The sequence below is a fragment of the Podarcis raffonei genome, chromosome 13, assembly GCF_027172205.1.
Source record: "Podarcis raffonei isolate rPodRaf1 chromosome 13, rPodRaf1.pri, whole genome shotgun sequence".
NCBI classification, from domain to species: Eukaryota; Metazoa; Chordata; class Lepidosauria; order Squamata; family Lacertidae; genus Podarcis; species Podarcis raffonei.
This window is the reverse complement of record NC_070614.1, coordinates 33,003,956-33,075,238: the sequence shown is the minus strand read 5'-3', so window position 1 is coordinate 33,075,238 and position 71,283 is coordinate 33,003,956. Positions and strand designations below refer to the sequence as shown.

Genomic DNA, 71,283 nt, shown 5'->3' with positions numbered 1-71,283 from the left:
AAAATAGGTTAATTAAATTGATGGGGGAATTTAGGAAAAGTATTTTAAGAATAAGTTTTGAAATATAAAGATTGAGGTTTAGAAGTTAAAATTGATTAAGTAAATTGAATTAGAGGAAATAAGGTAAAGTGGGGGGGATAAAAATTGCTGAGCTAAAAATTGGAATTGGAATACAAGAAGGGCAGGTGTGGGGAAGTCAAGAAAATTGGATATGGAATGTAATTAAGGTAAATTTTTTCAACTGTTGTTTTTTCTTCTTCTTTTCTTTTTTTCTTTCTTTTTTTCTTTTCTGTTTTTCTTTTATACTTTTTTTTTGAAAATTTAATAAACATAATTTAAAAAAAATAAATAGACAGCTTGGGGGTCATACCCTCCAACATTTCTCCAATGAAAATAGGGACATCCTAATGAAAAGCAGGACATTCTGGGATCAAATCAGAAACCGGGATGGCTTCTCTAAATCAGGGGTGTCCTGGAAAACAGGGACACTTGGAGGGTCTGCTCTAAGCCCAGCAAAGGGGAAAGAAGACTTTAAAATAGTGTTCTGTGCTGATTGCCAGGTCATATGACCAAAATGAATGAATTTAAGATCCAGCCTAAGTTCTGCCTATCTGGTCTTGCCCCCCACCACACCTCCCAAAATGCTCCTTTGGAGGGACTTACATATAGATTGGCTCAGTCAGTTGCAGCTCACTGAACCTTGGCTGAGAAAGTTACTTGTATATGTGGCTGAGCAGGGACTGGGGTCATAACACCACCTGAGCCCAAGATCTGATTCTTCCTATGCTCCTCTTCCTGGCAGATCTTGCCTTGGTTTAGGAGAAGTTTCACAGCATCGTTCTTGTCAAAACATGCTCTTATTTTCTCATGGCTAGTCTCTCTTTTATGATTTCATGAAGGTGTTGCCTCTTTCTGTGTGCAATGACAACTGCTATCCAGGCTACAGCCGGAAAAAAAAGGAGGGAGAGAAATTTTGCTGCTATGATTGTGCTCCGTGTCCAGAAGGGATGATCTCTGACAAGAAGGGTAGGGGACATAATGTTGAAGACATAAGATTAATATACATGAAATGTAATGTTTGTATGCATTGAAGTTTAAAGCTAGTGTAATGATTTCCATTTTGCAAAGAGAATTTTGCATTAGGCAAGAACTGTATCTCTAGGCAAATGTGGCAAGAAGAGTCCAGAGTTTTCTGTTTGAGTGTTTAAGGCTAATGGGACTTGCAAGTGGTCTACATTCCAATAACTATTGACATATGGACTTCTGCAGCTTCAGCAAGATGGCAGTGTTATTTTTATTTATTTTGTTTAACAAAAATAACTGTTTTAAGACAGGCCTGAACCAAGACTGTAATTCATCTAAATAATCCATGTCATGCAAGTATGCTTGGAGCTGCTTTATGTACATTCAAACTAAAGTTCTTCAAAAATAAAATGGAAACAGCTTGAAATATATTATTCACCACATAATAAAATTACTATCTATGTAGAAAGCACAAACTATTATTTAATGAGAGATTTCCTAGTCTACATAAAATCACTCAATCACTGTAGTCCACCAGCTCAAGTTAAAAAACGTCAAGAATGCGGAAAAGAGACTCTTTCATTGGCTGCTACTATGGATTCCATTTGATGGATGTTTGTCAATATATTGAAATATCTAAATAGTTCTTCCTCTTTTTCAGATATGGATGCTTGTGTGAATTGTCCTGATGATAAGTATGCAAACAAGGACCAAACTCAGTGCCTCCCCAGGGTGCCAAGCTACCTCTCTTACAAAGAAACTTTGGGGTTCATTTTATCGCTCTTTGCCATTTCTTTCTCTTTAATCACTACTTTAGTATTTGGAACTTTTGTGAAGCACAAGGACACTCCCATAGTCAAAGCCAACAACCGGACCCTCACCTACACCCTCCTCATCTCCCTCCTCCTTTGCTTCCTCTGCTCCTTCCTCTTCATTGGACAACCTAGAAAGGTCATCTGCCTTCTCCGACAATCCGCCTTTGGCATCATCTTCTCTGTGGCCCTTTCCAGCATTTTGGCCAAAACCATAACAGTGGTTCTAGCATTCATGGCAACGAAACCAGGATCCAGGATGAGAAGATGGGTGGGGAAAGGACTGGCAAATTCTATTGTCCTATCTTGCTCCTCCATTCAAACAGGCATTTGTACTCTTTGGTTAAGTACTTCCCCTCCGTTCCCAGATAGGGACATGCACTCAATAAATGGCAAAATTGTATGGGAATGTAATGAGGGTTCAGTTACCATGTTTTACTGTGTCTTGGGCTATATGAGCTCACTGGCCATTGTCAGCTTCTTTGTGGCTTTCCTAGCCAGGAGGTTGCCAGATAGTTTCAATGAAGCAAAATTCATCACTTTCAGCATGTTGGTCTTTTGCAGTGTTTGGTTATCATTTGTTCCGACTTACCTAAGTACCAAAGGAAAATACATGGTGGCTGTGGAGACCTTCTCCATCTTATGCTCCAGTGCTGGCTTACTGGTTTGTATCTTTGTTCCTAAGTGCTACATCATTATGCTGAGGCCAGAGCTGAACAACAAGGAGCAGCTAATAAGAAAAGCAAAATGAAAGAATGTGCCCACCTCTTCATTGTGCATATATGGAAATGCTGATGCTACAGATCTTGTGAGAATTTGAGTATGTGTACTTGCTGAGGCAAAAATCTCTGTTCTTGTTGGTAGGCTTGTACCAGGCACAGCCCACACTAATAGGTTGCCCTTCTTGATTCTGCTGTCATTTTCCGCTTCCCTATCCTGAAGGTGAGAAATGCAAGCCAGGATAGGCTTTCATCAATCAATCAGTTCCTCTCAAAATGGCACAGGTCCACTGTGTCAGTCCCCTGTCCCTTGCCACTGCTTTTCATTCTGCATGTAGAACATTTTAATTTAGAAATTTTAGAGCAGGAATACTTGCCTATGCAGACATCCCTGCTCAAATCATTGAGCTCAGATTACCTATAGTGACCCCATCTTGATTCTGTGCACAAATTATCTACATATGCAATTCCAGAGAGATTGAAACAGGACCCACAGCTGATTCTTCTTGTAATGTTTTTCCTCATCCTTATATAGCTCAATTCATGATGGGAATAAATTGGGAATGAAAGGTATCTCAAATCATGAGGGCAGTGACAGAGGCCAGACCTGCATTCTGTTACGCAGGCCTCCTCTTCTTAAACCAACCATGCATCCAGCCATAAAACCATAAAAATTTAAGTTTATCCTAAATACATAAATCCCTGGTTTCACAAACATCAGTTACAAACAATAAAGTCACAGTCACAGTAAAGTCATTTACTACACATGTACTGAATTATTAATTGAAGTCAGTTAGTTGGATGAGTTACTTTCAAAATGAAAATGTCTCTGAGGCTGACCCCATTTGTGAAACGTATGTGAAACTGATTTGTATTAGTGGAGGCTGGTGGAACCTAGACCTGGTGGGGCACCTGGGAGGTGAAGTGAGTGATACCAGGAGGTCAAGTGGACAGTGCTTAGAAAGCCAAGGAGGCCCCATGGATGGCATCTGGCTCCCCATCTACCTCCCTTTTGAGTAATTTTGTTACATACCTACATACAAAAAAAAATTGTATGCCACCTTTCCACAGTTCGAACCATGCTCAAGGTGACTTATAATAAGAAAAATGCATAACTACAACACAACGAAAGCAAAAATAAACATGTTAGCATATGTTGCAATTATATAATCTGCAAATCAAATTAATTCATTTATAATAACAAAGTATTGTGAAATATACAATGGGACGTGATCTGCAGAAAAGAGATGCACCTACCATAAAGCTTCAACTTCCCCAGGCTATGACTGAATTTAAATCTGGGCTTCCATCTTATTCTCAATAGTGTGGTAATGTGTATGTATTGTTACTCTCGACAGTGCATTGTTAATCATTGTAGGAGGGTAGCATGGAAAGAAGAACCTCTTTCTTGGTTTTGATATTGTTGTTGTTATTGATGATGATGATGATGATGATGATGATGATACTGACTGTAGTTAGAGGGTCTAGGCCACTCTGGGCTCTGTGACAGCCAAGCTTCATTAGTATACAGCAGTGCCTGTTCTTAGTGGAATCCTGAGAGACTATCTCTAATTCTCTTCTGTATCAAATATGGGTGAGGTGTGGTTGAATTTAACTCTTGCTCTGGACAGAAGCAGCCTGGGCTAACTCAGCCTTGTGTCACTTTCTATTTTATTTCCCAAAGAAAAATAATAGTTGTATGATTTAAAGGCGGGGGGACTCCTGGCAATTTTGTCATGCATCATCCAACTGCAAAGGACAAGTAGGGAAGTAATAATTATCCCAACTATGCCAAAATTACAGTTTTCCATCCTCTTTCACTATGGACATCTGGAGTCCATTAACATGATCAACAATCAGCAGGGGGGGCATGGTTATAAAACCTTCATCCAAACTAAATCTTGGAGTAGGCTGAGCTGTGTCACTTTTTCCTTTGAACATTCCCAGTTTATATATTAGGATATGCTTCCACCTCCTGAATCCATCTATTTTTTCATTCCTCAGATCATACTATGAATATCCATTTTACTTGATCCTTTCCGCTTGCCACTTGACATTGCACTTTCCAGTGTCTTACCACGAAAATTAGGACCTCATTAAGCTGGTTTTAATTCACTCACGAACACCCATGTACAATGCTTCATAGCATTCTTCTTATTGGCCAGTATCTTGTCTATTTTATCATAACTGCTTTTAAAAATCTAATTTACATAATTTAAAGATTGATTGAAAATATTTGGGGGGGGGGTTTCCTTTGCAAACAAAGCAAAACCATTGTTACCTATAGCTGAAGAGCTATATACATACGGATTTCAAAAGCTTACTGTTGGGAGTGGGAAGCTTACTGTTCTCACTCACCTTTAAAGCAAGAAGATAAAGATAATTCACTGTTTAGGGATACTGATGGACAAGGTGTTATTATTAACAATAAGAACAAGTGCACAGTTTTTGTTACACACCAAGCTGAAAACCACGGTAGCCACAGTATCATCCGCCATTCAAGAAAGGCTGTAGCAAAGTTGGGAATACCCACATATACTGCTATAGTGGGAAGTATGGGAATCTATGTTGGGCAAGGACATTTTGTCATCAGAATCATGCTAGTGGTTGTGTTGCTGCTTGTACTGTTATGTCATTCTGTATGCAAGACACATTCTATTAACTGCAGCATATATGATGATCCTCTCCCTATTCCTCATGAATTTTACCAGCCAGGAGACCTTATCATTGGTGGGATTGTTTCTCAAGTTATCTTTCTCTATGATGACCTCCTTTTCACTGAACAGCCTGCACAAATCTTGATCAATGAACCTATGTAAGTCGTTTCTCTGTTTCTCATTCTGTAATATGTTCAGACATAAGTCGCTGAGAACACATGGTTATGAAACACCAGACTTAAGAATCAGCCTTCCTTTTTAGTGTGCTAAAAATTCAGTCGCAGATACATCTGGACATTAACCATATAACTATGAAGATAGCTAAGACAGTCGGACAGGTATAGCTAAACATGTTGCCTTCTAAATTATACTGATAAGCACAAATGACTAGTATGTTTTCCACCACCAGCACGCTTGAAATGACTGGACCTTTTGAATTTCTATAGGATATGGAAGATTATGTCCTTGTTTAGTTAGTTTGACAACCATTTCTGTTCTTTCCACAATTTGTTTCCTTTCATTATTTCCCTTCATCTGCAAGCTCTCACATGCATTCCCAATCTTCTTCCTTTTTATATTATATTTTATAAGTATTGCCATGTTTAATTTCTCCTGTAATTTTCACCATTTCAGTTTCTCAGCTTGTTCCCATCTCACAAAGGGACAAGTGCTGAAATTTGAAGTGCACTTCAGAGGTACCCTGAGTCAAACATGATTCCTTTAGTCATGTGGGAATCACAGAAATAGGCAAGAACATGAATGATTCTGGGTGTAACTGATTTTACCTTACTGTATATTTCTTCCTTTGTTGGATCTGTGGTTAAAGGGATTCTGAATGGTAGGAATGTAGTGATTGAAAAAAATATGAACATCACTGGAGAGGACACTGGAGAGTGGGGAACCTGTGGCTTTTTGGATGTTGTTGAACGCCCATCAGCTACAAGCATCCTAGTTACATGTCAGGGATGATGGGAGCAAGATATGACAGACATAGGTCCCACAGACCGATTGTAGGCAGAGGGAGTGACACTAGTAACTAAAGGAAACAGCTGATTAAGCACCAGAATAATCCTAACACATTCTGACATTTTGCTTTACAATTCATGGGGGAAATACCTATTTTTGATGTCTTACCTTTTTCCACTTCACTTATTAAGCTATCTTAAAAGCATTTAGATGAATTATGACTTAGATGAATTATGAAGAGTTCAAAAGCATTTTGCGATTGTTATTTCTGTTGCTGTTGTATTACTAAACAGCTGCAACGCTTTTTATAGCTCAGTGCCAAAGAACTACCAGCAGATCCTGGCATTAGCATTTGCTGTCAAAGAGATCAATGAGAATCCCAAAATCTTGCCAAATATCTCTCTGGGATTCCACATCCTCAATAGCTACTACACTGCAAGGATGACCTATAAGGCCACCCTCAATCTGTTTTCTGCACAACATAGATTTGTCCCCAATTTCAAAGGTCACAACAACAAGAATCTAATAGCTCTCATTGGAGGAAGTATATCTGAAATCTCTGCTAATGTGGCCATTGTTTCAGCAATTCAAAAGACACCACAGGTAAGCTATGTGTATGCAGATTTCAGAACTTTTGCATACCATATTGATTTCTGCCTAGCAAGTTAAAAAGTTCCCATGATATTTTGGTTAACAGAGTGGTTAAATATGAGCTAAACAATATTAAGTGGTAAATAACTTGTTTTTAAAAAGGTTAGTCAAAGAGTACTCATCAACAGATCAGAATGCTCTAAAACTGGATTCCCTGAATTATCTGGGAACACTGGGTTAAATGGCCTACAAAAGCCTTTGAATCTCTAGAATGCCAACATAATCCATCTCCTTATGATTCATTTGATTTTTTAATTATTATTTCAGCTCACTTATGGATCATTTTTACCACCACAAGGATCCAAAATGCAATTCCCATTTTTGTACCAGATGGTCCCAAATGAAGTCCACCAGCAAATGGGAGTCGTGAAGTTACTTCAGCATTTCAAATGGACATGGATTGGGCTCTTGGCTGTGGATGATGACAGAGGGGATAGGTTTTTGCAGACAGTTGTACCAATGCTTTCCCAAAATGGCATTTGTTATGACTTCATAGTAAGACTACCAAAATGGAATTATGTGGATGAGTTGATAGAGTTGCTTATACAGCAGTGGCAAAGCTATGCAATGGTCATTCAAAGAAAAGCCAATGTGTTTTTTGTATATGGAGAACCTCCATCCTTTCAGGTTGTGAGAACGTTGTTGTTTCTAGCACCCTTCTTGGCATGGCCACCTCTGGGGAAAGTGTGGGTTATTACATCCCACTGGGATTTTGCATCACTCTCTGTTCAGAAGATATGGGATATTCAAACCTTCCATGGTTCCATATCATTGACGGTTCATTCAAATCAACCATTAGGATTCCAAAGGTTCATTCAGATGATAAGACCTGCCTGGGCCAAAGGAGATGGTTTCATCCAGGACTTCTGGGAACAGACATTCAGCTGTTCATTAAAAATGTCTAAGGGGCTGGATGAAAAGAAGAACAAAACCTGCACTGGGGAGGAAAAGCTGGACAGCATTTCAGGGGTTTTGTTTGAAATGAAGATGACTGGCCACAGCTACAATGTCTACAATGCTGTCTATGCTGTGGCACATGCTTTACATGCAATATACAAATATAGCTCCAAAAACATAAGAATGATAAAAGGAGACAGACTGGCAGTGCAAGATGTACAACCATGGCTGGTAATTTCATCTCAACACTTAAAAAAAAAATAAGCAAAAAAAAATGGGCTAGTTTATTATTCAGAGGTAAAGATAAATCTTAAGTCAGCCTTTAAAGAATCCATTGGTGGTTTTCTTCTTTTCTTCTTTGTTTTTCAATACAATTCGATACAAAATGTTTCTTTAGCCGCTCACTTGGAGGCAAATGTAGATGAATATCAATTGGAATTGTAAAGTCACCACCTGCCGCTAACCTCTCAAAATATATTTCAATGGGATGTCCATTGAAATACATTCAAGACTTAGCCGTCTCTTTGTTCATATTCTTTTTTAACCTAGGTCCATCACTTTCTAAGGAGCATCATATTCAATAACAGTGCTGGAGATTCTGTGTGTTTTGATGAAAATGGAGAGCTCGTTGTAGGTTTTGATGTTACAAACTGGGTGGTGTTCCCCAATGGCTCAATAACCAGAGTGAAAGTTGGAAGACTAGAACCTCAGGCTCCTCCAGACAAAATGTTAACAATTAATGACGACCAAATTGTTTGGCATCAAAGCTTTAACCAGGTTAGCCATAAAAGCCTGCTTTTCATGTGATGAATTGTGCAGGGTAGCATTTTTAAAATGAATAAATTACACCTTTTTTCCCCTTTCTTGGTAAAGATGAAAAATGTGAATAGATCAAACTTGTTTATTTCACCTGCATTATTCTACTTCTTGAGTGCGCTCATGATATGCTTTTGACCACATGTGTTCATTCCTTTCTTTTCTTCTCTTTAAAGAAGCCTTCCTCCCCAACAATGTCACTTGTTTTGTGATCAAATTATGTTAAATAAGGTTGTTGATAAAATAAAATAAAACACCTGGTTGTGTTCCCCTTTTAATGCTATTAAAATGCGTTCAGATCATGAAATCTCTGGCAGCCCAAGAAGGTCAGCTTTACAGAGCTCTAGCATGACTTGATACAACTCAACTGGATGAGATTGTCCCAGGCTGGAAAATGCCTAGGATGGCTAAGAGAGATCTTATTTTTTGCCCCTGCAAAACTTATGTCAGCCAGAGAAACTTAATTTCTTATCTGTCTTTCATTTCAAGCTGAAAGAGAATTCTGGTTGAGGCAGGTATAAACAAGTGCTTGAAGTTTAGGGAAAATTCATTGGCATCTCTTCTGCTCTCAGTCAATGTCAACAGCCTACTATATGGAGGTTTCAAGAAACACTAATCATCCTTCATACTTCATACTTCTGTACAGGTGCTGCCGCTTTCAGTGTGCAATGACTACTGCTATCCTGGATACAGCAGGAAAAAGAAGGAGGGGCAGAAATTTTGCTGCTATGATTGTGCTTTATGTCCAGAAGGGATGGTCTCAGGCCAGAAGGGTAGGAGACATAACATACAGTGATATCAAGGAATGTTGATAATGCAACATACTTATCATGCACTCATTTGAAGAATGTGCAACCTTTGCATGTGTATATAGGGTGGCTCCCATATGTTTATCTCTTGAATAATCTAGGGTTCACTGATTTTAAAAAGCAGCAAGCAACTAAGCAAAAAGAGACAATTCATTAAAGATACAGGAAATATAAAAACTGTCAGCATCATGACAGACCAAATGCTTCTTAAAAATAAAAAGAGAAGATGGGGCAAAGCAGGCCTCCCTCTGCTGCTTAAATATGGCTACTGAGATGCCCATCCTATGTCCCAGCCAATCATATCTCAAACACAATGAGAAACTCTCCAGGAGCTTGTAATGCATGCAATTACATTTATCCGAGCTTTTTAAAAATAAAATTAATAATAACAACAACAACAACAACAACAAACACTTAAAGCTCTTCCTTTTTCCCCCAGATATGGACGCCTGTGTCAATTGCCCAGAAGATCAGTATCACAACAAGGACCAAACTCAATGCATTCCCAAAGTTCTAAGCTACCTGTCTTACAAAGATGAATTGGGGATTGTCTTGGCTATCTTAAACATTTCTTTCTCTTTCATCACAATAACAATACTTCAAACTTTTATGAAACACAAGGACACTCCCATAGTCAGAGCCAACAACTGGACTCTCACTTACACCCTCCTCATCTCCCTACTCCTCTGTTTCCTTTGCTCTTTGCTCTTCATTGGCAAGCCTGGAAAGGTGGCCTGTTTTCTCCGACAAATCATTTTTGGCATGGTGTTCACTGTGGCCCTTTCTACCATTTTGGCAAAGACTATCACTGTGGTTCTGGCATTCATGGCAACCAAACCAGGATCTAAAACAAGAAAATGGGTGGGGAAAGGACTGACAAATTCGATTGTTCTTTCCTGCACCTTTATTCAAACTAATATATGTACTATTTGGTTAAGTATTTACCCTCCATTCCCAGATGTGGACATGCACTCATTGAAGTGGGAAATCATATTGGAATGTAATGAGGGTTCGGCTACCATGTTTTACTGTGTCCTTAGTTATCTTGGCTTCCTGGCCATTGTCACCTTCATTGTGGCTTTCCTAGCCAGGAAATTGCCTGACAGTTTCAATGAGGCCAAATTTATAACTTTCAGCATGTTGGTGTTTTGTAGTGTGTGGTTATCATTTGTACCAACCTACCTAAGCACCAAAGGAAAATACATGGTGGCTGTGGAGATCTTCTCCATCCTGTCCTCTAGTGCTGGATTACTGGCTTGCATCTTTTTCCCTAAATGCTACATAATTGTCTTGAGGCCTGAGCTAAATAGTAGAGAACGTATAATGCAAAGAAAAGTATGAAAAAAAAATCTAACTTCATCTTTTAATGAAGATGCATTTTATTGTTTTATACAGTTACTATGTCCCCTGAATTATGCTCATGCACATACTGACCTCTGATGCTTGTTATCTTGCTTAGTCCCCAAGAGGGAAAATGACCTTAAGGGTCAGGATACGATAGCATGCAACAGCTGCAGCTCCAATGAGAATGGAAAATGTCCATGAGATCTCTCCTCCTTCCTCCATGACTATATGTAAAGTAAATAACATGCTGCCAATATGGTGACGCCATGCTGTTTTCCTCCAGGGTTCATGGGGGCTAGACAGTACAAGTCATCTCTGTCATTCCTGGCTGAATAGACATAATGCAGAAAACATTTTGTTCTATTTACAGATATTTGAAGACTTCTACTGGGAAAATAAAGCATTTAAATTGATTTGGAGTTGGCTAGAAATTTGTTTCCTTATTGTATGGAATATCTTTCCCCCCCTTCTGTCCTTTTCTCACACCTGCCTAGTTAAGGTCCTCAATATGTGTCTGCATAAAATGATCCTTCCAACTAATCCAATGGCAGCATAGAAAAGCACTATTAGGGGAATGTGTAAGGTAAAGGTAAAGGGACCCCTGACCATTAGGTCCAGTCGTGACCGACTCTGGGGTTGCGGCGCTCATCTCGCTTTATTGGCCGAGGGAACTGGACTTACAGCTTCTGGGTCATGTGGCCAGCAGGACTAAGCCACTTCTGGCAAACCAGAACAGCGTACGGAAACGCCGTTTAACTTCCCGCCTATTTATCTACTTGCACTTTGACGTGCTTTCAAACTTCTAGGTTGGCAGGAGTAGGGACCGAGCAATGGGAGCTCACCCTGTCAGATTCGAACCACTGACCTTCTGATCAGCAAGTCCTAGGCTCTGTGGTTTAACCCACATTGCCACCCGCGTCCCTAGGGGAATGTGTATGCCCATCTAAATAGGCATTCATGTAGCTATCAGAATGGGAAGGGCTCCCCATCTCCCTCCAATATTATATATAAAGTGAAGACTCTGCCAGTATAGTGATTGCGTCTTATTCAATAAGGAGTTTTCATGGGAGTTTTCATTCAACTCGGTCTGTTTTTCCAAGGATGGTAAAAGTTGAATTACAATCCTGATGACCCCTGGAAGAATCAGCATTATGCTGACAGCATCTTGGTTCCTTTACAAAGGAAATAGGAGATGTCTGTTGGCACTATGTGCAATGCATCATGGGGTATCAAGAAAGAAAAGGAGGCAATAGAGGGAATCAGGATCTTCAAGAGTTCAAATAAAATGAGGCTACTATTCATAAGACATACCAATTGGCTTAGGACGTGTTGAAAATGTATTTCATTTGTTTCCTTTGTGAATGTAATGTACCTTTTCTTCTTTGTACATTTTCTCACATAACTAGCTAAGGCCTGTAAAAGGGATCAGCACCAAATTCTGCTTCCAGCCAAATCAATGGCAATGTTAATGAATGTTGACATGGATATGTGTAAGTCCATCTAAATGTGCTTCCATACTATCTCCTTTGCGGCTTTGGCCCCCAAAATGCTGCTGGTTATTATTGAAATGGTGTTGTCTTTTCTAAGATCAATTAAAAGAGACTGCACACATGCCGTTGTTGTTGTTGTTGTTGTTGTTGTTGTTTATACCTTGCCACTCTGGGTGGCTTACAGCATATATAAAACATAATAATATGCCTTATTTCACACATACAAGTTTCCTCATGGGCCATGGGCCCCTGACCCACTCCTGCATAGTCTGCTTTGGGACTCAGAAGGGTTTGTGCTGCTAGAATTGTGATTATCGCTCAGAGAAGGTGTATGTTTCAAAGGTGTAAAATATTCCTAGCAGCTTCCTAATACATGATGCAACTTTTAAGGGCAATGGCACTCTCAGGAAGTGATCATCATCCCTATCATTATCAAAATTACTGGTTTCCAGCCTCTTACACAAAGGAGATTAAGAGCCCATTAACAGGAAAAACAATCACCATCAATTGGGGCGCAGGGGAGTTATGAAATTCTCATAGTGTTCAGAGCTGGGCATAAGCATAGTCAGGGCTCTGTATCCTTTTGCATAATCATTTTGCCATAATATGCTAGGCTATGATTCCACCAGCTGATTTTCCCATGTTTTTAGCCCAAATAATATACCATGAGTACTGCCGATTACCATCCTTTGTCCTTGTTCATCTAATCTTCCACTGTAAAGTTTTTGAATGTGAAAAATAAACCTTATTAAGGAAGCATTAATTACCGCACATATTGCTTTACTGTAATATACTGCAATATAGCTTATATTCCATTGGACAAAATGTTTTCCAGTTCTCTTGATAATTGACCGTTATCTTCCCTCTTCAAACTCAAATATATATACTTTGTACAAGGATTTTCAACAGAAAAATCTTACTGCTCTCACTCCTCCTTAAAGTGAGGCGATACTATGGTGGACAAGGACCCATTATTAACTACAAGACCAGGATACTGGCATGCAGATTTCCTACAAGGCCAAGTTGTGAATCAGTGTAGCAACAGAACTGTCCACCATTCAAGGAAGGCTGGAGTAAAACTGGTAACAGCTACATATGATGTTGTAGTTGGAAACGTGAGGGACTTCTACATGTGTAGGAAAGGTTTTCTCAACAGGATCATGCTGGTGGTTGTGCTGCTGCTTGTACTGCTGTGTCATACTGTATGCAAGACAAATTCAATTAATTGCAGCATATATGATGATCCTCTCCCTATTGTTCATGAATTTTACCAGCCAGGAGACCTTCTCATTGGGGAGATTGTTTCTCAAGCCTTCTTCCTCTATAATAATCTCTCTTTCATGGAACAGCCTACACAGGTTGCAATTAATGAACCCATGTAAGTCATTATTTCTTTTCTCTCACTCTCTCTTGTTCTGTGAAATGCTCAGTCCATTAAAACTGGGGGGAAACCCCATCAATATGCAGCACTGTGCTTAATTTGTTTTTAGTTTCTGGCATGAGAAAAGTGACATTCAGGAATATTTGAGCTTGGTTTTTAAATATATTTAGTTTGATTTTTTATTGATTTGTTTTGGGGGAAAATGATTTAGAAAAATATTTTATTTTTCCTCAAGTTTTCACCCCTGCAGTTTGCCCACTCTATTTCCGTATTACACACAGACAACATCAGGGATGGTGCTGAAACTTAAAACATACTGGAAAGGGTCCCACAACCAAATATTATACCATAAGAAGGTTATGTGTATGAGTCACACATTTGCAAACACTATCTGGTCCCCCTTGTCCATAATTATATGTGCAAATGTGCACTAATAACATAGCATATGGATGGATGGGTGTGTGTGTGTGTGTGTGTGTGTGTGTGTGTGTGTGTGTGCTGCAATCATATGAGTTTCTTTAACTTTAACCAATTACAGTAATAAATGCATTAAAATACAGGAGCCCAAATGTGTTCTTGAAATGCTTTCATAGTATTGTATATATCTCATTTGACTGAATCTTAGTACAGAGTTCCCAGTGATAGGAATGTATTGATTGAAACAACATGAATGTTACTGGAAAAAATATAGTATTTTGGGGGCAGTGACGTTGAAAGATCTTCCCAACAATGTTCTTGAATGGTAGATTTATGTTGATAGTAGGAAACAAAATTAAGTTTTGGTAGGTGAAAAGCAACTTAAGCTTTCTATGAATAGGAACTAATTAATATGTGACTTGATCTGTAGGCTAGCCAGTCTTTTTGTAACTGTTTTCAAACTCAGGAAAATATATTTATTCTCTGTTCCAATCAACCACTGTGGGGATTCTGAATTTTGAGGGTATAAACTTATTTCAACATTTTTTCCTGCATTACTTTTAGCTTTCTTTTAAAACACTTGCTATAACATTCTATCTTATGTATATGTGTTATTCTAAATTCATCTTAATTTGCTTTGACATGATATAGTGTGAAGATTAATTCAGTAACTTCTATTCCATTCTATTATATTCTATGGTTTTAACCAAATATTGATCTTAAAAGTGGGCAGGTGAATGATAATGATGAGTACAAATGCATTATTGCTGCTCCTGTTTGGTGGTGGTGGTCGTCTTCTTCTTCTTCTTCTTCATTAAACAACAGAAACTCCTTTTACAGTTCAGTGCCAAAGAACTACCAGCACATCCTGGCCTTAGCATTTGCTGTCAAGGAGATCAATGAGAATCCCAGTATCCTATCAAATATCTCTCTGGGATTCCGCATCCTCAATAGCTACTATAGTGCAAAGATGACATATAAGGCTACCCTGAGCCTGCATTCCACCCAGCATAGGTTTGTCCCCAACTTCAGGGGTCATAAGCAGAACAATCTGATAGCTCTCATTGGAGGGTGCATCTCTGAAATCTCTGCCAACATTGCCATCATTTCAGCAATTTGCAAGACTCCACAGGTAAGTCATGTGCATGTGGGTATGGAGATTTTGCAATGGTGGTACACTGGGTCTCCACACTGGCCCTGCACAGACACTTTCTCCAACCACAAGTCCAATACCTCTGCCAAAATAACCTCACTCCCAAATCCACCTTCCCCTTCACAAGCGTATAAATCTATCCCTCCACGGGTGTATTTATTTGTCCCACCGCTACCGCCAATTTTGTGGCGTTCGCACAGGGCTCCTGGTCATTCCACAGACTATTGACCCTGCACCACCACAGCTTATCTCTTCCTTTTTTATATATATATAAATTTTTATTGGTTTTCCAACATAGATTAAACACATTGCAATTCGCAATACATAGACAAACAAAACATATAAACACGTATAATTTCATAACCTCTTTTTCATAAACCTTATTTCACCGACTTCCCCATGCCTCCCTTTTCTGCATCCCCATTTTAAAATTTACTTCAGCAACCCCTCATTTCAATTAACTTATAATTCACTTTCTTTAATCCTTCTTCTCTTACCCAGTCATTTACAGCTGTAATTCTGTTTTTTTACATTACCCATGACATTTTAGCACTCATTAATTTTATAACAGTTCTTAAGATAAACTTTGTATTTCTTCCAATCTTCTTCCACCGTCTCTTTTCCTTGGTCACGGATTCTGCCAGTCATCTCAGCCAGTCCCATGTAGTCTATCACCTTCGTCTGCCATTCTTCCAGCGTGGGTAGTTCTTGTGTCTTCCAATACTTTGCTAAAAGAACTCTTGCTGCTGTTGTAGCATACATAAAGAACATCCTATCTTTCCTTGACACCAATTGGCCCACCATGCCCAGGAGAAAAGCCTCTGGTTTCTTATGAAAGGTAGACTTAAGAACCTTCTTAATTTCATTATAGATCATTTTCCAGAAGACCTTAATCCTTGGGCACGTCCACCAAAGGTGGTAGAAAGTACCTTCAGTTTCATTGCATTTCCAGCATTTATTATTGGGCAAATGATAGATTTTTGCAAGCTTGACTGGGGTCATGTACCACCTATAAATCATTTTCATAATATTCTCTCTTAAGGCATTACATGCCATAAACTTTATACCAGTGGTCCATAACTGTTCCCAGTCAGCAAACATAATGTCATGACCAATGTCTTGTGCCCATTTAATCATAGCTGATTTAACCGTTTCATCTTGTGTATTCCATTTCAACAGCAAGTTGTACATTCTTGACAAATTCTTAGTATTGGGTTCTAACAATTCTGTTTCTAATTTTGATCTCTCCACCTGAAAGCCAATTTTCCTGTCTTGTTTAAATACTTCATTTATCTGATAATAATGAAGCCAATCTCGTACTTTAGACTTCAATCTCTCATAACTCTGTAGTTTCACTTTTCCCCCCTCTTGTTCTATAATTTCCCAATATTTTGGCCATTTAGATTCCATATTAAGTTTTTTCACTTCCTTAGCTTCCATTGGTGACAACCACCTAGGGGTTTTATTTTCCAACAGATCTTTATACCGAATCCAAACATTATATAGTGCTTTCCTAACAATATGGTTTTTGAAACCTTTGTGAGTTTTTACCTTGTCATACCATATATATGCATGCCAACCAAACCTGTTGTTAAACCCTTCCAGATCCAAAATGTCTGTGTTCTCAAGAAGTAGCCAATTTTTCAGCCAGCAAAAAGCCGCTGATTCATAATACAGTTTTAAGTCTGGCAGGGCAAACCCCCCTCTTTCTTTTGCATCAGTTAATATCTTAAATTTTATTCTGGGCTTTTTGCCCTGCCAGACAAATCTAGATATGTCTTTCTGCCACCTCTTGAAACAGTCCATTTTATCCACAATCTGCAATGTTTGAAACAAAAACAACATTCTCGGCAAAACATTCATCTTAATAACAGCAATTCGGCCTAACAAGGAAAGTCTCAAATTTGAACATATTTCTAAATCTTTCTTAACTTCTGTCCAACATTTCTCATAATTGTCTTTAAATAAGTTCACATTCTTAGATGTCAAATTGATCCCCAGGTATTTCACTTTCTTTGCTACCATTAATCCGGTTTCACTATGAAACCTCTCTCTTTCAGCAACTGTTAGATTTTTCTCCAGTACTTTCGTTTTCTGTTTATTCAGCTTAAAACCTGCTACTTGACCAAATACTTGTATTAGCTCTAAAACTCTTTCACAGCTTATCTCTTCCACTGCCAGCAACCAGGTTTCCTGGGTAATATATTCAGATTCAGTCAGGTTGTAACGTATTGACAAAAATTTCAATTTATTGTAAACGCAAACAAGTTTTAAATACTTTGAATCACTATAATTCTGTAATTCACTGTAATTCAGTCTTTCTGTCTCCCCTCTGTCTCTAACTCACTCTGACTCCCACCAACAAGAAACCAACCGAACTAACTGCCAAAAACCCCTGTGTTGAGCCTTAAACACAGTTAAGCTCCGCCCCTGGGCTTTCTTATTCGTCCGCCTATTAACCCTTTCTCTCTCCCCCCCAGTACAACATCTCCATAATGAGTGGACAAATGCCACACTGCCTAATATCTCAAGTGCTTTTGTAGCACCCTACTACTGTTTTTGCTTCATTGTGTCCACATGTGGCTTCCCATTGGCTGGCTGAAAGAGGAAGGGTATAGAAATCTATAGGGATGTGGGTGCTGCTGTGGTCTAAACCACTGAGCCTCTTGGGCTTGCTGATCAGAAGGTAGGCGGTTCGAATCCCCATGACAGAGTGAGCTCCTGTTACTCTGTCCCAGCTCCTGCCAACCTAACAGTTCGAAAGCACAGCAGTGCAAGTAGATAAATAGGTACCACTGTGGCGGGAACGTAAATGGTTTTTCCATGCGCTCTGGTTTCTGTCTCGGTGTTCCATTGCTCCAAAAGTGGTTTAGTCATGCTTGCCACATGACCTGGAAAGCTGTCTGTGAACAAATGCCGGCTCCTTTGGCCTGAAAGCGAGATGAGCACTGCAACCCCATAGTCACCCTACACTGGACTTAACTGTCCAGGGATCCTTTACCTTTACCTTTATAGAAATCTGCTGGGTCTGTGGGAATTGCAAATGGTCTGCAAAAAAGAAACAAAATTTGGAAGTGAAGGACTCATGTCGTTTCAAGATCCCATGAACCAAAGCTTGAAACCTGTCTCTCAAGAGGATGAAGTGTGGGACTGTGTATGGGGGAGGGGGGAATGTACTAAGAAGAGTCATTGTGCTGCTGGTTCTTCTAACATCACCCAACATTGCGTGTCTGCACCATTTTGTAGTTCTGTCACTTTTAATGCTTTTTTAAATGTGGCAGCCATTATGCCATAGCCCCATCTTATGCTATGCCACACTGCCACAGCTGTCATTCTGTGACTAAATTTGCCCAATTAAAGTGGAGTCCGTTGCACTACCACAACAGAACTTTTTGCAGTTAGTAAAGTAATGGGAAAGTCATTGTAAAGTGTGGGATGAACATATAAATCATTTACATGGATGACATGTAAACCATCCCCTAAGCAAATCAGGATGAGATTGGAATGAATGCTCATTCTATTATAACGTCCCTGCTAACAAGTCAGAAGAAATGGTCAATAAATAATGGACATAGTCTAACTACTGTGTAGCCTTGTTCAAGTAAGTCAGGATAAATGCTTAATAGAAACAACAGTCATTTCATTGTCTTCAGATTATTGGTTATTTCTTCTTCTAAGTGTGCTGTTTTATGTAATGACTTCTTATTTTAAATGAATTAAATACATAATAATAATAAAATAAGATAGGATTTTATTTAGCATGATGTATGTTGTACTTGATTTGTTTTTTTAAATTGTTTTTATCATGTATTTTGTCATTTTTATCTCGTATTTTTTTTGTGTGTGAACTGCCCTGGGATCTACACATGAAGGGCTGTATACAAATTTAATAAATAAAAATTTAACAATAATAATTATAATTCATGGTTACAGGACACACACACACAAACCCCACCTATCCAGTGTTTCTAAGATTTTGCATTCTCCTCTAAATTCTCTGAAGAATGCATATACATTTTATTTCAGCTTACTTATGGGTCATTCTTGCCACTACAAGTTTCCAAAATGCTATTCCCATTTTTGTATCAGATGGTCCCAAATGAATCCCACCAACACATTGGAGTTGTGCTATTACTTCAACATTTTGGATGGACATGGGTTGGTGTTGGTGCTGTGGATGATGACAAAGGGGACAGGTTTTTACAGACCATGGTGCCACTTCTTTCCCAAAATGACATCTGTTATGCCTTCATAGTAAGACTGCCAAAAAGGAGCTATGTGGAAGAGTTGATAAACTTGATTTTAGAGCAATGGAAAACTTATGTAACTGTAACTGAGAAAAAAGCCAATGTAATCTTTGTATATGGAGAACCTCCATCCTTCCAGGTTCTGAGGATATTGCTGTTTCTAGCACCCTTCTTGGCATGGCCACCTCTGGGGAAAGTATGGATTATTACATCCCACTGGGATTTTGCATCACTCTCTGTTCAGAAGATCTGGGATATTCAAACCTTCCATGGTTCCATATCATTCACAGTTCATTCAAAACAGCCTTTAGGATTCCAAAAGTTCATTCAGATGATAAGACCTGCCTGGGCCAAAGGAGATGGTTTCATCCAGGACTTCTGGGAACAGGCATTCAGCTGTTCATTAAAAATGTCTAAGGGGCAGGAGGAAAAGGAGAGCGAAACCTGCACTGGGGAAGAAAAGCTAGACAGCATTTCAGGGATTTTGTTTGAAATGAAGATGACTGGCCACAGCTACAATGTCTACAATGCTGTCTATGCTGTGGCACATGCTTTACATGCAATATACAAATTCAGTTCTAAACATAGAAGAATGTCTGAAGGAGAAGAACAACGATTTCAGAATATGCAACCATGGCTGGTAATTACTGCTCAATACATTTTAACATTTTCTCCTTTATTTCTGCAAATGCCCATGAAAACAAATGGATGGAAATGTAAAATTATAGACACCGCATATGGTGACTATACACTGTGAAACACAAAATAATTTCAAGATTTAGATTACCCTCTGTTCATATTCCCTTTCAATCTAGGTTCATCGCTTTCTAAGGAGTATCTTCTTCAACAACAGTGTTGGAGATACTGTGCACTTTAATGACAATGGAGAATTAGTTGCTGGTTTTGATATTACAAACTGGGTGATTTTCCCCAATGGTTCATTGGCTAGAATTAAAGTTGGAAAACTGGATCCTCAGGCTCCTCCAGGCAACAAGTTAACCATTTATGATGACCAGATTGTCTGGCATCAGAGCTTTAACCAGGTGAGACCTAGCTGCACATGTTTGACTATGTAAGTTTATTTTTAGCAACCCATCTTTCTCAATGATTTTCAGCTGCTGAATGATATTGGTTGGCATTTTAAAAACTTTTTTTAAAAAATCATAATTCCTTCTCCATAGTTTTTCAAACTGCAGCTTTACAAAGTCAAACTTCTCTACTATATTAGTATTGAACCATAGGCCTGATGAAGCATGCAGTAGATCTTTTACCTCACAGATTCATCTTTAAATTCATATTTAAAACAAGGAGCTAGGAAACCCTGCCTCCCCAATAATACACTTCTTGTATTGTTGTTTGATCATATAAGCCAATTTTTTATCCTTTTTGAAATATCTTATTGCTTTCCAGCTTTTTTCTGATAAAATACCACAGAACATCTTTTTATTTTGTGAAAATGTAGGAGGTGTCAACCAGAATTTATTTTGAACCACCAATTTGAGTGCAAATGATCCCCAAGCCTATAAAACAAAAGGATGTAAAACTAAGAACATTCCCTCTGATGTAGCTTACAGTTCACTTTAAGGTAAAAAGTTCATGCAAAGGTTATGCAGACCCAGGCTAGAAACTGTGAGTGAACTAAGCCCACCTGACCAGTTGAACAGGCGAGAATCTTGGCAAATGATCTAAAAAGGAATGATGGAAGCCATGCGAGAAACTGGCATTGTATACTTGTAGCATGTGCATCTCATGTCATAAATCATATCAGAACGGTTGTTTTAATTGCTCCTACATCATAGACGGCTCATTTTTGACCAAATGGGGCTTTCCACATCATATATGGCTTGTCTTTTGACCAATAAGAAATTCCCATGTCTTCTCTGTGAGGGAGGAGGGAGAGTGACTACAGGCTATATAAGCCTGGACTGAGCTGCATATTTTGCCTGGACTGGGGACCATAACTTAAGTTATGAAATAAAGGTGATTTTCCTTGAACTCTATTTGTCTGTTGTTTATCAGAATACCCCTGCTTACTTAAAAATGTTTCAGCTGTTGTTGTTTGGAAGAAAAGAAGATCTAATCTCTTAGAGCCAGGCTTATATTTACAGTCTGTGACCCCATGTGGGGCTGAATGGGTGGCAGAAGGAAATTTACTGGCGAATTTATTTTCAGTGGATTCCTCCTGCATCCTATTAACTATCTAACCTGCATATTTCCATGTAGGTGCTGCCTGTTTCTGTGTGCAACGATCACTGCTATCCTGGCAACAGCCGAAAAAAGAGGGAAGGAGAGTTATTCTGCTGCTATGATTGCGCTCCATGCTCGGAAGGGATGATCTCTGACCAGAAGGGTAGGTGTCATAAAGAACAAAGATATTGCCAAATTTCTAGAAAGTAACATTGGAGATTGTTGGATGTTTCTTTGGATTATTTGTATCTCTTGAACATATACTGTATGTTTAAACTACAATTTTTAAGTTAGTAAACCACAAAGCAGTTTCAATGTACAATTTAAGAGTGGGAGTAAAATTTTATAAAAGACTTAAAAGATCCTTTAAAAGTGCCAAGAGGCAGCAAGACAGGTCTCCCTTGGAAGGAATTTTCACACCCGTCAAAAAAGATCATTCACATGGATCTAACCCAATCATATCTGAAAAGTCAAAATCCTCTCTGGCAGAATTTAAGGCATGGATCAATTCATGTGGAATTATGTGGTCATTTTGATAATATGTCCCTACAGTGTTAAAGACGTTGAAATTCATCACCCAGTTTTTTGAATTTGGCCCTGGAAATGGCCAAAGACAGTGAAGCTGTCTTAAGAGAACAGACATATTCTCCCAATAACAATTTCTGGCCAAGGCACTAGCTTCTATATTTTTGAATGTGTGTAAGGCAGCCCCAACAAGAGTATATTGCAAGAATACCATCTCAATATAACCAGGACATGTATCCATCATTATGGTCATATTCATGAGAGAAAGGGGGGGGGTGATTGAAGCAACAGGTACTCCATCCAAAACATAGGCAAGCACACAACACACCTGACTCTGGCAGTCAACAGGAGCAAAATTAATTAAAAGCTATACATACAATTTAGCAAAATTTAACCAAGGATGGTTTGTGCAATCTGTGTAGGCTGTGGGCACACCTGCTTTTCATTGGTTCTCCTTCTCGGCTGAATCGAGAACTGTGTAACTGTGTATATGCCTCACATTCCTCTCTAAACTGAGGTTAGACTAAGTTGTGTCAAGGAGCTATTTTCCCTTGCTGCAGCCTTCCCAACCCATGGCCTCATGGGATATATGACTCTGTTTGTTTGTTTGTTTGTTTGTTTGTTTGTTTGTTTGTTTTAAAATAACAGCAAAATTGCATTTCTTCCAAATACATTTGCTTTCGTTAGTTCTTTTTATAGCTCATCATGCTTGATAAGTCATTTCCTTCATCTCTGAGCCATATTGTGTTCTCAACCACTGTTTCCTCTGGTTGGTGTTTCCTTAAGACAGTTGGTGGGCCTCAAGAATCTAGAAAAATGAAGAAGTTTCTATTAGCCTGAGTTATATCCATCAAGCCTTTAAAGAGATGGCTGGAGATAAAAATTATTTTTTTTAAAAAAACACTTTTTAAAAATGTATTTTGCATCCAAAAGACCCAGTCTCTGATTTTTTTTTGTTAAGTTTAAACTGTAGATTCTCATTCTTACATATGCCCATAATAATTTTCCAGTCACTTGGATTCAGACTGTGATAGTGACACATACATTAAGGACTGAGAAACAATGGCATTTGTGAAAGGTTGCTTTATGAAGATATGCCTTAAAATGATATAGTAAACAGGAAATTCCTGGTGCATGGGGGGGACAGGGACTCTTAGCTATGTAAAGTGCCACTTCACTATAATCCACATGACAATTGTGGAACAAGATTAAACAAAATGATGCACACTTTGCAATTAATGGACTACCTTGGAGTTCGTCAAATAATTACAAAATGTGAAAAAAAAGTAATTTCACTCTGTGGAAAACTTAATTCTTTTTGATAAATGTTTGATAAATCTTGAAATACTTATAGCATTGCTTCCTTTCCCCCCCAGACATGGACACCTGTGTCAATTGCCCTGAAGATCAGTATCCCAACAAGGACCAAACTGGGTGTATTCCAAGGGTCCCAAACTATCTCACTTACAAAGAATCTTTAGGGATCATCTTAGCTATCTTGATTATTTCTTTCTCTTTGATCACAATTTTAATACTTGGGACTTTTAGGAAGCACAACAAGACTCCCATTGTCAAAGCCAACAATCAGACCCTCACTTACACCCTCCTCATCTCCCTCCTCCTTTGCTTCCTTTGTTCTTTGCTTTTCATTGGACAGCCTGGAATGGTGACCTGCCTTCTCCGACAGACAATTTTTGGCATTGTGTTTTCTGTGGCCCTTTCCAGCGTTTTAGCAAAAACCATCACTGTGGTTCTGGCATTCATGGCAACCAAACCAGGATCCAGGATGAGAAAATGGATTGGGAAAGGACTAGCAAATTCAATTGTCCTTTCCTGCTCCTCTATTCAAGTTGGGATTTGCACAGTTTGGCTATTTGTTTCTCCTCCATTCCCAGATGTGGACATGCAGTCATTGGATGGGGAAATCATCCTGGAATGTAATGAGGGTTCGGCTACCATGTTTTACTGTGTCTTGGGCTATATGGGCTTCCTGGCCATTGTCAGCTTCATTGTTGCTTTCCTGGCTAGGAAGTTACCAGACAGTTTCAACGAAGCCAAATTCATCACTTTCAGCATGTTGGTGTTTTGCACTGTTTGGTTATCCTTTGTTCCAACTTACCTGAGCACCAAAGGAAAATACATGGTGGCTGTGGAGATCTTCTCCATCCTGTCTTCTAGTGCTGGATTACTGGGTTGCATCTTTTTCCCAAAATGCTATATCATTGCGCTGAGGCCTGAACTGAACAACAGGGACCAGCTAATAAGAGGGAGAAAATGAAAGACTGTATGTTCATCTTTTTATTTTAAGACCGTATTTCTGAGATATTCAGGGGAGGCCCTTGGGAACTTGCTCCTAGAGAGGTTAGACTGGCTCCCACCTTGTTGTCCTGCCACTGGGAAGTGAAGACTCACTTGTTCCAACGGGCTTTTGGAAACTGAATGCTTGTAATGAAAGGGCGGGTGCAGTGCTGCTTTTATTATAACTGTTTTATGTTTTCAATCATTTCTATATATATAGTTTTAATTCTACCAATGTTTAATGTTTTTTAACCAAGCGATTAACACCAGCTTAAATATCCAAATGGAGCTGCAAGCACTCAAAACGACAATTGAACATATCACAGATTAATCAGATAGAAATAAAAGGGGATGTGTAAATTATGCAGGATTCCTGAAAAAGAGAGAGGAGAAATTATTGCTTTTATTTTAAGTTGTTCTGACAGTTTGAAGATAGACCTGCCCCCATCGTTCTCCCTGACATTGAACAGGTGCACAGAGTGGGTAGGCCTTAGAGCAAGAAAGGCAGATGTACCAAGAGACATTTTGAATGCTGCCAAACCAAAACTTTGATCCCTTTGATTTTAAATGCCTTACACAACTTTCAAGAACTTAAAATACAACTCCATTTCCAGATATGGATATGCACTCACTGAATGAGGAAATTATATTAGAATGTAATGAGGGTTCGCATACCATGTTTTACTATGTCTTGGAAGTTACCAGACAGGTGACCATGCAACAACTGTGGCTCCTTTAAGAAAGGAAAAGGCCACCAGATTCCACTCCTTCTTCCATGTTGGTGTGTAAGCGGAAAAGGATTCTGCAATTAATAATAATAATAATAATAATAATAATAATAATAAATTATTTATATCCCGCCCTCCCCAGCCGAAGCCGGGCTCAGAGCGGCTAACAACATTAAAATGATACAACATTCTAAAATCATTTCATTATAAAATCAATTCAAATCAGATTAATGACAACCATTGGGCTAGAGTTCTGTGAGGATTGCCAAAGGAGGGGGTGAGGCTGTGCCCTGGCCAAAGGCCTGGTGGAACAGCTCTGTGTTGCAGGCCCTGCGGAAAGATGTCAAGTCCCGCAGGGCCCTAGTCTCTTGTGACAGAGCCTTCCACCAGATCGGAGCCACAGCCGAAAAAGCCCTGACTCTTTATACTGAAATGGTCTCTTTTCCCCTCCAGGGATCATGGGTGTTGTGGGACAGGGGAAAGAGAATAGATGGGCCTGGTATGCTGTTTTGTGTATAAAGAATATGTTCATATTTGCTTGGGCAGGGACAAGCCATCTCCATGCTGCAGTGTCCATCCTGTGTCCACAAAGCCTAGGAGAATTGGCAGGCTGCTTTGCTCTATGTCTACACCTTCTTAATAAAGCACTAGAAATGGCCATTCTGCTGTTTTTGAAATACTTCTTTAGTATCTCTGCATCCAACCACTCCTACATGCCCTCAGTTGGGCCTAGGGTTCAGAATGTATGTTCTCCTTCAACATACAACAAAACCTCTGTCAATTATGAGCTGAGCAGTGTTTGTTGTTTAGTCGTTTAGTCTTGTCCGACTCTTCGTGACCCCATGGACCAGAGCATGCCAGGCACTCCTGTCTTCCACTGTCTCCCGCAGTTTGGTCAAACTCATGTTGGTAGCTTCGAGAACACTGTCCAACCATCTCGTCCTCTGTCGTCCCCTTCTCCTTGTGCCATCAATCTTTCCCAACATCAGGGTCTTTTCCAGAGAGTCTTCTCTTCTCATGAGGTGGCCAAAGTATTGGCACCTCAGCTTCACGATCTGTCCTTCCAGTGAGCACTCAGGGCTGATTTCCTTAAGAATAGATAGGTTTGATCTTCTTGCAGTCCATGGGACTCTCATGCGTCTCCCAGCACCATAATTCAAAAGCATCAATTCTTCGGTGATCAGCCTTCTTTATGGTCCAGCTCTCACTTCCATACATCACTACTGAGAAAACCAGTATTTTATAGCTTTAACTTTACGGACCTTTGTCGGCAAGGTGATGTCTCTGCTTTTTAAGATGCTGTCTAGGTTTCTCATTGCTTTTCTCCCAAGAAGCAGGCGTCTTTTAATTTCGTGACTGCTGTCACCATCTGCGGTGATCATGGAGCCCAAGAAAGTAAAATCTCTCACTGTCTCCACTTCTTCCCCTTCTATTTGCCAGGAGGTGATGGGCCCAGTGGCCATGATCTTCGTTTTTTTGATGTTGAGCTTCAGACCATATTTTGCACTCTCCTCTTTCACCCTCATTAAAAGGTTCTTTAATTCCTCCTCACTTTCTGCCATCAAGGTTGTGTCATCTGCATATCTGAGGTTGTTGATATTTCTTCCGGCAATCTTAATTCCAGCTTGGGATTCATCCAGCCCAGCCTTTCGCATGATGAATTCTGCATATAAGGTAAATAAGCAGGGAGACAATATACAGCCTTGTCGTACTTCTTTGCTGAGCAGTGACATATGGCCAATCTATATGTTACGTTAGCTACATATCTGTGTCCCAACTGCTTCTCTGTTGGAGCCAGGTTGGAACTAGAAGGAATTGCCACACATACACACTGAGTAGACAGCAATGTTATTAGTTGTTGTTGAACCAGTTAAACAGTTACTCAACTTGTGCTCCTTGTTTATCCCAAAGTTGGTATCTCACCTTGTTATTTCTTCTTGTTTCACCTTGCTATTTCTTCTTTGATTGAAAATCCCTCCTGAAAAAGCACCTTTTCTCTGAAATATCTGCATAATTTCATTGTCATCATATATACACAAAGCAGTATTTATTATTACTATTATTCTATTGTTATACATTAATTTCACTCCCAATAGTCCTTTCTCTGCTGTTTCCTTGCCCTTGCCTCCACTTTTTGCTCACTCTGTTTCCTCCTCGCATGACTACAGAGAGTAGAGTAACTGGAGAAGTCAGTATGCCAGGACTGAAGAACATTTGTGGGCCCAGCTCCAGTGGAGCCATGGGAAGGGGGCAGGCATGCAAGAAGACTCAAGTGTCCAGTATTGGGATCAATCAGGCCATGACTTATATTGATTAAAATTATATTGATAAAAAGTTGTACAACAGGAGAAAAACATACTAAAAAGAAACCTGACAGCAAATTTAAATATAGCCACAGGCAATGTTAACTTGCAGTCACATGGCAAATTTCCACCAACAATTATTATCCTTCTAACAAGAAAATAATTGTTCTATGATTTGGGGAAAACTCCTAGCAGCTCTGCATGATGCAGCTGCAGAGACCAACAACACACTGGGGAAGATATAATCATAATTACCATTTTTCATCTTCTCATACAATTGACATCCAGAGTCCATTAGCAAGATGAACAATAAGCATCTGAGGACAGCTATAAATCACACATTTTGTTAAGAACACAATCTAGGCATAGGTAAGATGGTGCCAATTTTTTTCTATGATAATTTGCTCTTTATATGTTGCCCTTGTGTCCATCACCTTTTTCTGTAATGATTTTAAGCCCCTTCTCCACTCCCAAAAAACCCTACTTTATATGTATCCCAGTTCTCATTCTTATTGCTCTATTCATCTTCTACTTCTCAATTTCTTATTGTCAAAAACAGGCCCACATTGTTTAGTTATTGATTTACGCATTCATTCCTGCCTTACCCTAATGTACCTTACATTCTTTTGGACAAGCTGATTGAAAATCCTCAAGGTTACACTTCTTTTCTTACATTTTAAGACAAGATAATAGATACCTGTAGATGAAAAGGAGCACATGGCTATTTTTTAAGAAAAGGAAAAGGCATACTTCTTAAGATTTCCCTTCAAGAATACAGGGAGGAGATAACAAGAATTTGTTGTTGAAGGTCACAGATTGATAAGGAGCTACTTTTAAATGTAAGATTGGCACCCAAATTCCCTAGAAGACCACTTGGTAACCAAGTGTAGCAGCAGAATAAACCACAATTCAAAGAAGCCTGTACCAAAACTGGTAATATCCTCATATGTGCTGTAGATGGAAACGTACGTTTGGAGGGGACTTTTTGTCAACAAAATCATATTGGTGGTAACATTGCTGCTTCTAATGCTATGTCATACTGTATGCAAGACTCATTCTATTAATTGTTCCATATATAATGATCCTCATCCTATCCCTCATGAATTTTACCAGTCAGGAGATTTTGCCATTGGTGGGATTGTTTCTCAAGTCTACTTCCTTTATAACAACCTCTCCTTCTTGGAACAGCCAGCACAAGCCTTGATTGAGGAATCCATGTAAGATTTCCTTCCTTCCTTTCTTCGTTCCTTCTCTCTCCTTCCCTTCCCTTCCCTTCCCTCCCCTCCCCTCCCCAACCTTCCCACACACACCTCCATCTCTCTCTCATTCAACAATAGTTCAGATCTCAATATCTGAGTGCATATCATTAAGACATTATTTCTTCTCCTTCATGATGCAACTCATCGAAACTACCTTACACTGGGACAATCTAGGCTTTGTGTTTGGATATTAAAGCACCATGGATTGGGGCCATCAATCAAATCTGACTCCTAAATGAGAGTATGCGTATGATAAATAGGTTTTCAGGAATAGTCTTGTCCCCACTTGTTCTTAATATTTTAAAAACTGCACAGGGAAAATCATGGGAGTTTATGTTTTCTGAAAAGTAATTTCTTAATTGTCTCTCAGGCACTTTCCACTACCCTGACATAACTGAAGTATGGTTTTCAAATGCAAGTTAGTTTATGGAGGTTTGATAGTCTCCTCTTTGCAAATGGCAGATGCATTTAAGTTACACTTATGTGTCCCTGCCTTTCAGGAATTAAAGGATCCATTATTTGTTGCTTACACCTAACTGACTTGATTGTATAATATATTTCTTCATTGATTGAAATGGTTGTTATAGAGGCTTTCAGGCATGTTCAAGGCTCAATGGGTGGACAAGGGAGAGGCACACATTCAATTCCCACTCCCAATGTCCTTCCATACATCATGCCTTCCCAGTCCCCCTGTTGATTAATGTGACATGGTGCATGATTGTGAGAGGGGTTCTATTCACATTCAAGCAAACATGAATAAAATCCTCCCTCATTACACTATAATGTTTTGTTGACCCCAAAACATTCAAATGTTTCATATAGCTTACTTTCTGCTAACTTCATTCTATTATCTCCTTGGCCTTTTGAACTTCTGTAGTATTGAGTTACATCTCAATATCAGAAGTTTGCTGTTGAATAATGATGAAGTGTTCAAATGTATTTCTGTGGCTCATTGGCTATTGTTTTATTAAACAGGTTGTACCTCTTTTTACAGTTCGCTGCCTAAGAACTACCAGCACATTCTGGCTTTAGCATTTGCTGTCAAAGAGATCAATGAGAATCCCAGCATCTTATCAAACGTCTCTCTGGGGTTCCATATCCTCAATAGCTACTTCAGTGCAAGAATGACCTATAAAGCCACCCTGAGCCTGCTTTCCAAACAACAACGGTTTGTCCCCAACTTCTGTTGTGATAACCAGAACAAGCTGATAGCTTTCATTGGTGGATCTATCTCTGAAATCTCTGTCAATATGGCCATTATTTCAGCAATGCACAAGACTCCACAGGTAAGCTCTTGGTCTAGAGATACCACAAAAGTGTTGCACCATCTTGATCAGGGATGCTGGAGGATTCCACTCCAAGCACACATGGAAATGGAAATTCACATGTTCATTCACAGTCAGGAAAGGAAATCAGGCAAGCACATATTATCTGTGTTCACCGTTCTTGTTTTCTTTTTTCTTTTAAAATTATTTTTATTCATTTTCCAAATTATTACAAATCAAACCAAATTTAATTTAATACAATTTCTTAAAATCCGGTTTCCTGCTCCTGTTCCAAACATATGATCATCATCATTCCCTTGCATAGCTGCATAATTTTTTTATATAGAGTCCAGTTGACATCCTTCACTTGCCATTAAACCATTCGTCCAGCTGGCCATGTTTTTCACCATACAAACAGCACCTCCGTTACATCTTATACATAAATAATCCATTTCACATGTGTAGTCCTTCATAGACATTGTTGTTCCAGAGCTGGTATGCTGGGAGAGTTAATTACTATCTTTCTTTGTTCACTTATTTGGATGGTACAAAGTCAAATTCCATTCCTTCCTCTGTTAACAGACTAGCGTATGAGCTGCAGCCATAAATAACTCACAGAGTGCATATCCAAACTCCGCCATTAAAATTCCGCTCTGGAGTTCTTCCTCTGAACACAGCTAAAAGCAAGATTTTTTTTCTCAGATTCAGCCTCTTTACCACATCTGTTCAGCAGCAGTTCATTCCCCCCTACTGCATTCCTGCATCAACACTCCTACTCCAGTCTATGAATAATTTTAAATAAAGTCCATTTAGCCTCAGTCAAGGGGGGGGGTATAGTAAAACCTTGTTAAATTCCTTTTTGAGCATAAATCAAAAGCCTCCCCCCTCTTTTCCAAAATAACAAACAGAATAACATAGCAGCGGCTACACACATCTCTTTCATTATGCAGGAGAAGACAAGAAAAAAGGAGGCCATTTGAAAACCATAAGAAAGCACAAAGCACCTTGTCCTCCCCCTTCCTTTTCCTGTTGCTGTGAGGATTCACAAGCTTCAAAGAAAAAATTCAGATACCTTGAAAGAGTGTCTGCACATGTCAGTCCAGTTCAGATGTAGAACTAATTATCAAACGGTACTTCCTGGAATTCTTCAAGCAGAGGGATGAAAAGCTATAAATCATGGGTGGTCAAATGCTTGATTGCCTGCATCATACTAGATTTCGCACTTGATTGTCTACAGGACCATTTCCAGCTCTGGGATACAAAGACACACTTTTTTGTTATGTGAAAAAATCTTATATGTTTTATTTCAGCTCACTTATGGATCATTTCTGGCAGTACAACATGGCAAAATGCTATTTCCATTTTTGTACCAGATGGTTCCCAATGAAGCCTACCAATACATGGGAGCTGTGCGGTTACTTCAGCATTTCAGATGGACATGGGTTGGGCTTTTGGCTGTGGCAGATGACAAAGGGGACCAGTTTTTACAGACCATGGTGCCAATGCTCTCCCAGAATGGCATATGTTATGCCTTCATACTAAGAATACCAAAATGTAATTATGTGGATAAATTGATAGAATTGCTCATACAACAGCGGAAAAACTATGAGATTGTTGCGGACAGAAAAGTCAGTGTATTCTTTGTATATGGAGAACCTCCATCCTTTCAGGTTTTGAGAATGTTGCTATTTCTAGCACCTTTCTTGTCACTGCCACCTCTGGGCAAAGTGTGGATTGTTACATCCCACTGGGATTTTGAATCACTGTCCATTCAAAAGATCTGGGATATACAAACCTTTCATGGTTCCATATCCTTCAGCGTTCATTCAAATCAGCCATTGGGATTTCAAAAGTTCATTAAGGGAGTAAGACCTTCCTGGGCCAAAGGAGATGGTTTTATCCAGGACTTCTGGGAACAAGCATTCAGCTGCTCATTAAAGTCTAATGAAGAGGAGGAAAGGGGAAATAAAATCTGCACTGGAAAGGAGAAGATGGAGAATATTCCTGGAATTCTGTTTGAAATGGACATGACTGGCCACAGCTACAATGTCTACAATGCTGTCTATGCTGTGGCACATGCTTTGCATGCCATGTACATGCACAGCTTTAAATACAGAACAATGGAAGAAGGAAGGAAATTAGCCGTTCAGAATATACAACCCTGGCAGGTACTGACAATTAAATACAATGGCTACAGAACAGATTAGCTTATGATCCATAAATAAAGGCACTTCTATCTTTGCATGAAACAATTCCAGCAGTAGGGGACTCTTTGGGGATGAGGGTATTCATTTTGATAAGCAGTGTCACTAATGACTTTTTCCCCATAGTGGGCCAAGCATTTGTCGCCTAATAGAGAGGAATGACAGTAAGCAATAGAAAGTGAACTAATACACAGAAGAAGACCCAGACAGAGTTTTAAGAATGCTAAAAATTGGAATATTTGGGAGGCCTAGAATCATTATTTATCCCTTTGTCAATATACTCTTCCAAATTAGGTCCATCACTTTCTAAGTAGGGTCATATTCAATAATAGTGCTAGAGAAATTGTGCACTTTGATGGAAATGGAGAAATGGTGGCCAGTTTTGATGTTACCAATTGGATGATGTTTTCCAATGGCTCAGTGATGAGAGTAAAAGTTGGAAGGCTAGAACCTCAAGCTCCTCCAGGCAAAGAGTTAACCATTCATGATGACCAAATTGTCTGGCACCAAAGCTTTAATCAGGTGAGACTTATCTTTTGAAAACATATTATTGCAGTCGAGCTTTAATTCTTGTAAAATCTCACAGAATATCTTTATTTCATGAACAAGGCCTCATCTCAAAGATGCTTCATCATCTTGATTGATATTTCATGAGGGCAGCAATGCATTTCTGATGAACTGTTGTTATTATTAATCAAGCCAATCAATTAAATGTATGGGAGCTGAACAAATTAGATAAGGAATTAGTTTTTCATTTACTTCCATGTGAAGTCCACTACAATGTACAAGTCCCATCATTCTTGACCACTGATAGCAGTTATAGTTATGTCTAGAGGGCAACATTTTGGCTACCTTATAAGCACACTGTAATCTCCCTCAATCATCCAGCACTTGAGACTAACTACCTTTTATAGATCCATGGCTTGATGCAGAACAAACTGAATGAGAGAGATAAAAGAAGTGCAGTTTTCCGCCATTCACTGATCTTTTTAATTCTGGCTGGTGTAAAGACTGACAATTTTGGTGCATGGGGACAATGTGCTTGGAGACCAATATCAGGTCATTATTTTTGTTTGCCAAACCAGCTCTGTCTCATACACCCCATTGTGTAGAATAGATGACTGGTCTTGCTAAAAATCCTTCATTTTCTTTACAGGCACTGCCAGTTTCTATATGCAATGACAACTGCTATCCTGGCTATAGCAGGAAGAAGAAGGAGGGAGAGAGATTTTGCTGCTATGATTGTGCTCGGTGTCCGGAAGGAAAGACCTCACACCAGAAGGGTAGGAGGAGTAATGTCAGCTTTCTTCCAGAGCTGACAGAGGCTGGGAATGAGAACAGACAAAGAGAGATAAGGACACTGGAATGTGAGCTGGAATGTGAGAGGGAGGAGGGACAGCCTAGCGGCATGGCTTCAGGGAACAGAGAGCAGGCAGCAGATAGCAATGGTAACCTGATCCCTGAGCATAGTGAGCAAGGAAAGGGGAGCCAGAGCAGAGATACACAAAATAGCAGTCTGAGCTCAGAAACAGAGGGAGGGAGGCCGGGAATAGCCAGCCCAAAAACTCGAAGGCGCAAAAAGGTCAGTGAGAGGAGGGGAAAAGAGCGGAAGCGAAAGGGCTTTTTCCCCTATTGGAGGAAGAGGAAGGGGCAGAGTTTAGACTCGGCAGCTGCAAACTTGGAGTCAGACACGGAGTGAAGGAGCTCCGGAGTGATTTACCGGTATGTGTTTGAGCAATAAACCTGAGATAATTACTACCAGAGTCTCGCTTCTCTGGGAGAGCCAAGCCATTATAAGTAATCAATAAATTTTATAAAATACACAGGGAACAGAACATAAAACAACATAACCTAGAGTCACAACCCTCCAAGCAGATCTTAATGCACTCATCAATTCAATTGGCAGATTTATATATATATATATATATATATATATATATATATATATATATATATATATATATGACCACCAATGATATTGCTGCAATAAGTTAAAGCATCTTTGAAGAGCAGCCACCGTATTGAGGAAAAGAGGCACAGCTGAAGTAAGTCCAAAAGACAGAAGGCTTATGAAAGTGCAATAAGCATACAGATGGAACAATGTACTTGAAGGGAAGAAAAAGCAAATGCAGAAACTCCAGTGAAATATATAAGGCTTATGCTGGCAAGAGGGGGCAATTCAGAGCCCAAAAACCTCAACACTGACGTCACATCCCAAGAAGGCATTGCCAGCCTTCACACACTCAGCAAGTTTAGGCCCTGCATCAAAAAGGGATACAAGATGCTTATTTCAGTGTAGAACCAGCAAGCAGTTCCCTAACAGGTCTAAGCTGTATATATGTTGTTGTTGTTGTTGTTGTTGTTTAGTCGTTGAGTCATTGAGTCGTTTAGTCGTGTCCGACTCTTCGTGACCCCATGGACCTGAGCACTCCAGGCACTCCTGTCTTCCACTGCCTCCCGCAGTTTGGTCAAACTCATGTTGGTAGCTTCAAGTGCACTGTCCAACCATCTCGTCCTCTGTTGTCCCCTTCTCCTTGTGCCCTCAATCTTTCCCAACATCAGGGTCTTTTCCAGGGAGTCTTCTCTTCTCATGAGGTGGCCAAAGTATTGCAGCCTCAGTTTCAGGAGGGCCTAAACTTGCTCAGTGTGTGAAGGCTGGCAATGCCTTCTTGGGATGTGACGTCAGTGTTGAGGTTTTTGGGCTCTGAATTGCCCCGTCTTGCCAGCATAAGCCTTATATATTTCACTGGAGTTTCTGCATTTGCTTTTTCCAGTGAGCACTCAGGGTGGATTTCCTTCAGAATGGATAGGTTTGATCTTCTTGCAGTCCATGGGACTCTCAAGAGTCTCCTTCAGCACCATAATCAAAAGCATAAATTCTTTGGTGATCAGCCTTCTTTATGGTCCAGTTCTCACTTCCATACATCACTACTGGGAAAAGCATAGCTTTAACTATACAGACCATTGTCGGCAAGGGGATGTGTCTGCTTTTTAAGATGCTGTCTAGATTTGTTGCTTTTCTCCCAAGAAGCAGGCGTCTTTTAATTTCGTGACTGCTGTCATGGAACCCAAGAAAGTAAAAAGTAAAAAAGCTATCTACATTGCAAACACAATAAAAATGGCAGTAAAAATCACACTAAAACAAAAAAAAAACAACAAATTAGAAGTATATGTTGCAAGCTAAATGAAAAAATTAAAATGCACACTTTGATTTCCTTCCTCCACTCTTACCTTGCCCTTCTTTACCTTTGTATATCCATCACTATTGTACTTATCCTTAAAAGCTCTTTGCCTCTCACACAAACACTTGCTCTCTCACCTGTGCTCTCATGGAGCCATCCCATGGCTTTTGCCTCTTATAGCTGCCAGACATCACTATGTTCTGCAAAGTGCACATGTAGCCAGAAAACAGCAAGAACTTTTGTCCATGCAGTTTGGACCACATGAGATTAGAAAGGCAGAGATTTGAGAAAGAATGGCATTTGTGAAAGGCTGCATTCTGAAGATATGGCTAAAAATGATATAGTAATCAGGAAATACCTGGTCATGGGGGGGAGAAGACTCTTAGCTATGTAAAGTGCCACTTCACCACAATCCACATGACCATTGTGGAACAAGATTAAACAAAATGATGCACACTTTGCAATTAATGGACTACCTTGGAGTTCGTCAAATAATTACAAAATGTGAAAAAAAAGTAATTTCATTCTGTGGAAAACTTAATTCTTTTTGATAAATGTTTGATAAATCTTGAAATACTTATAGCATTGCTTCCTTTCCCCCCCAGACATGGACACCTGTGTCAATTGCCCTGAAGATCAGTATCCCAACAAGGACCAAACTGGGTGTATTCCAAGGGTCCCAAACTATCTCACTTACAAAGAAACTTTAGGGATCATCTTAGCTATCTTGATTATTTCTTTCTCTTTGATCACAATTTTAATACTTGGGACTTTTAGGAAGCACAACAAGACTCCCATTGTCAAAGCCAACAATCAGACCCTCACTTACACCCTCCTCATCTCCCTCCTCCTTTGCTTCCTTTGTTCTTTGCTTTTCATTGGACAGCCTGGAATGGTGACCTGCCTTCTCCGACAGACAATTTTTGGCATTGTGTTTTCTGTGGCCCTTTCCAGCGTTTTAGCAAAAACCATCACTGTGGTTCTGGCATTCATGGCAACCAAACCAGGATCCAGGATGAGAAAATGGATTGGGAAAGGACTAGCAAATTCAATTGTCCTTTCCTGCTCCTCTATTCAAGTTGGGATTTGCACAGTTTGGCTATTTGTTTCTCCTCCATTCCCAGATGTGGACATGCAGTCATTGGATGGGGAAATCATCCTGGAATGTAATGAGGGTTCGGCTACCATGTTTTACTGTGTCTTGGGCTATATGGGCTTCCTGGCCATTGTCAGCTTCATTGTTGCTTTCCTGGCTAGGAAGTTACCAGACAGTTTCAACGAAGCCAAATTCATCACTTTCAGCATGTTGGTGTTTTGCACTGTTTGGTTATCCTTTGTTCCAACTTACCTGAGCACCAAAGGAAAATACATGGTGGCTGTGGAGATCTTCTCCATCCTGTCTTCTAGTGCTGGATTACTGGGTTGCATCTTTTTCCCAAAATGCTATATCATTGCGCTGAGGCCTGAACTGAACAACAGGGACCAGCTAATAAGAGGGAGAAAATGAAAGACTGTATGTTCATCTTTTTATTTTAAGACCGTATTTCTGAGATATTCAGGGAAGGCCCTTGGGAACTTGCTCCTAGAGAGGTTAGACTGGCTCCCACCTTGTTGTCCTGCCACTGGGAAGTGAAGACTCACTTGTTCCAACGGGCTTTTGGAAACTGAATGCTTGTAATGAAAGGGCAGGTGCAGTGCTGCTTTTATTATAACTGTTTTATGTTTTCAATCATTTCTATATATATAGTTTTAATTCTACCAATGTTTAATTGTTTTTTAACCAAGCGATTAACACCAGCTTAAATATCCAAATGGAGCTGCAAGCACTCAAAACGACAATTGAACATATCACAGATTAATCAGATAGAAATAAAAGGGGATGTGTAAATTATGCAGGATTCCTGAAAAAGAGAGAGGAGAAATTATTGCTTTTATTTTAAGTTGTTCTGACAGTTTGAAGATAGACCTGCCCCCATTGTTCTCCCTGAAATTGAACAGGTGCACAGAGTGGGTAGGCCTTAGAGCAAGAAAGGCAGATGCACCAAGAGACATTTTGAATGCTGCCAAACCAAAACTTTGATCCCTTTGATTTTAAATGCCTTACACAACTTTCAAGAACTTAAAATACAACTCCATTTCCAGATATGGACATGCACTCATTGAATGAGGAAATTATATTAGAATGTAATGAGGGTTCGCATACCATGTTTTACTGTGTCTGTCTTGGAGGTTACCAGACAGGGGACCATGCAACAATTGTGGCTCCTTTAAGAAAGGAAAAGGCTACCAGATTCCCCTCCTTCTTCCATGTTGGTGTGTAAGCGGAAAAGGATTCTGCAATTATACTGAAATGGTGTCTTTTCCCCTCCAGGGATGTTGGTGGTTGTGGGACAGGGGAAAGAGACTGGGCCTGGTATGCTGTTTTGTGTATAAAGAATATGTGCATATTTGCTTGGGCAGAGACGAGCCCTCTCCTTGCTGTGGTCTCTGTTCCATGTCTGCAAAGCCTAGGAGATTGGCAGGTTGCTTTGCTCTAAGTCTACACATTCTTAATAAAGTGCTAGAAGTGGCCATTCTGTTGTTTTTGACATCCTTCTTTAGTATCTCTGCATCCAACCACTCCTACATGCCCTCGGTTGGGCCTACGGTTCAGAATGGATGTTCTCCCTCAACATACCACAAGACCTGTGTCAATTATGAGCTGAGCAGTGACATAAGGCCAATCTATATGTTACGTTAGCTACATATCTGTGTCCCAACTGCTTCTCTGTTGGAGCCAGGTTGGAACTAGAAGGAATTGCCACACATACACACTGAGTAGACAGCAATGTTATTAGTTGTTGTTGAACCAGTTAAACAGTTACTCAACTTGTGCTCCTTGTTTATCCCAAAGTTGGTATCTCACCTTGTTATTTCTTCTTGTTTCACCTTGCTATTTCTTCTTTGATTGAAAATCTCTCCTGAAAAAGCACCTTTTCTCTGAAATATCTGCATAATTTCATTGTCCTCATATATACACAAAGCAGTATTTATTATTACTATTATTCTATTGTTATACATTAATTTCACTCCCAATAGTCCTTTCTCTGCTGTTTCCTTGCCCTTGCCTCCACTTTTTGCTCACTCTGTTTCCTCCTCGCATGACTACAGAGAGTAGAGTAACTGGAGAAGTCAGTATGCCAGGACTGAAGAACATTTGTGGGCCCAGCTCCAGTGGAGCCATGGGAAGGGGGCAGGCATGCAAGAAGACTCAAGTGTCCAGTATTGGGATCAAATCAGGCCATGACTTATATTGATTGCAGATGTAAGCCGGTTTTGGCATAGGCATTGAGTGTGTATTGTAAAATCGACCAACCCAATTGATTGATAGTAGGGGTTGATCACTTTCAGGGGTCACTGTATAATGTGCATGAAGTGCCCCCCTGGTGCTGGGGGCTCCTTACGAGCTGCCTGCAGAGCCCTATTTGGGCAAATTGCTCCAATTGCCTTAAGGCCAACCCTGATGAGACTGTGCAGTGTTTGGACTGACAAGCCCTGCACCTTCTAGGTCCATGGTACAGACTCCAGGACTCCAGAGCCAGGAGGCCCAGAGTCAGCAACCAACTGCACAGCTTCCCCAGCTCAAGGGTCAGGTCAATAGTGGTACGTGCTGCAATTAAATCAGAGGGAGAGTGCAAGTGGAGGGCTGGCTGAGGCAGATAGACCACGCAAGAGAGCTCTCCCAAGTCCTTTCCATTCCTTCCCTAATTCTGGGCTTGAAAAGAGCAAGGCAAGCACATGTACTGGCCTCACCCCTCCCATGCAGGGAAGTCTATTTCACACTTCACAGAATCCTGTATGCATTTCCTGGCACCTAGCAGGATGCAAGAGGAAGAAGCAACCCCTCCTGTCATGCTGAGGCTAGGGCAAGGAGCCGCCCTCTCCACCATGGCCACTCCATGCCACAGCTGCCACCCTGCCACAATTCCATGGGGAACAGGGATTTTCAGTCCATGGGCCATATTCGCATATGAGCAACCTTCCAGGGGCACAGTAGTGTGCAGGGCCAGAGTAGAGCATGGCTTGAACATTTGATATAAGTCTTATCCAGGGATGAGGAAGAAATTCAATTTAGTTTGCATTTAAATATCAACCTACTTAATTCACATTTACAGAAACAATGTGTGGCCAAAACACAAGCATTCTTTAAAATGTGCACGTTTCTGAATTTTTCAATGCAGTTCTGCAGCCAGATACTGTGTGCAATAATGCATAGACTAAAGTGTACTAGACTGGACTAAAGTGTACATAGAAATGCATATATTATTGAAAAGATTTTTTAAAAATGCATTATATTAAGGAACACTGCATTGCAGAAACGTGTATATTAGGTAAAATCGCATAAAGATTTGTACATCATGAGAAAGGCATACTAAAAAAAAACCAAAAACCTGGCAGCATATTTAGATATAGTCCCAGGCAAAGGTAACTTGCGTTCACCCGGCAAATTTCCACCAACTAGTTATTATCCTTCTAAGAAGAAAATAATTGTTCTATAATAGGGAAAACTCCTAGCAGTTCCACATGATGCAGCTGCAGAGACCAACAACACACTGGGGAATATATAATCATAACTGCTGTTTTTCATTTTCTCATACAATTGACATCCAGAGTCCATTAGCAAGATGACAATCAGCATCTGAGGACAGCTATAAATCACACATGTTACTAAGAACACAATCTAGACATAGGTAAGATGGTGCCAATTTTCTTTCTATGATCATTTGCTCTATATTTGTTTCCCTTGCATCCATCAACTTTTCCTGTCATGATTTTAAGTCCCTTCCCCCCACTAAAAAAAAAACTACTGTATATGTATCCCAGTTCTCATTCTTATTGCTCTATTCATCTTCAACTTCTCAATTCCTTACTGTAAAAAAGTCCCGTGTTTATTAGTTATTGATTTACACATTCATTCCTGCACACTGCCATACCCTAATGTACCTTACATTCTTTTGGACAAGCTGATTGAAAATCCTCAAGGTTACACTTCTTTTCTTACATTTTAAGAACAAGATAATAGATACCTGTAGGTGAAAAGAAGCACATGGCTATTTTTTAAGAAAAGGAAAAGGCATACTTCTTAAGATTTCCCTTCAAGAATACAGAGAGGAGATAACAAGAATATGCTGTTGAAAGTCACAGATTGATAAGGAGCTACTTTTAAATATAAGACTGGCACCCAAATTCCCTAGAAGACCACGTGGTAACCAAGTGTAGCAGCAGAATCAACTACGATTCTAAGAAGGCTGTAGCAAAACTGGTAATATCCTCATATGTGCTGTAGATGGAAACATACGTTTGGAGGGGACTTTTTGTCAATAAAATCATATTGGTGGTAGCTTTGCTGCTTGCAATGCTATGTCATACAGTATGCAAGACTCATTCTATTAATTGTTCCATATATAATGATCCTCATCCTATCCCTCATGAATTTTACCAGTCAGGAGATTTTGCCATTGGTGGGATTGTTTCTCAAGTCTACTTCCTTTATAACAACCTCTCCTTTTTGGAACAGCCAGCACAGGCCTTGATTGAGGAATCCATGTAAGATTTCCTTCCTTCCTTCCTTCTCTCTCCCTTCCCTCCCTTCCCGCACAAACTTCCATTTCTCTCTCATTCAACAATAGTTTGGTTCTCAATATCTGAGTGCACATCATTAAGATATTATTTCTTCTCCTTCATGCTGTAACACATTGAGACTATACACTGGGACAATCTAGGCTTTGTGTCTGGATATTAAAGCACCATGGATTGGGGCCATCAATCGAATCTGACTCCTAAATGAGAAGATGCCTATGATAAATGGTAGATGCATTTAATTTACATTAATATGTCCCTGCCTTTCAGGAATTCAGGTTTTTAGGCATGTTCAATGATCAATGGGTGGACAAGGGACGGGCACACATTCAAGTCCCACTCACAATGTCCTTGCATACAGTCCCTCTGTTGATTAATATGGCATGGTACATGATTGTGAGAGGGGTTCTATTCACATTCAAGCAAACATGAATAAAATCGTCCTTTATTACATTGCATTACATTACTGTTGTAATGTTTTATTGACAAAACATTATTTTTGTAAAGAAAGTGAATCTAACAATGCAAGGAACAGTATACTAAGGCCTTAAATGACCCCAAAACATTCTGATAATTTAAATATTTATCAGAAAACTATATGTTTCATATAGGTTACTGTCAGGAGTCCAGGTTCCCAGCTTCATACCGCAGTAAGCATAGGTAATTAAAAAGCAGGATTTATTGCAAAAACAAACAGATAGCTCCGGACGGCTCTAACACAGTCGATATTATCACTCAAGATGACCCTTCTGAAGACTCCTTCCAGTTTCTACAGAATATATTGAACCATCACCCCTTGCGTCTCTTGTTTTGCTTCCTATCCAGCAGCCCTCCCATTCACCAACTCTTCAGACTTATTAGATTAGCTCCAGCCTCTTCCTGTTCTGACAGACTATCTCTGTGCCTGTTTGTGACTGATTGAGCTTCCTGAGAGCTTTGGCTGTGTTCCAGCCCACTCTCAGTCATTTCCTCGGCAACTGGCATTCCAATGCCTGGAGGAGACACCCCTGTCTGCTTTGTTCTTTGCTCAATGTCAATTCTAACCTGTCTGTTCTTCAGCAGGCTGTGAAGTTCCACTAGGAGCTGGCTCATTCCTGACAGATACTTTCTGCTAGCTTTATTCTATTATCTCCTTGGCTTTTGCAACTTCTGTAGTATTGAGGTACATCTCAATATCAGAGGTTTGCTGTTGAATGATGATGAAGTGTACAAATGTATTTCTGTGGCTCATTGGCTATTGTTTTATTAAACAGGTTGTACCTTTTTTTACAGTTCGCTGCCTAAGAACTACCAGCACATTCTGGCTTTAGCATTTGCTGTCAAAGAGATCAATGAGAATCCCAGCATCTTATCAAACGTCTCTCTGGGGTTCTATATCCTCAATAGCTACTTCAGTGCAAGAATGACCTATAAAGCCACCCTGAGCCTGCTTTCCAAACAACAACGGTTTGTCCCCAACTTCTGTTGTGATGACCAGAACAAGCTGATAGCTTTCATTGGTGGATCTATCTCTGAAATCTCTGTCAATATGGCCATTATTTCAGCAATGCACAAGACTCCACAGGTAAGCTCTTGGTCTAGAGATACCACAAAAGTGTTGCACCATCTTGATCAGGGATGCTGGAGGATTCCACTCCAAGCACACATGGAAATGGAAATTCACATGTTCATTCACAGTCAGGAAAGGAAATCAGGCAAGCACATATTATCTGTATTCACCGTTCTTGTTTTCTTTTTTCTTTTAAAATTATTTTTATTCATTTTCCAAATTATTACAAATCAAACCAAATTTAATTTAATACAATTTCTTAAAATCCGGTTTCCTGTTCCTGTTCCAAACATATGATCATCATCATTCCCTCGCATAGCTGCATAATTTTTTATTTAGAGTCCAGTTGACATCCTTCACTTGCCGTTAAACCATTCGTCCAGCTGGCCATGTTTTTCACCATACGAACAGCACCTCCGTTACATTTTATTAATAAATAATCCATTTCACGTGTGTAGTCCTTCATATACATTGTTGTTCCGGACCTGGTGTGCTGGGAGAGTTAATTACTTTCTTCCATTTTTCAGTTATTTGCAGTGTTTATCGGGATGGTACAAGGTCACATTCCATTCCTTCCTCTGTTAACAGACTAGCGTATGAGCTGCAGCCATAAATAACTCACAGAGTGCATATCCAAACTCCGCCATTAAAATTCCACTCTGGAGTTCTTCCTCTGAACACAGTTAAAAAGCAGGATGTTTTTTTCTCAAATTCAGCCTCTTTACCACATCTGTTCAGCAGCAGTTCATTCTCTCCCCCCACACACACACATTCCTGTGACAGCACTCCTACTCCAGTCTATGAATAATTTTAAATGAAGTCCATTCAGCCTCAGTTGAGGGGGGGTCATAGTAAAACCTTGTTAAATTCCTCGTTGAGCATAAATCAAAAGCCTCCCCCCTCTTTTCCGAAATAACAAACAAAATAACATAGCAGCGTCTACACACATCTCTTTCATTATGCAGGAGAAGACAAGAAAAAAGGAGGCCATTTGAAAACCATAAGAAAGCACAAAGCACCTTGTCCTCCCCCTTCCTTTTCCTGTTGCTGTAAGGATTCACAAGCTTCAAAGAAAAAATTCAGATACCTTGAAAGAGTGTCTGCATGTGTCAGTCCAGTTCAGATGTAGAACTAATTATCAAATGGTACTTCCTGGAATTCTTCAAGTAGAGGGATGAAAAGCTATAAATCACGGGTGGTCAAATGCTTGATTGCCTGCATCATCCTAGATTTTGCACTTGATTGCCTACAGGACCATTTGCAACTCTGGGATACAAAGACACACTTTTTTGTTATGTGAAAAAAATCTTATATGTTTTATTTCAGCTCACTTATGGGTCATTTCTAGCAGTACAACATGGCAAAATGCTATTTCCATTTTTGTACCAGATGGTTCCCAACGAAGCCTACCAATACATGGGAGCTGTGCGGTTACTTCAGCATTTCAGATGGACATGGGTTGGGCTTTTGGCTGTGGCAGATGACAAAGGGGACCAGTTTTTACAGACCATGGTGCCAATGCTCTCCCAGAATGGCATATGTTATGCCTTCATAGTAAGAATACCAAAATGTAATTATGTGGATAAATTGATAGAATTGCTTATACAGCAGCGGAAAAACTATGAGATTCTCATGGAGAGAAAGGTCAGTGTGTTCTTTGTATATGGAGAACCTCCATCCTTTCAGGTTATGAGAATGTTGCTATTTCTAGCACCTTTCTTGTCACTGCCACCTCTGGGCAAAGTGTGGATTGTTACATCCCACTGGGATTTTGAATCACTGTCCGTTCAAAAGATCTGGGATATACAAGCCTTTCATGGTTCCATATCCTTCAGCGTTCATTCAAATCAGCCATTGGGATTTCAAAAGTTCATTCAGGGGGTAAGACCTTCCTGGGCCAAAGGAGATGGTTTTATCCAGGACTTTTGGGAACAGGCATTCAGCTGCTCATTAAAGTCTAATGAACAGGAGGAAAAGGAGAATAAAATCTGCACTGGAAAGGAGAAGATGGAGAATATTCCTGGAATTCTGTTTGAAATGGACATGACTGGCCACAGCTACAATGTCTACAATGCTGTCTATGCTGTGGCACATGCTTTGCATGCCATGTACATGCACAGCTTCAAATACAGAACAATGGAAGAAGGAAGGAAATTAGCTGTTCAGAATATACAACCCTGGCAGGTACTGACAATTAAATACAATGGCTACAGAACAGATTAGCTTAAGATCCAGAAATAAAGGCACTTCTATCTTTGCATGAAACAATTCCAGCAGTAGGGGACTGTTTGGGGATGAGGGTATTCATTTTGATAAGTAATGTTACTAATGACCTTTTCCCCATAATGGACCAAGCATTTGTAGCCTAATAGAGAGAAACAACAGCAAGCAATAGAAAGTGAACTCATACATAGAAGAAGACCCAGACAGACTTTTAAGAATGCTAAATATTGGAATATTTGGGAGGCCTAGAATCATTATTTATCCCTTTGTCAATATACTCTTCCAAATTAGGTCCATCACTTTCTAAGTAGGGTCATATTCAATAATAGTGCTAGAGAAATTGTGCACTTTGATGGAAATGGAGAAATGGTGGCCAGTTTTGATGTTACCAATTGGATGATGTTTTCCAATGGCTCAGTGATGAGAGTAAAAGTTGGAAGGCTAGAACCTCAAGCTCCTCCAGGCAAAGAGTTAACAATTCATGATGACCAAATTGTCTGGCACCAAAGCTTTAATCAGGTGAGACTTATCTTATGAAAACATATCATTGCAGTTGAGCTTTAATTCTTCTAAAATCTCACAGAATCTCTTTATTTCATGAACAAGGCCTCATCTCAAAGATGCTTCATCATCTTGATTTATATTTCATGAGGGCAGCAACACCTTTCTGATGAACTTAAGCATTGTTCTTATTAATCAAACCCATCAGTTAATTAAATGTAAGGAATTAGTTTTTCGTTTACCTCCATGTGAAGTCCTCTACAATGCACAAGTCCCATCATTCCTGACCACTGATTGGAGTTATAGTTATGTCTAGAGGGCAGCATTTTGGCTACCTTATAAGCACACTGTAATCTCCCTCAATCATCCAGCACTTGAGACTAACTACCTTTTGTAGGTCCATGGTTTGATGCAGAGCTAATTGAATGAGAGAGATAAAGGAACTGCAGTTTTCCACCTTTCACTGATCTTTTTAATTCTGACTGGTATAAAGACTGACAATTTTGGTGCATGGGGACCAATATCAGGTCATGTTATTTCTGTTTGCCATACACCCCATTGTGTAGAATGGATGACTGGTCTTGCTAAAAATCCTTCATGTTTCTGTACAGGCGCTACCAGTTTCTATATGCAATGACAACTGCTATCCTGGCTATAGCAGGAAGAAGAAGGAGGGAGAGAGATTTTGCTGCTATGATTGTGCTCGGTGTCCGGAAGGAAAGATCTCACACCAGAAGGGTAGGAGGAGTAATTTTATAAAATACACAGGGAACAGAACATAAAACAACATAACCTAGAGTCACAACCCTCCAAGCAGATCTTAATGCAGTCATCAATTCAAATGGGAGGTTTCGTCTGTGTGTGTGTGTGTGTGTCTAAGAAATGTCAGACTTTAAAAATTATCAGTCAGTTTTTGAAATGGGTCTGGAAATGTACTAGAAGCTTCAAGAGAAGAGAAATATGTTCCTAATATTTACTTCTGAATAAGATATGAGCTGCCACATTTTGGAACAAGTGAAATTTCGAAACCTTCAAAGGAAACCCCCGGTGGACTTCATTGCAGTAATGCATCCTCAATGTATTGAACACATGTATTGCCATAGCCAGATAAACCTTCTTTAGGAATGGGCACAGTTGGTGTACCAGCCCAAACTGGACAAACATACTCACCCAAGGCTACAATGCCCACCTGGATGTGAAAGAGCAAAACTATTACAAAATTATAAGTAAGATTTAGCAAAGCTAAGCATGTGGTGATTGGTGCAATTTGCATAGAAAGTGGGAACAACCAAATTGCATGGGCTTTCCTTTTTCATGTATAATATTCAGAACTGTGTGTATGGCTTGATGCCATCATTGAGATAGAAAGGGAATAGCATTTTTTTATTTATTATACCAAACTAATTTTGATTTGTTTATTCACATATAGCATCCCTCATAGAAGACTTTCACCTAAAGCCTTCACTTCTGTGGCTTCCCCAATAATGGGAAGTAGGTAGATGGTGATTTAGCAGTAAATCACTATATTATTTTAAAGTACATTAGTGGGAATTTTTGACTCTGTTATTTAAAAATGACAATAGAAAGGCTTTTATTCTGAACTAGACTGTTAGGATTTCTAGAATCTCTTTATTAAGAAGCAGATTTGCATTTGAATATAAAGCTGACCTTTCTCCCCCTCTTTCTCTCTTCCACCCGCAAAAAGCAAACCACTTTGCAAAATTTTCTTCAAATATTCTACACCATATGTTGTGGCTGCCTCAATTTCCCCCACTCGGTGCTCTGGAATGATTCAAGTGGTACAGACAAAATAATGCACAGGTTGCCAAGCAGTTGATGGCCACTTAAAGCAGCAGCCAAAAAACCCACATCTTTTTGGGCTGGTTATACAGGAAGGAAGGAAGATGCTCTAATGGGGATTAGAAGCCCAACACTGAGGGACAGGCATAAAATTTCTACTTCTGCTAGACAAATTTGGTGCAATCCTCTTCTAACTTCCCCATTACTCTGCTAGGTTATCCCAAGTATATGCAGTGTATCCCATCAACTCACCAGTAAGGTGAAACAGCAAATTTTCTTCATCTTTGAGACATGATCTTATTGCACATGTGTTCCACTGAGATAAATGTCACTTAAGTCAATACATGATTAAATGTTCATATCCATTATAAATGAATCAATGTATTCCATTCTTTGCATTCATTCCATAAGCAGAATCAAGTCAGTGTGCTTCAGAAACATCATGGATGGTCCACCATCCAGGAACTGACCAGACCCAAACTATTACAATTTCAGAAGGCTAGCTGTGCAATGTGCCTTCATACCATGCTCTGGGATTAAAGGGCTCTCCAAACTCAAATACAATAGTAATAATAATAATTAGGCACGTGAAAAGTGCTTTTTGGATTTTTAAAGTGCTCCACATACACTATCCCAATAACATCAATAACAATCTTGTAAATTATACATGAGAATTAAGACTAACAAAGAACAGCATTTCCAAGAGTCACCTTCTATGTTCATGACTTGAGAAGAGGTCTGCATCATACAAAAATTGTGTCACAGAAAACATTTAGTCATTACCAGATCTGCATGATCACCAAGCACTCTCACTTTCTCTTTGAAATTATGGGAATCCTTTCTCCTAGTGTTGGTCAAAGAAATGCAACATTTAAAAATTAGGGAGGTGTTGGTTAACATTTTAAAATACTTAAACAATTCCACCTTTTTTTCAGACATGGATGCCTGTGTCAGTTGTCCAGAAGACCAATACCCCAACAACAGCCAAATTGAATGCATTCCCAAGATTCTAGTCCACCTTTCTTATAAAGAAACGTTAGGGAGCATTTTAACTATCACGGCTATTTCTTTCTCCTTGATCACAAGTTTAGTACTTGGAATTTTTATGAAGCACAAAGACACTCCCATAGTCAAAGCCAACAATGAGACCCTTACCTGCATCCTCCTCATCTCTCTCCTCGTTTGCTTCCTATGCTCCTTACTCTTCATCGGACAACCTGGAAAGATCATCTGCCTTTTTCGACAAATTACTTTTGGCATCATCTTTTCTGTGGCTCTTTCATCTGTGTTGGCAAAAACCATCACTGTGGTTCTGGCATTCATGGCAACCAAACCAGGATCTAGAATGAGGAAATGGGTGGGGAAAGGACTCGCAAATTCTATTGTCCTTTCCTGCTCCTTTATTCAAGCAGGCATTTGTGCTCTTTGGTTATTTACTTCTCCTCCATTCCCTGATAGAGACATGCACTCAGTGCATGGAAAGATAATACTAGAATGTAATGAAGGTTCAGCAATCATGTTCTACTGTGTCTTGGGCTACATAGGCTTCCTGGCCATTGTCAGTTTGGTTGTGGCTTTCCTAGCCCGGAGGTTGCCAGACAGTTTCAATGAGGCCAAATTTATCACTTTCAGCATGTTGGTGTTTTGCAGTGTTTGGATAACCTTTCTTCCAACCTACTTGAGCACTAAAGGAAAATACATGGTGGCTGTGGAAATCTTCTCCATCCTGTCCTCCAGTGCTGGATTGCTTGGTTGCATATTTTTCCCTAAATGCTACATCATTGTACTGAGGCCAGAGCTGAATAACAGGGAGATACTAATAAGAAGAAAATAATAATATGATAATGCTTATACAACTGGATAGCTCAGTTGGTTAGAGCATGGTGCTTATGACACCAAGGTTGCAAGTTCATTCCCCATATGGAAAGCTACATATTCCTGCATTGCAGGTGGCTGAACTAGATGATCCTCATGGTCCCTTCCAACTCTACCATGCTATGATTCTATTACCTGGTTTTATCTGTGTTACCCGAAAATAGTGAGGGAAGGGATGTTATGAGAATTTATGCATGAGTGCTTGCCTAGGCAAATGTTGCTGCTCAAATTCTCAAGGGGTCCTTGTATCTTGATCCTTCTCTCACACACACACTTTTGGCTTCAGCTCATCTGCAAGATGTCCTCCTCACCTTTGACTATTAGTAAGGTAAAAACAGTGTTCAGCATAGTGTTACTATTGTCTTTTTTCCACTCAGCATCATGGGATTTGTAGTTCACCATGACATATCAATTGATAAGTCCTTTGCCTACACTTCATATGACCAAACAACATTGAGGCAAGTAACTGTTGCACTTTGCATAAAATACCTGCACACCTTTTTCTTTATTGAAACTCACCCAACCCCTAACTCAAACTGTGAACATGTTCTCCCAAAACATTTCCCACACACAATCCAGTTGCCTATTACAGTTCTCTTTCCGCTCTCTCAGTACATGTTTATGAATGGAGTGCATAGGGAACAGCACTGATATTACTGCAGTAAGTTAAGGCATCTTTGAAGAACTGCTACCCTATTGAGGAAAAGAGACACATCTGAAGTAAGTCCAAAAGACAGCAGGCTCATGAAAGTACAATAGGCATGCAGATGGAACAATGAGATATTCTTGAAGGGAAGAAAAAGCAAGTGCCAAAACTCCAGTGAAATATATAAGGCTTATGCTGGCAAGAGGGGGCAGTTCAGAGCCCAAAGACCTCAGCACTGACGTCACATCCCAAGAAGGTATTGCCAGCCTTCACACACTCAGCAAGTTTAGGCCCTGCAACAAAAAGGGATACAAGATGGTTATTTCAGTGTGGCACCAGCAAGCAGTTCCCTGACAGACCCTAAGCTTTCTATCCATAGCAAACACAGTAAGAATGGCAGTAAAACTCACACTAAGAACAAAATAAATAAATCAACAATTTATGTTGCAAGCTAAATGACAAATTAAAATGCACACTTTGATTTCCTTCCTCCACCGTTCCTTTCTCTCCTTTGCCTTTGTATATCCATCACTATTGTCCTTATTCTTATAGGCTGTTTGCCTCTCTCTCTCTCTCTCTCTCTCTCTCTCTCTCACACACACACACACACACACACACACACACACACACACTCACCTGTGCTCTCATGGAGCCATCCCACAGCTTTTGCCTCCAATAGCTGCCAGATATCACTACATTCTGCAAAGTGGACATGTAGCCAGAGAACGACAAGAACTGTTGTCCATGCAGTTTGGACCACCTGAAATTATGTGCAAGGGAAGGGGAGGAAAACATCAAGTGATTCTCGCTCATCCTGTCAGGGACACCTCCAATGCCCGCCCCCATGGGGACCCCCACCTTGGATGGATCCAAGAATGATTTCTATCTTCAAGGGCCCATCCAGGTGAAGATGCAGAAGAGCGTATGAGCTTTCCAAAGGGGGTTTGGGCTGGGTATTCATCAGTATGCAGATGACACCCAGCTCTACCTCTCCTTTAAATCAGAACCAGCGAAGGCAGTGAAGGTCCTGTGTGAGTGCCTGGAGGCAGTTGGAGGATGGATGGCGGCTAACAGATTGAGGTTGAATCCTGACAAGACAGAAGTACTGTTTTGGGGGGACAGGGAGCGGGTGGGTGTGGGGGACTCCCTGGTCCTGAATGGGGTAACTGTGCCCCTGAAGGACCAGGTGCGCAGCCTGGGAGTCATTTTGGACTCACGGCTGTCCATGGAGGCGCAGGTTAATTCTGTGTCCAGGGCGGCTGTCTACCAGCTCCACCTGGTACGCAGGCTAAGACGCTACCTGCCCACGGACTGTCTCGCCAGAGTGGTGCATGCTCTAGTTATCTCCTGCTTGGACTACTGCAATGCTCTCTACGTGGGGCTACCTTTGAAGGTGACCCAGAAACTGCAATTAATCCAGAACGCGGCAGCTAGACTGGTGACTGGGAGTGGCCGCCGGGACCACATAACACCGGTCCTGAGAGATCTGCATTGGCTTCCAGTACGTTTCCAAGCACAATTCAAAGTGTTGGTGCTGACCTTTAAAGCCCTAAACAGCCTCGGTCCTGTATACCTGAAAGAGTGTCTCCACCCCCATCGTTCAGCCCAGACACTGAGATCCAGCACCGAGGGCCTTCTGGCGGGTCCCTCATTGTGAGAAGTGAGGTTACAGGGAACCAGACAGAGGGCCTTCTCAGTAGTGGCGCCCCCCCCCCCCCCCGTGGAACACCCTCCCTTCAAATGTGAAGGAAATAAGCAGCTATCCTATCTTTAAAAGACATCTGAAGGGAAGTTTTTAATATTTAATGCTGTACTGTTTTTAACACTTGATTGGGAGCTGCCCAGAGTGGCTGGGGAAACTCAGCCAGATGGGCGGGGTATAAATAATAAATTATTATATTATTATTATTCCAAATGTCCTACCTGAGTAGGCATTTTGCCCAGAATCTCTGCTTCACTCAGACCTAGTATGCTGAGCAGGTTGGCATCAAGGGACCAGGAACCATCAGCATTCTGCAGGGAGACTAGCCTCAGGAGAAGTGATTCATTTGCTGTTGGGGAAATAAATAAAAAATTGCACACCTTGCAAGCATTTCCTTTATTCTTCCTCTATTCTCCAAAGGGTTTTGAAAATCCACGAAAACAAAGAAAGGTCACGATCTGTGGAATTCAGGAAATAATGTATGAAAGTGTACAGCATTGTTTACGACACCATTCTGGAACCATTTGATACATGTTGTGGGAGCCTTTGGGAAGCCTTGAATGCTGGGGCCTTAGAAGAAGAGGGATTCAGTACCACATGATTACAAAGAGAATAATTACCCCACTGCCAGCTTCCAAGGTCTGGGCATGCTAGCCAAGCTTTCAGCCTTCCCAGATCTACTTTATGCCTTAAACCAGGGGTAGGAAACTTTTTAAAGCCACACTGATACCTGCCCAACAGGTAATATATGACATCAGGTATGGGGCACATGACCATGGTTCAGACCAAATGGTCAGGCCTAGTAGATCATATCTGGCCCATGGGCCAGAGGTTTCCCACCAAATTATGCCTTGGATTGGAGCGCATTTCTTTCTGTATCTGCACCCATTTGAACCATTCTTTAAGATAGGAATCCAAGGCTCATTGACCTGGTGTCAAGCAGGGTCAAATTAGCAGGCACTACACATAGCACCTTTTCAATGGTGGCCCCAGCTTACGGTCTCCCTCTCTGAACACATACAGGCAAACCTCTGAATGCTGTTTGTGCCAGCTGAGAAGGAGAAGAGAGATGGGGGAGTCCAGCAAGTCCATATGCATGTCTCTAGCTGGCAGCTCTACTGACCCTGATGTCTGTGAGCTTCCTTGGGATGGGGAAGGAGAGAGAAACACCAGCTGTAGCTTATTGCTACCCCCCTTGTGTGTGTGTGTGTGTGTGTGTGTGTGTGTGTGTGTGTGTGTTTTCTCTGCTTCTACTGTGGATAAGGGAGAGAAGTGTATTATGGTGAATGCTAGGGGGCATTCACTATACTGCTCAGGGTGAGAGCCTGGATAGTTTGGAGAGTAGGGGTAAAAGATGTTAAGTTACTCAAAAGCCTCAGGGTGCGAGTCTGTTGGCACAGAGTGAGCCCTCTTTGTGAGAGAGACAGAGAGGGGGTGACTGCCAAAGTGGGGAAATGAGGTGAGACCTGTTCCTAAGACTTTTCATTCTTTAATCTGTTTCAGTCTGTTTCTATCTAGGTATTTGGTTAAATTTGAAATATTAATTTTTACTGCTGTTTTGCTTGTTTACCTTGATAAATTGTTGTTTATTGGACCTGCTTATAATTTTTGTATCCTGTTTTTCTCTAATTATTTTCATTACTTTGCTCCCCACTCTGGAATTGAAAAGTAAAAGTAAAAGTATTAAGTAAGTAAATAAGTAAATTCCAATAACTCTGGAATTGAAAAGTAAAAGTAAAAGTATTAAGTAAGTAAATAAGTAAATATGAGTCCTACAGTGTTAGCTTTAAAAGCAGACCTTTCTGTTCCAAGATGCATTTAATCTATATTTTAGTGCTCTGTATTTAACTTCTATTTTCAATTTCACATTATTGGCTACCTTGATGTTTTACTCCAAGTGTATTTTTAATAGATTGCGGCTTTCTAGATTAATATGTTGTGAGAGCCACCTGGATGGGCTTTGAATTAATTATAAATTATACAAATGATAAATGCAAACAGAATAAATTCCACATGAATCATAATGAACTGAGTCATCTCCACCTGCAAAGTTCCCCTCCTTCACTTACATAGTCCTTTCCTTCTTTCCATATATTGGAGAGATAAGGTGTGTGACAGAATCTGGATTTAAGAGTGGGATTTTATTATGCATGGACACTTAAACCTTCTGCTTTTTTCCAAAAACATATTATTAATCAACAATACATGCTGCTAAATAGAGGTAAGTTATTGTCTCAACTCTCAAGCATGCTTATTTTGAATGCCCAACCATTTGTACACCACATAGTGATTCTGAAAATCTCTGTGACTTAATCTCTGGAAGCAGCAAGTGGTCAGAGGGTGGGAAATCTCTTGCCACAGATCCTAGTCTCTTGGCAATGACTTCTAATTGGTGGTGCTCTGCACCTGATTTCTCCCTGCAATAGACATTATCCTTCCAAGTTCTTGACCAAGATACTGATAAGAAGGAAAGGAGGGAGGAGAATCTGTAAATGTTAAGACTAAGAAATCCAACATGATCTGGGGTTTCTTAGCACATAAATCTAAACAAGGATATAGTGCATTCACATCCTGTTGCAATCCTACACTTACTTGGGAGACTGGCATGGTCAAACACTGCATTTTGAGCATTAAGGAACTCTCCAGTAGTGGAATAACTTCTCCAACCTCTGGTACTGCTGGCAAAAAGGGTGGATGCTGAGAAATAGAGCTTTGAGGAAAATTCTAAAGCTCTCCGCAAAATACTCTCACATCTGGAAGGTTCGCACTTATATTCATAACAGCAGTGATCACCTTGGAGTATAGCAGCCCACACAGAGCCTAAAAAGAGATAGAGCACAAGTAATACTGAAGTTGGTGTTTTCCACCATATCGCAGGCACAAGACAAAGAAAAAAGAGCAGGGGTCAGCAACCTTTTTCAGCCATGGGTTGGTCCACTGTCCGTCAGACCTTGTTGGGGGGGGGGCAGAATATATTTGGGGGGGGTGAATGAATTCCTATGCCCCACAAAAAAACCATTTTAAATAAAAGGACACATTCTACTCATGTAAAAACATGCTGATTCCTGGACCATTCACAGGCCAGATTGAGAAGGTGATCTGGCCCCTGGGCCTTAGGTTGCCTCTCCCTGAAATAAAGGGACAAATAGCCACCTTAAGTGGAGAGGCCTTGGTGAGGAAGCCAGTCTACAACATTCTTTCAGCTTCTTTTACATCCATCCTACCAAACACAAAAAATTCTCTATAGTCATTCTTAGTTATTCTCCAGCTTTCATACCATCACCAAAGCCCCTTTTATTTGTTTCAGTATAAATCTCAGGCCCCCTATCTTGAAGTTTATCTACTGTTGTCATATCACACTGCTCTGCTAGTTTCCTCCAAGTCCCAGTACTTGTTGATTTTCACTGTTCCCCTCCCCTATAACGCTTCAGTGCTCCGTACTATTTGGATATGGAATCTCTCTGAATTCAACAGGGGCTTGAAGCGGCTCGCCCTGTTCCATATTCACTACCACATAAGCAGTCTGAGCACACAGCACCCCAGAGCTCAGGCTGGTCTCCAGCACCAGCTGCTGCTTTGCTGTCGATCTTGTTTCCTCCAGTTCTTTCAAAACAGCCTGAGCTGCCAGTCGGTGAACAGGAAACCTGTAGAGAGACAAAGGGTGGGGAGGAAAGTGCAAGGTAGAATTTGAAGTGGAAGGTGTGATGGGTGGTGATGGCTTCATGGCCCACCCCTTTCTGGTATTCCCTGGGGGTGGGCAGCATTATAATAGACTGCTGCCAACTTCAAAAGTCAGTTTCACTGAAGATAAAGCCATGAATGGCTACTAGCCTTTATGACTGTGTACTACCCTCCAGTATCAGAGGTGATATTTTGGGAATCCTGTTGGACTCAGATCCTGCCTGCATGTTTCCTATAGGCATCTGAATTGCCACCGTGCTGAATTAGAAGGGCTTTTGGCATCATCTCACAGGACAATATGTTCCTAATCATTAGACAAGGTGAAGCTCCTGCCTGAGTCTGCTCTGTCAACTGCATCTCCTTTCATCCCTGGCCATTGGCCATCCTGAATGCTGCTGGTGGCAGAATGAGTCCAACAACAACCAGAGGGCCAAAGGTTCTTCATTCCTCCTCTCTTTATAATTTCTGTTTAATATATCTGGTCTCAAATTTTAGCTTTCAGGAACAAATACATTTTTGAAAGTTAGACAGTACTTTCCAATGCAGCTGCATGTAAAGAGCAAAGTGGGGAGAGGGAAAGCGGGGTGGGGAATCCAACCTGTCATTCTCCTCTGCCTCAAGCCGAAAGTCCATCTTCTCTGCGAAAGTCTGGCCTTGCATGATGTACTGGAGCACAACAGAACCCTCTGGGGGGTCAGAGGTCTGCAGGAAAGAAATAAAAGCATCAGGTGAAGTAGTGCTTGACAATGGTGGGTACCCTGGGTGGTGTAAAAGGGCCAGTAGCTCACAGGGACAAAGCCTAAAGAGAGACTGGCACTTTCCCTTTTTATTTTGGCAGACTTTAGAGAAACGAGCATGAATGTTCATGTGCAGGGCCAGCCCTGCCGTTTGGCAAACTGATGCAGTTACCTTAGAAGACAGATGCATTGGGGCAGCAATTTCTAGTTAATTTTAAGTTTAGTACAGACTACACATGGCCTTCTTTGACCAAACTGTGGGAGGCAGTGGAAGACAGAAGTGCCTGTCGTGCTCTGGTCCATGGGGTCACGAAGAGTCGGACATGACTAAACGACTAAACAACAACAACACATGGCCTTCTTCATAATGAAGAGAGAGAGCATCCCCATCCACTCTCAACCTATTTCCCTGTGTTATCCCTGGATAAGTTTAGTTTCCACAACATTATCATATCATTTTCCTCCACCACCTTTGCCCCCAACTCTGGTGCACCTCATCACACATCACGCATCACATTGATTTTGCCCACCAACTACCGGTATGTATCCCACCATTATATTGGGCCTACTTGCCTGTTGCTGCCCGCAGATCTGAGCGTACATGAGGCAGCGTTCCCCTGCAAATATGGCCTGAGTGCTTGACCCCAGAAGCACAGCCTCGAGGCCAGGAGGCAAATGCCACTCTAGTTTAATGTGTTTCACTTCCGGCTGCAGAGAACACTTCAGAGATCGCAGTGCCTGTGAAACACAAATGATCTCACAATCAAGGGGGACGAGAGATCAAACATAGCTTGGGGAGAAAACTTATAGCAAGATCTGTTGGGATGTGCAGGGATAGGATCTGGTGGATATCTGGCTGAGCTATGTATGAGATTCCTGACACAGCTGTACCACACCAGCTTAACTCCCTCATCCTTGGCTCAGCCAAGAAATACACACATATCTCCCTCTCCTGGTTTGGGTGGGACCCAACTGGCTGAGCAGATCTTATGTGTGAGCCCTGAAATGGGGTTTTGGGGGGTGAGACCATAGAGGGGTGTATCCCAGGCCTGCTCAGCTCAGTAATGAGACATGGCAACCAGGTGTAACTTAAGCTGGCAAAAAGGGTGGTGTAACTCAAACACCATTTTAAAAACTTGTTTTCACCCTGCCAGGTAGAAGTCCAAAAACTACTGGAGAGCCATAAGGTCTTAATCCCTGGTCTATTCTGATTGGCAGTAGCTCTCCAGAAGCTAAGACAGAAGTCTTAGCTAGAGATGGCAGAGATTGAACCTGAGGCATTCTGCATGCCCTCAGCCACTGAGCTCTGGCTCTTCACCCAAGTGTTGGATGGGGTCTATCAGATCATGGTGATGAAGACAAAACACCAGTACACTCACCTTGGCCTGCATTTGCTCCTTGCTCCTGATGAATTCAGCTCTGCCACCACTTGCTTCAGCAATGCCACCTATGAAGTATGAGGAAGTCCCTTCACCAATCCCAAAGGAGAAGCATCTGTATGACAGTGGGGGAAAGGTCAATGCTCTACTCTATCCCATTGTGCATGTTTCAAGAAGTATCTACCATCAAGGCTTGCTAAACATAGTATCGTGACACTCCTGGTGGGTAAAATTGAGTGTTTCTCAAGTAAGCACCACTGGGACCTGAAAAGGCTGGCAGGATCCATCCCATACTTTCCTGATTCCTCAAGTTTCCAGCCATGCTCAACCAGACTCTTCCTCCAACCCCATTTCACAGGGCTAGTTCGCTTAAAATTAAATGTCATTCATCCTACCACAATCTCATACCCTGTTCTCACCTGTGAGACTTACTGTGACTCTGAACTTCAGCAATGACCTCATCTATGTTAGATACCTCTCCATCTGTGAATACAAAGACCTGGAGAAAGATAGGGTTGTATAAAGTTAACTTGGAAGTCTGTGCACGCATGCGCATACACACACACACACACACACACACACACACTTCTTCTATCCCTTGGGGAGGAACAAAGTTGTATTTATGTTTTGAATCCCTGGTTTAGACTTGCTTGCAGTTCACAGCAACTAGGATCCATTTTCCAGCCCACTGGATACATTCCAAATCCCTCTTGAGAGTATAACCTGGCTCTCTAAAATACAGTAGTATATTATTTAATTTATTTCATAAACTGTATATACCACCTGATTGTAATTTTTTTTTAATCAAACAAAGGAAATAATTTGTTTTAAGTGAATAGCCAGGGTGTTGCCATTTGAGCAGATATAATTTTTTTTGGGGGGGGATTACATCTCCTACCTGTCAAACAGGGATGAAACTAGCTGAGACTACTTTTTTGCCCTTGTTGTATTGGTTGAGATTATACCATGAAGAGAGGAGATAAATAAAAGGCAATGGATATGTAGCCGCATGGAACTACAATTAATTTATTTCACATACATGAAGGTGTGATGAATTTACCTGACGGGCATATCCTTCCCTACATGGCTGGCTGTAAATGGCCTTCAGTGGTTGCAGAATCTCTGTGCCACCCAAATTAGCCTGCAGGTCCAACACCCCCCGCAGAGACTCCAACATGGTCTGTTGTGTGTACTTTACACTCTTCCTGAAAGGTCAACAGAGAGTAAAAGTAATGCAAAGGACTGCTCTCCTGTACTATATTCCCACTTCCACACACCCATTAATCCCAGAGCTGCATACTTTATTTAACAAAGCCCAATATCAGTATAATAATTAAAAAGTGTGCTTAAAAAAACCCGAATTGGTGGATGCTTGGCTCCCCAGAACCTAATGAAATCAAAAGCCAACCCACTTAGGACTTCCGGGTTAGCGCCATCGGCAATGGTGGAGTTCCTCTGACCGGGAGGAACCCGCTCCACAGAAATCAGGTCTTGCCGCCGCGGTGAAGGCGGTGACCCTCAAAAAACCCCAGGCAGGTGAAGCCTGGGGACGTGGGATTCGGCTGACACCAGGAGCGCGGTGTTTTGAATCAACCGCTACCTCTGTGGAGTGAAGCCGCATAGCCGTTGCCGGAGAGCGCTGACTTTTTCCTGTGGACAATTGGACTCTAAAAGAAGTACCCATGAGTAGAAACGGAAAAATTGGATTAAAAATAAGTTAATTTGGCATCGAAGCGGGAAGGTATAAAACAGGAAGTCAACCTTTCCGCTTTTTGTAAACAGACTGAAGCAAAAACCTTTCAAGCTAATTAGCCTGGAAAGTCGTGTACAAAGTTCGAGATTCCTATCATTTACAACTATTAAAACTCCCCTGGAAGTGAGAGTGAAGGGGGGTGAATTTTGACCGTTTAAATCTGGAGAGGGAATAAAGAAAATTACGTTTTCCACCGTCTCTGACCTGGGAACGGGGTGTCAGAGACAGAAACTATCTGAGACGTTCATCGACCCTGAATGGAACCTTATGACAGATAGCAAAAGAAGGGAAACAAATTGAATCCAATGTTGCCTTTTGCATCTTAGAGAAACAAAATATTTGAAAGCACTTGAACATCTGGAAAATGAAAGTAACTTTTCTCGGTTGGATTTGCCACAAAAAAATGGATACAAATAGAATTTGTCTCCTCTAGAGGGAGCCTGTTAAATTGTTGCAGCAGCTCACTGAGGAACTTCTACAGCTGTCAGATTAAGATCATGGGAAAGGCTGTCTGGCTTTCAACGAAAATGAGCTGGGAGGAAGCACTGGTGAGTGCTCTCTGCAAAACAAGCGCCTTGCTGGAACAGATGGGACAGATGCATAATAAGATCGACAGGATGAATGAAATGGCTGATATGTTTCATGAAAAGAGGGACTTTGTGACTGCTGTGGTCTGTAAGGATGATTCAACAGAGAACACTGATACAGAGATCACCCAGGGCTTCTCTCAGGAACCTACTTTGACTACACAAGTGCAAGAGCAGATCACAATGGAAAAAGACTTAACCCAAGAAATTCAAATGAAGGGATTTGAGGTTCTGCAGGAGTACAAACCATTGCTTTCGAAGACATCAGGAGCACGCCAGAGGGGCTGGGGAGCTGAGGAGGTCCTTGTCATTGGAGGGACTTTGAAGCATGTTGTAAAATATTTCGTGGATCAGGTTGATGGATGTGGGGAGTGGGACTGGGGGGAGTGGGTTGGCCGGATGAAGGGAGGTGGCGATAATTTTGTGTTGGAACCCCCCAGAGATCTACTCCTCATTGAGAGAGGAAGAGACTAGCAAAGGACAAGGGAAAGTGCAAAAATAAACAAGAAGAAGAAGATTTGCAGAAGGGGCATGGAAGGGACTTAACAGCCTCGGATGTAAGACTACCAGGTTGATGGACTAGATGGTATGGACATTAAGGACTGACTTATCCGGAGACCAGGGAAAAGGGGCGTTGGATGAAAATTGGATAAATTTAAAGGGAAATTTTTATTTTGGGAATTAGTGTTAAATTAATGAATGTTAGGGAAAATGTTGGAATGAAACTATTTGGCTTTAGTAGAAATAATATAAGGAGGTATGTAAATAAGTATTAAGCTATTAAGTGTTAAAGTACTTTATGGCAAGATAAGGTTAAATATTAGGGTAAATTGAATAACAAAATATGATGAAAGATGGTAAGGATTTGCTGACTCAATTAATTAAGGCAGATTATTAAGATAAATTATTTAAAAATTGAGAAAGATGGAAAGAATTTGCTGAATCAATTAATGGAACCAGAATACAAAAAGGGAGGTGTGAGGAAGTCAAGGAAATAAGTAAATGAAAGATAAGGTTAAGAAATTAGAGATTTTTCTTTTCCTTTTTATTTTTTCCTTTTTTCTTTAAATGTTTTTGCTTATAAAATGTTCTTGTTTTTCTTTTTTTCTTTTTTCTTTTTTATTGCAATTTTTTTATTGTTTGTTCTCTATTGTTCTTGTATTTGCTAAACTTCAATAAATATCTTTAAAAAACAAAAAACAAAAGCCAACCCACTTAGGTTTGCCATTTTCTCTCTTAAATAGATGCTGGTAACAGGTATTTTTAATTAATTGTCCACTTTTAAACCACTGAATCAAATTTGCTTAATTAGTATACTATGAACAATCAAAGAAGGTGCCTTAAAGGACAATTCTGAATAAATAGAACTGGGTGGCCTGAAGGCTGCATGCTGCCCTTGAGGCGTTTTTTAGTGGTCCTCGGGAACATTTGATCTCCCCCACCAGCCCTAATGCTACCTTCCCCAAGCCCTGCAAGTGAGGTGCTGGGCTTTGGAAAAGAGACATGAGGGCTCTTTCCCAGCTTTGGAAAGGAGGTGGAGGAGCCTTTGTTCAGCCCCTCCCCCAATGAAATTGCTAAAAGCAGAGAGCAATGAGATAAACCCTACACCTTGTGGGTAGTAGTCAACTTTCTCAGAGTACACCTACGGAAATTAACAAACATGACTAAGTTAGGGTCCATTAATTTCAATGGGTCTACTCTACACCCCCATGTATGTTTTAGAGATTTTGATATTTTAGAATCTTTGGCTCCTTGTACTGCAAACTACATTGAGATGTTTTATATACAGTAAGCAGTATATTAGCTGACTAATTTTTTTTAACCAATTTTAATATTGTATGTTTGAATGGTTGCAACCCACCCTGGGATCTTATGATGAAGGGCAAATAAGAAAGCAAACTAATAGTAGGAAGAGGAGTAAAAAAAATAAAAGAACAAACATTGATAAACTGGAGGCTGTGTTCAAGGCAGCCTTCTTCATCCTGGGTCCCATACATTGTTGGACTACCACTCCCATCATCCCTGGCCATTGAGAGTTGTAACCCAACAACATCTGGGAACCCAAGAACACCAGTTAAGGTAAGCAAAGCTGCAGAAAGCAAGAGATGGAGAAGGGAGGACAAGTGGATGGTATTACGTAGTACTATTGTTGTTTTATGATGCATAGTATCTTTTTATGCTGTTGGTCATCCTGGGCTTCCTTTGGGAAGATGAACAAAATAAATAAATAATACTTGGTCACTTACCGGTAGAATGAGTAATAGGAGGATCCAAATGCATAGATGTTGAAGTAACATCCCAGAGGAAGACTCTTCAATAGGAAAATCAGGGTCTCCTAAGGCAAAAGGTATTGTCACCCTGGGTCACCTAGCTGTCCCAAACTAGACTGTTGACACTGTCTCAGCAATAAAGCCCTCAGTCCTAACCTAGACCCATACACTTCCATGCATCACTCTCTGCCCATCTGATCTCACCTTGCCTATAGGACCGAATTCTATTCTACCCATGAGAGTCAGATCCCTAAATAGTCTTTATCAGCCTGTCTGGAATTACATTAAACTGGCTGCCACTCTAATTCTTGAAGCAAGAGGTACACAAAACATCCATCATAGTCAAGCAGGAAGAAAGGGATATCCCATCCCATGTCTTTTCCATAAATGAGTAATGGAAAATTTCAGCTTGAAACTGGAAGTTCAGTCTGCATGCAATCTAGTCGTCTATGGCTGTGAGTTTAACCACCTCCCTTTAATCTCCTCTCCTGTAAACCCAACATATCATCCTCCCTTGGCTATAGGTTCTTCCATCACATCACTTTCATCTAGCCAGGTGGCACCTTGGCACTCTGAATGCGGGTTGTGGCTTCAGAGTTACTTCTGGTGCTGTAGCTCATGCTGCTAGAGCAATCCATCAAGAACAGGAATTCGCCTGTTGCATTCAGGCCTGGCTTTGGGGCAGGAGGACTGGGATACAGGGTAAGCAAAAGCACGTGGTCTCCCATCAGTGAACCTGTATTATGAGACAGGGAAAAAGAGATTGGAGTAAGCAGACATTTCCACCCAAGGCTGTTCCCTAGTCATTGTACTGGACAAGCTGCATTTCATGTACCCAGCCCAAGCTCTGCTTCCAAGACCTCCCTTTCCACCAGGATGGGGAAGAATTCAGTTATTTGCAGTTCGTGATACAATAAACGAACCAAAATGCAGCTATATTTCAAAATCCATACTTTTCGCAAATATGCAATGCAGTTCTCCATTTTAAAAAGTGTACAGAATGCATACATTTGGATCAATTGTGCATAAAAATGCACATTTTTTAGTAAAAACAGCATAGAAAAATGTATTAAATGGGTAGAAATGCTTTCAAAATAAAGTGTGCATTAGGAAAATGTACAGTGGTACCTCGGGATGTGAACAGGATCCGTTCTGGAGCCCCATTCGCATCCCAAACGGAACGCAAGATGCGTCAGCGCGTGCGCAGGTCGTGTTTTGCTGCTTCCGCACATGCGTGTGACGTCATTTTGAGCATCTGCACATACACGAGTGGCGAAACCCGGAAGTAATGCATTCCGTTACTTCCGGGTTGCCACAGAGCGCAACTTGAACGCGCTCAACCCGAAGCTCATTCAACTCGAGGTATGACTGTACTAAAAAAATTACTGAGTAAAAATAATTGTAAACTAATGCAGAAAAGTAGTGAACTGAACTTAGATAGGAAAACAAGAAACTGAAATTGACAGACTTGCTCATCTTTAACTCTAGCCCTTGCTCACCTGGATCTGCTCCTGGCTTCCCAACCTCTAGCAGGAGACTGGGCTTACGAACCACCTCCTTGTAATATATCAGCAGCTCCACATCTCGATTAAGGCAGTATCCTTCAGTGAGGGAAATCTTTGGCAGGGGTACGATAAGCAAAAGCAAGAGTTGAAACCTGGGTATGACATCATGCTAGTTCCAAAAGACTCCAGCAGCAGTAGCAGCTCAGTTTTCCCTTTACAGGGAACCTATAAGGTCAAGTTGTATTCAGGCCTTCAGGAAGAAAAGCATGCTCTTCCTGAAAGCCCTTAATGCCAACTCTTCACTATGGGCTGACATAAACCCAGACCTACTCAGAGTCAACCCAGTGTCATTAATGAACCCTAATTAGTCATGTTCATTAACTTCTGTAGATCTATTCTGAGTAGCACTGAATAATAATAAGAAGAAGAAGAAGAAGAAGAAGAATAAATTTTATTTATATCCCGCCCTCCCCAGCTGAAGCTGGGCTCAGGGCGGCTAACAACAATCAAAATAATCCAACATTCTAAAAACATTCATTATAAAATTAATTAAAATCAAATTAAAATCAAATTGATGGCAACCATTAAGCAAAATTCTGTGCAGATTGCCAGAGGAGGGGGTCAGGCTGCGCCCTGACCAAAGGCCTGGTGGAACAGCTCTGTCTTGCAGGCCCTGCGGAAAGATGTCAGGTCCCGCAGGGCCCTAGTCTCTTGTGACAGAGCGTTCCACCAGATTGGAGCCGTGGCCGAGAAAACCCTGGCTCTAGTTGAGGCCAGCCTAACCTCTCTGTGGCCTGGGATCTTCAGGATGTTTTTATTTGCAGACCGTAAATTTCTCTGTGGGACATACCAGGAGAGGTGGTCCCGTAGGTACGAGAGTCCTAGGCCGTATAGGGCTTTAAAGGTTAAAACCAGCACCTTAAACCTGATCCTGTACTCCACCGGGAGCTGGTGCAGCTGGTATAGTACCGGATGAATATGATCTCGCAGCGAAGACCCCATAAGGAGTCTCGCCGCGGCATTCTGCACCCGCTGGAGTTTCTGGGTCAGTCTCAAGGGCAGCCCCACGAAGAGCGAGTTACAATATCCAGTCTGGAGGTTACAATAATCCAGTCTGGAGGTGACCATCATGTGGATCACAGTGGCTAGGTCAGGGCAAGAGAGAATACCACCCCACCTCAGCATCCTTTACCTGGGCTGTAGTGTGGTCTTCTGTTGCATACTGCAGGGGTGTGAGGGTGCAATTTGACTTCACATGAGAGATTCCATATGGAGAATGCAGTGTAGCACTGAGGCTGAGCTTGTAGGGGAGCTCCCTCTCAGGCACTCGTGGTATATCCTGTATGAAGCTGCTCTCTTCTGACCCTGCACAGGGACACAATCAATGCCATGAGAGAACATGAGCAAAATGACCTTCTCAGATGTATACACTAAGTTCTGAAAAATTGTCCTACATCCAGGATTTCAACCAATGTGTCCTTGATGCCCACCAAGCCCCTGCCCCTCTCAATTGTAAAAAAATGTTTTCAGGTGAGTTTTGTGTTGTTTTGTTGAGCAAGTTACCTGGTTGTGTGGGCGGGAGGTTGGCATGTATTGTTTATTTTCAGGTGCTGTTTTCTGCCTCTTTGGGAAAGGAGACTCTGAGGACTGCCAGGTTTTCTTCTGTGGAACAGATATTTTGTGGTGCCCACAATAGTGTCTCCAATTTGCAGATGTTCCCTCAGGTCCATGAAGGCAGAATCCTGCCCTTGGTAGTTCCATGACAGAGGCAAATGTTAGCCTGAGAAACTGGATTGGTGTTTCCCCCATGAAATATTTGAGGGGCCAGCCCTCCCCAAGTTGATAAGCATTGTCATTCAAATGAAATGCATGTGCCACGTCTTGTGATCGATTATGTATGGCGGAGCTTACTCCTCCCCCCTAATGTTTTATTCAAGTTGGCATCCCTGCAACAGGAGACCATTTTGACCCACTCCCACTATCTGTCCCACACCTGACAACAGATGTGGAGCAAGAAAAGATGAGCTTGCAAAGGAACAATCAGGAGCTTAAAGCATTCTACTGCTCATTGGCAAGTAGGGCTCGCCGACAGTGCCATGATCTGTTCAATACCAATGGTGAGTCTCACTGGGATCAGCTGTACGAAGGGGTCTACCAGTTTAAACTCCTTAGTGCAGGCAATGGGACTCACTGTCAGTGCCCATCCACTGATGGATACTGGAAGTGAGACCCTGTGAAGCTGTCCATTTGTAGACCAGGTTTGGATTCAAACCACACCTGCAAATGGACATTTCTTTTGGCTATGCAGACCGTCCTGCAGAGGGGAAAGATGCCCAGTTTGAAAGGGAAAGGGTTTTCTGGATGGTAGAGCCCCACTTGTGGAATACTCTCCCTACCCAGGCGGAACATGACCCAGATTGGACCAATAGTCTACTTTAGAATCCACAACCCTAAGAATCCAATTACAAGGCAGTCTGATGACAGCAGGGCTTCCCTTGTACAATTTTTAAAAAACCACACACTGCCCAGGCTTGCACCCTGAGGAGGTCACTTCAGTGCTGCTAACAAAGCAGCTTGATTTCACCCCTGGAGGTGCACTCCATTGTCCTTCGAGACAGATGGATGGGAAGAAGTGTGAGTAGCCATGGGACACACAGCTGCTTAACCTGGCAGCCAATTGGGACACAGTCAATCATCTTGAAAGCAGGCTTTTTGTTGGGGCAAAGATTAGCAGCTACTGGTTCTTACCCTGAAGTGCATAGCGAGGATTCAGCACAACTGGCAGGACAAAGCGGTCTGCACCATCCGGCTCGGGAGCCAGTGCCTGGACATAGCACAGTTTCAGTGTGGCCTCTTCACTTGGTGGAAGATTACCCAGCATGCATTTGAAAACGTCTCTGGATTTGGGGTCCCTCACACAAAACACAGATGCTTCGAGCACGGCCAACCGATCTTCATACAATGCCTGTGCCTGAAGATGTTGAGAGACCAGAAAGAAAAAGAAAGAGATGTGAAAAGGTGGAAAGAGATGTGACAAGGGCAAGGAGAAATAGATAAGGTGGGGGTCACAGTGGCAGCCAGAAACTTGTCTGGAGGGGAGTTGCTGCTAATTTCACCTCTGATGCCTTTCTGATTTCTTCAATCTTATCATAAAGTCATAAAGCTCAGGCTGCTCTGCACACCATGGCTGTTGCCAGCCTGAGCTGGGGAAAGAGGCACACATGTGCAGCGGAGGCATTCCCGCACGCCTCTTTCCCCAGCTCGGGCTGGCAGCATCTTGGGCTGTCCTCTTTTTTGCTCTTCAAGATATGGCAACCCTACCATACTTCTTCTCTACAACAAAAGGGAGAGGGAGCTGCATGCTGTGCATTAGGTGTTATTTATGTGGTTTTTAACAATGGTTGTTTTTAGAATACAGTGGTACCTCGGGTTACATACACTTCAGGTTACATACGCTTCAGGTTACAGACTCCGCTAACCCAGAAATAGTACCTCGGGTTAAGAACTTTGCTTCAGGATGAGAACAGAAATTGTGCTCTGGCGGCGCGGCGGCAGCGGGAGGCCCCATTAGCTAAAGTGGTGCTTCAGGTTAAGAATAGTTCCAGGTTAAGAACAGACCTCTGGAACGAATTAAGTACTTAACCCGAGGTACCACTGCTTTGTAATCATTTTTTTTTTTAAATTGTGAGTATGTTTGCCATCCTGAGCTACTTTTGGCGGGGGGGGGAAGAGATGGGATTTAAATTCAATCAAAAATTTAGTCAATAATTTATATATTGATTGCTGGTTAATTCCACTGTGCTGAAGTTGTTTGTTGACTGTGAGTGCATAAATTGTTGCTTGTTGCAAGTGGCAGCAAGCGGCCTAGAGAACGTTTTGTTACTGGATGACCTATAAGTACAATAAATACATTTTTAAACAATGGTTTAAAACTCTTGATTCAAAGGGTCTGGAGACATGCCAATCATGGCCTTCAGCATCCCCAGAACCTTCATCCCCACCCCAACCTCCCACACTACCTTGAGCCCTCTCACCTGTTCCTTCTCCATGATCTGGGCCTCAATTTTTGTCTCACCCATTAGGCCCTCAAAGGCGTAGACAGCAGCATCAGCATCCAAGGGAAAGACAAATTCAACCTCCAGAGGGATCTTCTCCTCATTCTTGTAATGAAGTTCAGACACAACATCTGCCACGAAGCCTTTGATCGCCACAGCTACAGAGATGCTTTGCAAGGGCACTGAGGCACAGAAACAGCAAAGAGCTTCAAAATAGGGATACATTTAAGTACATTACAAAGCAGACAGACATCCACGGCAAAAACCTACACACCCTTGCTGGAAAGGTTGTCAGAACCAGTGCTTTTTTTTTCTGGGGGTACGCAGGGGTACGCATACCCTTAAACATTTTGTGAATCTTTGTACTTTTTTCTGATTTACTGTATTTATTTTTCCCGATTTGAACTGTAAAATGGTGTTTTTCTTGAGTCAAAATGAGAGTACCCCTAAACATTATTTTAGGGGGTGGGGGAAGCACTGGTCAGAACAAAAAAGTTTTCAATTGTTTCTGAAAAGTGCAGCTAGGGGGTGCATGTCACCAGGGTTTGATGAGGCCCTAAGCTACTGAAGGTAATGGGGCCCTTTATATGTCCAGCTGTCCTTAGCCAACAACAAACTGCCACTGTTGTTGTTTTTTGTGTTGAATATATGCCAAGGCAATTTATGAACCTAATAAGTATCTAAAGCCATTTGCACATAACAAAATATGAATTTTATCAAAGTAATCGTTGAACTGAAATATTGCTGTATGTAGGTTTTATTTTATTTGTTTTTTATCTTATATTTTGGAAATGTACATCCAGAGGTTTTTTCCTTTAATTTTTTGGGGGGCTCTAAGAGAGTGGGGCCCTAAGCTATATTTGTTTAGCTTATACGTAAATCCGGCACTGCATGTCACATCTCCACAGAAATGCCATTCCACATAATAGGAGTAGCCACACCAAAAGCCCTTCTCCCAGTTACTGTGAAGTGGGAGTCTGAGATCTTTGGAACTTAAAGAAGCAGCTCTCCCGCAGGCTGCAGTGACCTACTGGAAAACTATGAGATAAGGAGACATGCTCAAGGAACCTGGTCCTGAGCAGGCTATTTATTTGAATATTTATAAACCACACTTTCATAAAATACATCAAACCAGTTTACACCAAAAAAAAATATAAATCAGTGTATAGATATCTTTAAAGCATAATTAGAAATATCAGTAAGACAAGAGTAGATACCATCTGGTTAAAAAGAAAAACTAAGCCTCCTAAGTCACAATTTACATCAGGAGACTTAGTTTGGTCAGAATCGAATATACACTTCCAGAGTAAACACTAAATACATTACTTCTGGTAAATGAGCCACTATAGACACTAGAGGGCTGTAAAAAAATTGTGTCCTGGGTTTTTTAGACTTGTCTACCCATGTACTATCTGAAACCAAAGGTGTGTCTTGGTTGCCAGATGTGAAGTTTTTTCAGCTCTCCTACCGCATTACATAAGCCAATAACCACAACTCCTGTGCACAGTTAAGCATGCACACACACATCCGAAACACTGCCCCAACCTACCTTTTTGAGGATATCCTAGTCTTCTGCTTGGCATTTCTGGTGGTGGAGGCCTTTCATTCCACGTGTCTTCATCCATCTTTGTTAAGGGAAGAGGCCGTACCTGTGGTGAGGCAAATTAAGCAGCATGCATTGCAAGATGGATTGACCTTGCTTTGTTGATTGACATAAATGGGGACATCTCTCTGCATACAGACATGGCAGAGTCTTTCTCCCACACAAAAACAGAAACAACACCCACATTAATTAATTTGCTAGGGCAGGCCTAGCAAAAATATGTTACAATATATACACAAAACACATACAATTCATAAAGTGTGTGCAAGGCAACTTCCAGTAACAGCAAGCCTCCCTGTGATATAAAATCATAGAACTGTAGAATTGGAAGAGTCATCAGTCAAGCATGGATGGTCATGTCATAACCTTCAACATTTCTCCAATGAAAATAGGGACATCCAATTCAACAATAACAATTTTATTATGTATTTATACCCTGCCCATCTGACTGGGCTGCCCCAGCCACTCTGGGTGGCTTCCAACATATATCAAAACATAATAAAACTCTATAGGGCTGCCTTCAGATGTCTTCTAAAGGTTGTATTGTTATTTACCTTCTTGGCTCAGGGGTCGAATAACTCCATACCCTCCAACATTTTTCCAATGAAAATAAGAACATCCTAAAGAAAAGTGGGATCAAATCGGAAACTGAGACGGCTTCTGTAAATTCAGGACTGTCCCTGGAAAACAGGGGTGGAGGGTCTATCATGTGCACCAACGTGGGGGGTGAGACTAGCATGCCTCCTCCCTCTCCTCAAGTCTAACTCTTCAATGTATTGTTTTGAATGCATAAGTAGAGCCATATACTTTTGCACGTTTAATCACCAGTCTTTTCAGAGAGGAGGAAGAGGGAGAGAGCAGCTCAATCACAGGAAGAGTTAAAATGGTCTGACTGAGCACCAGTCTCCATGGCTCAAGGGATTCTTACTAAACATTCAGGAATTTCTAAGGGATGCCCAGGCAATAGGAGGAGGTAAGGGTTTCTGCTTCTTTCCATCAGTCCTATAATAATGGCTGGAGAAGAGCTTTGCCTCAGTGGCGGAGTATCTGCTTTGTACACAGAAGGACCCAGATTTAATCCCCAGCTTCTGTATGTAGGGCTGGAGAAGACGCCTAGCCTGAAACTCTGGAGAGCTGCTGCCAGTCAGTGTAGACAATACAGAGCCAAATGGATCAGTGGCCTCACTCAGTTTATAAGGCAGGTTCCCGCATTGGAACAAGAAAGCAGTAATAGGATGAAGGGTCTTGCTGCAGTGGAGGGCAAGGCACATTTCTAAGGCCCTTCCAGAGAAACTCAGAATGCAATAGTTTTGGAGAGCAAGTGTAGGTCGGGAGTTGAGTTTCTCAAGAGAAGAAGCTTTGCATGATGAAGAGAATGGGGCAGTGGAGCTACATATGCAGAGGATGAGATGGTCTAGACTCTAGACTGCCATGAAGATTGTTTAGTGCAGCATTAATGGGAAGGACTCAGAATTCAAAGGGACTCCATGCAGGGGAATGGTTATACTCACAGCGAGGCAGAGGATCTAGTCACCTGAGGCTCCAAAGCTCTCCCTGCAACCAGACTCCAGGGATGTTGCACGCTCTTTGATGCTACAGTGCTTCCTTTTTTCCTGTGACGCCATTAGCATCAGCACTGCAGCCAGTCTCATCCCCACCCCCGTCTGGGAATGCCTGCCAAATGCACGCGTATAGTTCAGTCACAGTCTGCTTTCCAGAGTAATGACTGCAGCAATGTTCCAATGTCATCTGGAAAATTGCTCCCTCTCCTGGCAAACCAGCAGCTCATCACAAAAACTAAAATCCACAAAGCCCATCCTGAGCAGAGGAAGGTTTGGATGGGCAGAGAAAGGAAGGAGACTAGCAGAACTGAGCTGCATTTACAGCATTTGAAAAGGGTGGGAAGTACAGCTCTACGTCTCCTAGGTTTCCCATTGTTCTAATCTTAAACTCAGTCCCCAAAATTTCCACATCAGCTTGCGGAATAAAATTCACCAGCATTTTAGAGCAAATGCCTCCTAATATTTTCATTTTGCTTCCTGTGGGGGGGGGGGCAATCCAGATTAAAATGCAGGCTAGCACTGTCTGGCACTGTTTTGACAGTGCTGTCTGGGTGCTGGGGAAAACCTGCCTGTGTGAGCAGCACTGATTCCAGAAAAAGTTCCTGTCTGGAAGTGGTGTGTAACATTCAAAACGAGTTCTAATCCCAAACAGCCAAACATTGTTTTGAAGTTGATTTTGTTTTTAAAAAAAGAAATGAAATTTAAGGCTGAGGCAGGCAGATTATTGACATTTCTCTTCAGCCGGGCATTTGGCTGATTGACATTCTATGGTCTTTAAAATATGTCTGTGAGAGTGGGATTATTGGTTTGTTTTCATTCTTTGCTTTTGTTTTATTATAGATCATTGTGTTCTCATTTTGTATTTTTGTGTTGTGATTTTTGGATGAAGGGCTGTATACAAAT

The 71,283-nt window shown here is 41.0% G+C and overlaps 5 protein-coding genes across 5 annotated transcripts; 4 read left to right on the top strand and 1 right to left on the bottom strand.

The window, feature by feature from the left end:
* Window positions 1-5,109: 5,109 nt before the first annotated feature.
* Window positions 5,110-10,691, top strand: LOC128398782 (vomeronasal type-2 receptor 26-like). Its single transcript, XM_053360037.1, has 6 exons — window positions 5,110-5,369; window positions 6,471-6,780; window positions 7,096-7,956; window positions 8,275-8,502; window positions 9,188-9,314; window positions 9,790-10,691. Exons 1-6 carry the CDS (start codon window positions 5,110-5,112, stop codon window positions 10,689-10,691), a joined length of 2,688 nt encoding a protein of 895 aa, XP_053216012.1.
* Window positions 10,692-13,137: 2,446 nt separating this feature from the next.
* LOC128398781 (vomeronasal type-2 receptor 26-like) lies at window positions 13,138-24,372 on the top strand. The gene is made up of 5 exons (XM_053360036.1): window positions 13,138-13,562; window positions 14,937-15,114; window positions 20,198-20,425; window positions 21,606-21,732; window positions 23,471-24,372. The coding sequence occupies exons 1-5, from the start codon at window positions 13,138-13,140 to the stop codon at window positions 24,370-24,372; spliced, it is 1,860 nt and encodes a 619-aa protein (XP_053216011.1).
* A 5,434-nt stretch (window positions 24,373-29,806) lies between these two features.
* Window positions 29,807-36,840, top strand: LOC128398780 (vomeronasal type-2 receptor 26-like). Its single transcript, XM_053360035.1, has 5 exons — window positions 29,807-29,968; window positions 31,258-31,575; window positions 32,446-32,673; window positions 33,308-33,434; window positions 35,939-36,840. The coding sequence occupies exons 1-5, from the start codon at window positions 29,807-29,809 to the stop codon at window positions 36,838-36,840; spliced, it is 1,737 nt and encodes a 578-aa protein (XP_053216010.1).
* An 11,115-nt stretch (window positions 36,841-47,955) lies between these two features.
* Window positions 47,956-48,859, top strand: LOC128398779 (vomeronasal type-2 receptor 26-like). The gene has a single exon (XM_053360033.1). The coding sequence runs from the start codon at window positions 47,963-47,965 to the stop codon at window positions 48,857-48,859; it is 897 nt and encodes a 298-aa protein (XP_053216008.1). The 5' UTR covers window positions 47,956-47,962.
* On the bottom strand, window positions 48,104-70,528 carry LOC128398778 (von Willebrand factor A domain-containing protein 5A-like). Its single transcript, XM_053360032.1, has 18 exons — window positions 70,330-70,528; window positions 68,765-68,864; window positions 67,195-67,397; window positions 65,909-66,131; window positions 64,353-64,525; window positions 63,155-63,272; window positions 62,219-62,391; window positions 61,632-61,720; window positions 58,106-58,250; window positions 57,465-57,544; window positions 57,046-57,160; window positions 56,240-56,404; window positions 55,528-55,631; window positions 54,690-54,892; window positions 53,841-54,068; window positions 51,470-51,597; window positions 50,183-50,306; window positions 48,104-49,839 (listed from the first exon to the last, which is right to left on the bottom strand). Exons 2-18 carry the CDS (start codon window positions 68,838-68,840, stop codon window positions 49,760-49,762), a joined length of 2,427 nt encoding a protein of 808 aa, XP_053216007.1. The 5' UTR covers window positions 68,841-68,864; window positions 70,330-70,528; the 3' UTR covers window positions 48,104-49,759.
* Window positions 70,529-71,283: the final 755 nt, after the last annotated feature.

Coding starts and splice junctions, on each gene's coding strand:
- LOC128398782 (XM_053360037.1), top strand. CDS start 5,110: ATGGGAATCTATGTTGGGCAAGGACATTTTGTCATCAGAATCATGCTA. Junction 6,781..7,095: donor CAATTCAAAAGACACCACAG/GTAAGCTATGTG, acceptor TTATTATTTCAG/CTCACTTATGGATCATTTTT. Junction 8,503..9,187: donor GGCATCAAAGCTTTAACCAG/GTTAGCCATAAA, acceptor ACTTCTGTACAG/GTGCTGCCGCTTTCAGTGTG.
- LOC128398781 (XM_053360036.1), top strand. CDS start 13,138: ATGGTGGACAAGGACCCATTATTAACTACAAGACCAGGATACTGGCAT. Junction 13,563..14,936: donor GTTGCAATTAATGAACCCAT/GTAAGTCATTAT, acceptor CATCCTCAATAG/CTACTATAGTGCAAAGATGA. Junction 20,426..21,605: donor GGCATCAGAGCTTTAACCAG/GTGAGACCTAGC, acceptor ATTTCCATGTAG/GTGCTGCCTGTTTCTGTGTG.
- LOC128398780 (XM_053360035.1), top strand. CDS start 29,807: ATGACCTATAAAGCCACCCTGAGCCTGCTTTCCAAACAACAACGGTTT. Junction 32,674..33,307: donor GGCACCAAAGCTTTAATCAG/GTGAGACTTATC, acceptor TTTTCTTTACAG/GCACTGCCAGTTTCTATATG. Junction 33,435..35,938: donor AAAGACCTCACACCAGAAGG/GTAGGAGGAGTA, acceptor TTTCCCCCCCAG/ACATGGACACCTGTGTCAAT.
- LOC128398779 (XM_053360033.1), top strand. CDS start 47,963: ATGGATGCCTGTGTCAGTTGTCCAGAAGACCAATACCCCAACAACAGC.
- LOC128398778 (XM_053360032.1), bottom strand. CDS start 68,840: ATGGATGAAGACACGTGGAATGAAAGGCCTCCACCACCAGAAATGCCA. Junction 58,251..61,631: donor TCCTATTACTCATTCTACCG/GTAAGTGACCAA, acceptor TTGACCTTTCAG/GAAGAGTGTAAAGTACACAC. Junction 51,598..53,840: donor TGACCATGCCAGTCTCCCAA/GTAAGTGTAGGA, acceptor TTTCCCCAACAG/CAAATGAATCACTTCTCCTG.